At 33.0% G+C, this 65,642-nt stretch overlaps 2 protein-coding genes across 2 annotated transcripts; both read left to right on the top strand.

Moving 5' to 3' along the window:
* The first annotated feature begins 4,958 nt into the window (after positions 1 to 4,958).
* On the top strand, positions 4,959 to 7,512 carry LOC124926242 (ubiquitin carboxyl-terminal hydrolase 20-like). Its single transcript, XM_047466436.1, has 4 exons — positions 4,959 to 5,508; positions 5,621 to 6,340; positions 6,422 to 6,992; positions 7,074 to 7,512. The coding sequence occupies exons 1-4, from the start codon at positions 5,236 to 5,238 to the stop codon at positions 7,265 to 7,267; spliced, it is 1,758 nt and encodes a 585-aa protein (XP_047322392.1). The 5' UTR covers positions 4,959 to 5,235; the 3' UTR covers positions 7,268 to 7,512.
* Positions 7,513 to 31,323: 23,811 nt separating this feature from the next.
* Positions 31,324 to 35,770, top strand: LOC124926030 (myosin-2-like). Its single transcript, XM_047466188.1, has 8 exons — positions 31,324 to 31,742; positions 31,944 to 32,144; positions 32,236 to 32,361; positions 32,463 to 32,500; positions 32,590 to 32,701; positions 32,779 to 34,365; positions 34,446 to 34,604; positions 35,202 to 35,770. The coding sequence occupies exons 1-8, from the start codon at positions 31,662 to 31,664 to the stop codon at positions 35,436 to 35,438; spliced, it is 2,541 nt and encodes an 846-aa protein (XP_047322144.1). The 5' UTR covers positions 31,324 to 31,661; the 3' UTR covers positions 35,439 to 35,770.
* Positions 35,771 to 65,642: the final 29,872 nt, after the last annotated feature.

Raw genomic sequence — 65,642 nt, 5'->3', positions numbered from 1 at the left:
TTTGATATGGTAAAAGAACAATTGTTTGAGGAGTTCTTGACATTTTTCTCGCATGATCTTGATTTAATGATCTTATAATTTAAGTTTTGATCATATAATGTTGTTATATATTTAAAAATACAGAATTTGATTCCAAAAAAATATCTTCCACCTATAGTTGACCGAGAAATCTTTACTTGGCAGATTTTATGGTGGATGATGAGAACCTCTGACGTGGTTTCTGAACGAAGAGACCATCGATGATCATCCATGGTCAGCGACCGAGAACTCGACCATTTTTCTTTCCATGTTGTCGACCCATGTGTTGGTTCTTTAGCCACTGTTTTTTTGTTTTAATCAAAATCCATTTTCCTTTTTTAGGGATTGTTTTTTGTGTGTTTACTTTATGTAAGTTTGTGTGTGGTTTTATTTTTTGTTTTTATTTGCTTTCATGAAATTACCAAAAAATATAAAATGCATAAAAAAACCTCAAAAACATAAAAAATAGTTTATTTCTCAAAATTTGTATGAACACATCTGTCAAACCCTAAAATTCATTTCTAATCGAATATCTTCATTCTTGGCCGAGAACTAAGACCAAGAAAAAATGAGACCCAGGATCGAGAAAATTGGGACCTAGGACCGAGAATTTTAAATAGGATCGAGGGGTCTGACCAATATTCATAAGTTATGACCGAGAGATCCGATCGAGATGATCGACCGATATTCTTGAGTTAGGACCAAGAGATCCGACCGAGACTTCTGCCCATGCTTTACTTTGCCACCTCATGTTTGACCCACCTCATGCTTCACCCACATCATGCTTCACACACCTTATGTTTCACCCACCTCATGCTAGGACCAACTCATGCTAGGACTTTCTCATGCCTTACTATCTTAAGTAGTAAGTTACTCAGCTCATGATATGACCACCTCATGCTATGACTTGCCCATACTTTAACCAACTATCTTAATTATCAAATTTTCCACCTCATGATATAATTTTCCCATGCTATAACCATCAATCTTAATTAACAAGTTTACCCATCTCATGTTATGATCAACTATCTTAAATAGTAAGTTGCCTAACTCATGCTACCTCAACCGACCATGACTGAAACTATATATATTCTTCACAAACTAATTCATTTCATTATATCCATTTCCCACTTCATTAAGAAATATAAGTCTTGAGAACAATCATCCTTATAACAAAGATCAACCTAAGACAAGTAATGTTTTCTAAAAGAAACCCACACTAGGCTATATAATTCATGTATATTCTATAAATGATGCACACTGTCTTTAAAACATGATTTTATTGCATACCCATGTTTTTAATGAAGAAAAAAATATGAAACCATGTTTTCCAAAGTATGATCTTCTAAAGTATGATATGTTTTCAAAGTACGTTATATTTTCCAAAGTATGATATGATTTTATGAAACTCTAATGTTTATGAAATCATAGTGAATACTGATGTATGAGAATTGATAAATATGGGAGGAGGGCTAGCCAAGATGAGCTTTGGTAGTCTGATTTCAAAATATTAGTTGGGTTCTATGGGACTTGACTTCTAAGGATGAGCTCATGTAAAATATTACCCACGCAAAAAATGGTCTAAAGAGGTTGTGGACTTTAGGAATTGATTTCGAAAAGTGTCCTTTTAAATACTGGCTTAAAAGGATACAGATCTTCACCTTCAGAATCAGCTTTGAAGGTCTAGGATCAAAATATGTGCTCAAGATGTAAATGTACCATCGCTATGATAAACCACTTTAAAAACCCACATATGGATACAATGAAGTTTTAAATATCTTTTATATAATCATTTATGAATGAGTAACCCATTCCAACATTATTTTTAATCATTAAATGTTTGTTGAGTCTTTAGACTCACTATGCTTGTGTGGTATAGGTACACACCAATAATTTTTATGTGACAGGTGAATGGAGACTTGGAGTGGGGAAGGTGCATGGTAAAAGTGTGGAATGAGGGACCGAGACTGAATGACCAAAATTATTAGAACCGAGATTGAACGACTGAGTAATTGTAAGGACATAGAATGAACGACCGTATTTTTGTAATAAAAGACCGAATTTTGTAGCACCACTTGTTTATTAATGATAAATCGCTTCTGCATATGTGACTCATTTCCGTTTATGTATGTTCATGTTTCACCCATCCCTAACATAGTCTAGAAAATAGGATTATGGATGTTTCAACATCTTTCAAAACATTCATAAAAAGGTTGACATGGTTGAAATCATAAAGTCATTTTTCTATCTAAACATCAAACTCTCATAATTTTTTCCTAAAAAACACTTTGAACTTTTTACACTCTTTCAAAGGAATTTCATGATTTTTTTTCTAAGACGTGCATTTATGTGATATTTTTTGCCTAACTCTTTCTCTCTTTAGTAGGGTTTTATTTACTTGTACATATATTTTTTCTTGTATTTTACTTACTTATACATGTTTATACTTGTCTATATATTAAATGTGGATGTTCATAACGAACTCAAAACATTGTTTAATATTGTAAACAAAATATTATAAAAAAAACAAATCAAAGTCTATACAAATGTGGATGGCCATAACGAACTTAAAACATTTAAAAAGAAAACTATAAAAAGTATTGCGTAACGATATGTTGTAAAATGTTAAAATTGTTGCAGTAGAGAGTATTGAGGTGTTGGGAAACAAAGCGATTTTAATCATTTTCTACACGTAATTAAGCACCGAACTAATAAATAATATTTAATTGTGGCATTCATACGCCTAAATTATTTTCTAATTTTAAAAAATTAGGTGACGATTCTCTAGCCGTGAGTGATGTTGTATTAAATAAAAATAAACTTAAAATAAGATTGTACTTAGACAATAGATAATATATATATATATATATATATATATATATATATATATATATATATATATATATATATATTATCTATTCACTTCAATTGGCCCAAAATTTATCAAATTATTTAATTTATATTCTATTCCTCAGACTTTTAAAAACGGAATAAAACATTTATGATTATTTTTCTACCGGTAAAAATGAATACTCTGCAAAATTTGCCCAAACACGTCCAATGTCACAATACGGTTCCTCTACTACTGAATGAGGTGTTCCCTTATTGTGGATCAATCAGATTTCAGTAGCATTATTATATTAATAAATCAATGGTCGAGTTGAAAGGAAGAGAGAGAACTAGAACCCGAATTTTATTCCGAGTTCAGTAGAAGCGGAAAAGAGTGAAGTTTCCTCCGCTTCACTCTATTTTACATGACCTAGTGAATGGACGACCTACACCATTTTATATCAGTTTTTCCATGTAAAACTGATTGAAATATATGCACTATTCAGTGAAACGAGCTTCAATTGACTCCGTTTTAAAACTGATTGAAATATATGCACTGTTCAGTGAAGCGAACTTCGTTTGACTCCGTTTTAAAACTGATATTAATATATGCATTGTTCAGTGAAACATTCTTCATTTGACTCTGATTTATAAATTATGTTTATAATTTTATTTATAATTTATTTAAATGTATAAATAAGAATTCGTATAATTTTATTTTTGATCATTATCATATCGCTTCTTATCGGCCATTATTTGATCGGTTAACGAATAATCAGTCGACAATGAAGAACTATTGTTAGCCGTTTCTTCTACATCTTCATTTTGTGAATAATCGGTTGACGACGAAGAACTATTGTCGAACGCTTCTTCTTTATCTTCAACTTCTTGATCTTCAAAGTTTTCCTTCTCTGATACCATGAAATCGTTTGTTTCTTTGAGTTAAGTTTAAAACCCAATATAAGGAAAAGAGGATCTTGAAGATTGAGAATAAAAATCACCGACTTATTTCATTATAAAACTTCCCATTTATAAAAGGGATAAAGTTACAATAGTCCTTGAACTTTTATTAATACATAAAAAACACATTAAACTTTCTAAACACTATTTTATAATTCTTACACTCGATATCGCCTCTCTTCATTCCGTTTTACATGACGAGTGAAGCGGAGGATGCTTCACTCAATAGTGCCTCTCTTCATTCCGTTTTACATGGCGAGTGAAGCAGAGGATTCTTCACTCAATCGTGTCTCTCTTCATTCTGTTTTACATGACGAGTGAAGCGAATGATACTTCACTCAATACATCTCTCTTCATTCTGTTTTACATGGCAATTCGACTGAACCCATAATAAAATCCGGGTCCCAGTTCTCTCTCTTTCAACCTGATAATTGATTTATTAATATAATAATACTAGTGAAATCTGATTGGTCTGCAACACGGAAATACCATATTCAGAAATATTAGAAGATCTGATTCTCATATATAATTTATTTTCTAAAATAGTTGCTCAACATTTGGAGTGTTTGTTGTTTACTAATAAAGTACATAATTATATGTTTTAATTTTAAAAGAAAAATTATATAAAAAGTTTACCAACAACGCAAAAGTAACAACGAAAATAAAATAAATTTTAAATGATCGATTTTTCCATTTTTGCAAACCTTTAGATTAATCTTTAAAAAGTAATCGAATGGCTCTTATTATTCATATATAACGTTAAAGAAACTGTATATATATATAAAAAAAAAAGCTCGTATGGTGTTGGTTTTATTATTTTTTTATCAAAAAAAAAAAATTATTACATTTTTTTTCTAATCATAAATCATTTAAACTATTAAAAAATATTTTAATAATTCAATTACTTATAAAAACTCAAATAATTTATCATTTTATAAGATAATATTTTTTAAAAATCAATAAGAGTTTGAAATAATCCATTGTCTAGAATTAAAAAAAATGAAAAATAAAAAGAGAAAAAATAGGAAAATAAAATATAATAAAATAATCGTTATTTATTTTATTTTGTTATAAATTTTTGCAAAGTAAAGTAATATATAGTTGGTAATCCTAAAAATTGTAATCGGATGGTTATTAAAGATGATCGATCCATAATCCGGGTGAAAAGGGGTTAATGGCTGAAAAGTGAAATAGCGGCCTGTTTCCCTCCCTTTTCAAAAATCCGATACATTCGACTGAAATTTCGATTGCTCGCTCTCCCTCCTCTTTCTTTCACTCGAATCCACTTCTCAAACTTATAAAGTTACGCCCTTCACCAATTCTTCTCTACCTTCAATTTCCTGTTTAGCTCAAATTTCTCTTCTTTCTGAACCCTAACTTTCACAAAACCCTCCAACCAATCTCCTCCCTCTCTCTTATCGAGTCACAATGGTTCAACTCATGGAAATTGATCGATTTGGGACGCCGTCTTCTGATTCTTTAGTTATCAAGGAAACCCTAAACGGCTCTTCATCAAATTCACCCGCTCCCATCTATCTGTCTGAAGGCACCACCGACCAGTTCCAACCGGTGGTTTTTCTAGACGCGGAAGCTTCCCCAGAGGAAGAAGAACTTGAAAGAACATGGAATCTTGGCGGTATGAAGTCACTGGATCCCTTGAACATCGAGTATTCGTTCGATCAGATCAAACCTAACGTGGTGGTAAGTTTCATATACAAATCGTGTGCATTGGCTTGATTGAAATCTTGAATTTTTCTTTTTCATTGGCTTTTCTTTTTAGGTGTTTCAATTTTTAGCCTTGGTTGAATTGCAGGGTCCAGGTTTTGCAAATTTAGGAAATACTTGTTTTCTAAATGCGGTTTTGCAATGCTTTACGCATACCGTACCTCTCATTCAGGGTCTTCAATCAGTTGACCATGTCAAACCGTGTGAAAGTTATAACGAAGGCTTTTGTTTGATGTGTACTCTTCTGTATCATATTGATGACGCAGTTGCTGCTGTTGGAAGGGTTGTGTCACCGTGGAAACTTGTTAAGAACTTGAGCTATATCTCATCTGACTTCGATAGATTTCAACAGGAAGATGCCCATGAATTTCTTCAGTGCTTTTTAGCTAGGCTTGAAAGTTGTGTTCCATCAACAGATGGATTTTTAGATGAAAAAAGCATTGTTAAACAGGTTTTTGGCGGTAGTCTTGTTAGCAGAATTCAATGCTGCGAATGTGGTCACTGTTCTGACACATTTGAACCTATGATTGACCTTAGTATAGAGATTGGAAACGTGGATAGTCTCCTAAATGCTTTGGAATCTTTTACTGATGTTGAAATGATTGAAGTTGCAGATACAAGGTTTACTTGTGAAAGCTGCAAGGAAGTAGTTTCTATTGAGAAGCAGCTTGAATTGGAAAATTCTCCTTCAATTGCTGCATTCCATCTGAAGAGATTTAAAAATGACGGCTCTTATGTTGATAAGATTGACAAGCATGTGAAATTTCCTTTGGAGTTGGATCTAAGCCCTTACACTAGGAATTCTGATGTGAGTGAATTTTAAATTTTGTCATGGCTTTCAATTGTGGGGAAATGCATTTTTTATATTTTTGTTTGTTTACGAATGCAGATGGAATTAAAGTATTATTTGTATGCTATTGTGGTCCATGAAGGAACAGCTTTTGGTTGTGGGCATTATTATTCCTGTGTTCGTTTTTCGCCAGACGAATGGTACAAGATGGATGATTCAAGGGTTACTAGGGTTAAAGAGGAAGTTGTGCTTTCTGAAGAAGCCTACATCCTTTTCTATGCTAAGATGGGAACTCCCTGGTTTTCATCTTTCATCAAGTCTGAAAAGAAACCCAAAAATACTACAAACACTTCACCCAAATCGGTTCTTGAGAGTGCTGACCAAGTTTCTGGAATCCCAAGATTTGATAATATTGAAGTTCCTGAAGTTAAAGCTGATGATATTCGAAAGGTGGATGTTACATTTTCATTTGGTACAAGCAACTTTGGAGGGATTGGCAGAACAACTCCTAACAAAAATGAGACTGTCCCTTCTTCTCCTTCAGTTTTGAAGGAGAATTCATTTAAATTGAATTGTAGTGAATTTGAAACTATACTGAAGGAGAAGGACAAATTATCAACTCCAGTCAGACCTTGTAGCCCAGATATATATACAGAAGAACAACCAGCAGGTGAGTTAACTTTCTTTAAACTGAGTAATTGTTCTTGAAAATTCATCTGGGAATCAACTAACAGTCTGTGTGCAATTTCAGTAAGAAAAATTGCATCTTCTTCTAAACGACAGTCGGAGCAGAACCAAGAAGATGATTCGAGCCGGAGGAAACAAGCGCGTAGGCTGGTGAAGAGCATGCCAAGCCAGAGAGGAAAGAGACTATTGGAGTGTTTGAACAACTGCAGCAAGAAGAGCCCACAGGGCAGAGTATCAACTACCTTCCTTCTTCGATGACTGACTGCATTTTCTGGGTTAGGGTAATGTCGATACTTAATAGAATCAATGGGTTCTCTCTTTCTCTTTAAGGTTAGAATGTTAATATATTTTTGGGAAATGTAAAAAACTTAATTTTGGATTTGATTTCCTGCTTGGTGAGAGTACTCCCTCAAGACTTTACTTTTCACTCACTAGTTTATCATCTCAGGTTCTATTTTGCTTACTATAAACTTAAATGGTAAAATTCGAATTTAATTTAACATGTGTTTCGACTGAATAATTTGCAAAACAAAACACATATTTGTTTGATTTGCACATTCATTGTTTTTTTAGTATAATAATCATTGAACTAAACTGCATATTCACTCATAGAAGGTGTTCATTTGAAAACATTTTCTTACTTATCTATCATTTGGATTTTGAATGATAAATTTGTAGAATTACTTTTTCTGTCATGCTCCGGTCAGGGTTAATCATGAATGAAGTTATTAACCACTTTTATGTTGGCTTATTTAGATAACACCTCCAGATCAAGCTAAAATCAACTTTGCTGTAGAATGATCCTTGTTGCTCTGGAAACTGATCTTCACTTTTGTTCCTACTATAGTAACTTTCATCATCCATATATCTACTCTGTTTTGGATTGAGATTCTTGGTTTTCACTTCACAACTAGTTCATTTAAAGATTTTATTTTATTTTTTAGCTCCTCTTTTCCCAGATCCTTTCTCAGCCGATAGGAGTAATTGGAAAAAAGGAGCCCCATAAATCAAATTGTAAATTTTAATGAACTAGTTGCGAACCAATAATCTAGAACTCTACTTGTTTGTGCTTATTTGTTCAATTTATTTGTTACTTTACACTATACAAATTTTTATGCATTCTGCCTAGGATCATTTCCAATGTTTTAAGCTCTACTGTTCTTTGACTTTTATATGTTAAGTGATCGAAATTACAAATTTAAACAGACAAATCTAAAATATGAAAATACTTATAATTTGTAAAAGTTGAATAAAATATTTGCAATTTATTTTTCTTTAAATCATTTGCTATATTTCTATCACATTCATTAGAATTTAGTCATTATAAAAAAAGCCACATAAAAAGAATATAGTTAGCATCATACTTGTAAAAATTAACTTTTTATAGAATACATATAGTTTTTTTTTTCAATTATCTTCTTCAGAACTACTATACGTGGATTTTTATTAATATTTTTTTTAATGGATGAAAATATTGATAAAAAATAATTTTTTAATGCTGAAAATATAAATAAAGAAGTTCAAATTATGTCTTTATTCATCTCTATTAATAAAATTTCAAAATGTTTTGCATAAACTAATCCTCTTTATTTATGAGATGACACTCATTGATTAAAATTCTAAATTATTTTCGTTTGGAAAATAACTTTTCAATCTACTCATATATTATTGTTTATTGGATACATTTATTTATATTTATTTATAGAACATTTTCCAAATAAAATTTGGTATGCTAAATGAATAATCAAATTTATCATTATGTTAAGAGACGAGAGTGATAATAATTTTTCAGCTTACAAAGTGTGAAAACAACCACCCTAGTCGTCATTTTTATATCTGGTTTACAAGTGAGTTTTACTGGTATGCTTTATATACTGTGAAAACAACAACCCTAGTCGTCATTTTTATATCTGGTTTACAAGTAAGTTTTACTGGTATGCCTTATATACTATTTTGGGCAACTTCTCAACAACTAAGAGATTCATTCGAGAAACATGGGGACTAATTGAAGTAACGAGCCTTCCATATTACGAGGCTTGTTACTTCAATTGAGATAACAAAAAATTATTTCATCTTTTTAGTTCAAACTTTAGGCGGTTCCTAAAAAAATATAGCAAAAAAAATTATTCTTCAAATCGAGACTAAGAAGAATGTATAAACCAAAACTTCCATACATTTAATCGTGATTTATAATTATAGCTTTCATAATCACTCATCCTAAATAAATAAAAAAAAATATTAATTTTAATTAATATTTATTTGTTATTCTATGTCAAATATGCCAAATCAGAAAACAATTAATATAAAGTTGTTTCTTCTTTGTTTAATGATTTTGAACATAATATATGAAAGAACTTTTAAGGGTGCGTTTGATGAGGGGAAATTGGAATTGGAATTGTCAATGGAATTATCATTGGAATTTTAATTTCAATTTCATGAGAATTGGCATTGAATTACAATTCAATTAATATGTTTGAAAAATTATAGAATTGTAATTCAATTCCAATTCCTATGTTTGGGAAAATGATAGAATTGTAATTCAATTCAAATTCCTATGTTTGTAAAATAAAATATCGGTTTAAAATGTTAACTCCTTAAATATGTTTTCACATTTTTGGCACGTTTAATACGTTTTTGACATGTTTAACACGTTTTTGACATGTTTAACACGTTTTTGACATGTTTAACACGTTTTGACATGTTTAACACGTTTAACACGTTTTTGACATGTTTAACACGTTTAACACGTTTAACACGTTTTTGACATGTTTAACACGTTTAACATATTTTTTTACACGTTTAACACGTTTTTGACATGTTTAACACGTTTTCACACTTAAAATACATTTTCTCACGTTTAACATGTTTTTCACGTTTTTGGTATGTTTAACACGTTTTTAACATTTTTAATACATTTAACATATTTTTACACGTTTTGACAAGTTTAACACATTTTCACGTTTTTGGTAGGTTTTTGACATGTTTAACATGTTTTTCACACGTTTAACATTTTTTCACGTTTTTAGCATGTTAAACACGTTTTTGGCATGTTTAACACATTTTCACACATTTTACACATTCTTGACACGTACATGTTTTCATGTCTTGGCACGTTTAACACGTTTTTTACGTTTATATGTTCTTCACGTTTTTGACACATTTAACATGTTTTTGATATTTTTAATATGTTTAACATGTTTTCACATGTTTTGATAAGTTTAACACGTTTTTCACATTTTTGGCACGTTTAACACATTTTTGACATGTTTAACACGTTTTACACATTTTAGCACGTTTAACATATTTTTAACATGTTTAACATGATTTTGGTACGTTTAACACATTTTGACAAGTCTAACATATTTTTGACACGTTTAACACATTTTTTTTTACGTTTTTGGCATGTTTAACACATTTTTGACATATTTAACACATTTTAAATATGTCACAAGTGTGTTAAACGGGCCAAAACGTATTAAACATGTCAAAATGTGGTAAATGTGCCAAAATTTATCAAACGTGTTAAACGTGCCAAAAATGGGTTAAACATACCAAAACGTGTTAAACGTGCCAAAAAAATGAAAAACTTGTTAAACGTGCAAAAACGTGTTAAACGTGTCAAAACGTGTTAAATGTGTTAAAAACATGTTAAATGTGTTAAAATGTGTCAAACGTGTCAAAAACGTAAAAAAACATGTGAAACGTGTCAATAACGCGTTAAACGTGTTTAATGTGTTAAAAACGTTTTAAACATGTTAAAAATATGAAAACGTGTCAAAAATGTGTTAAAAGTGCCAAATATATGAAAAACTTATTAAACGTCTCAAAAATGTGGTAAACATGTCAAAAACGTAAAAAAAAAAGTGTTAAACGTGCCAAAAACATGATAAATATGTTTAATGTGTTAAAAACGTGTTAAATGTGTCAAAAACGTGAAAACATGTCAAAAACATGTTAAATGTGCCAGATATGTGTAAAACTTATTAAACGTGCTAAAACGTGCAAAATGTGAAAAATATGTTAAACGTGTAAAAAACGTGTTAAACGTGTTAAAAACGTGTTAAATGTGTCAAAAATGTGTTAAATTAAACGTGTTAAACGTGTCAAAAACGTGTTAAACGTGCCAAAAACGTGTTAAACCTGTCAAAAACATGAAAACATCTTAAACGTGTGAAAAACGTGTTAAACATGTTTAATGTGTGAAACATGTCAAAAACGTGAAAAACATGTTAAATTTGTAATTACAATTCGGACCTAAAAAAATTAGAATTGAAAATTATCAAAATATATTCAATTGCATTGAAATTCTAATTCTAATTCTAATTCTTGATATTAAAGTGTCTAACAAACATAAGAATTGGAATTGGACCCTCCAATTTCAATTCCAATGCTAATTCTAGGATGCATTAGTGTATTTTAAGTAAATTTGACCATCTTAAATTTTATATGCAAAATATTATTCTTATTAACAAAATTCTTATAGTTGACAACTTCTTATAGATTTTATTTATATTAATAATTTTATAATTTATATAATTATATATATAACAACATATTTAAAAATTAATTCATAATATATTTATATAAAAATGAATTAATTTATTTAAATATTTGTTTTTCTTAATAAGAGGGGATAGAGAATAGTTGAGTATAGAAAATAATTTTTTTGTTTTTATTGAGTGATTTATTTTTAATTTTTAATTTTTAATTATTAATTATATCAATTATATATTTTTATACAAAAAATTGTAAAAATAATCCAATTTATAATTTCTATAATTAAATATAAATATAAATATATATATATATATATATATATATATATATATATATATATATATATAACAACCTATTTAAAAATTAATTCATAATATATTTATATAAAAATAATTAATTTATTTATCTTTAAATTCATAAAATACGATGTGACTGTGAAGATGGTTGGGTATTGAGAATAATTTTTAAAATAAATTGAGTAATTTATTTTTAATCATTAGTTATATCAATTATACCATTTTTATTTTTAATAAAAATGTCCTTAGTGTTGACATAAGAGTTTTGTGTTGTTAAGTTTATTAAATCCGAGCTCGTGACAAGCTGCTTACATACTCTCATAAAAGACGAAATCAGGTCGAATGTAGTTTTGAACATGTTGATAGATTGTGATTTAAGTTTCTGCTGGGATGACAATTGACTCAAACTCTGTTGGGGATTGATGTGTCTTAAATTTCTGTTGGAGTGGAAATTGATTTAAGATGGGGGATTTTAGTTTCTGATGGAGTGACAATTGACTTAAATTTGTTGAGGGTGTGATAGATTTTTCATTTGAAATGCCCTTAGTACTGACACGGGGTTATATTATTTAGTATTTATTTTGGACTTTCGTGTTGGGGAATCATGTTTTATTTTTTGTTTTAACAAAAGAAATTGAATTTTAGTTTTATTGAAAACACACTCATGACAGGCTGCTTACATACTCCCGTAACAAGAAAAGATCAGGTCTAAACATAGTTTAATACTAATGAGTTTCAAAGTATTGAATTTGTGGATTTTCGAATTTTTATTGAGCTTTGGTTACATGTTCCAGATTAGTACGTGTTCAAAAACGTAATAATTCGGTTGACTTTAATAGTTGTCACTTTAGTATACTTCAAAATTAAACTAAATAAAGAAAATATAGTATTCACGAATTAATGGTCTGGTGCGGTGCTTGGTTACGCATGAGAAAAGGGTCACAATAACTATTTCTTATGTGTATATGCCATGGGATAATCTCTACTAAATGTAGTTGACCATTGTTTGTGAAGGAACATTATACGTTTACATTCTAAGTTTAAAATTTTTTTCCTTGTGTATGCCCTAACTTTGTCAACAATCGAGAAGAAGTAATCCTAGCTCTGGTTAAATTTCAATAAAGGTTAGCATCAAGTCATTAGAATTCTCTTGATTTCCATTTATTGTGTCTTAAGTCTATTTTAACAGGATTCCTAATGCTTAGTCCAAAGTTGATTATGGACTCTCGTTAGGTTTTCATAGACTTAAATAAGATGAAATGGAATTTCGAATGCTCTCCTTGGGTACACATGTGAACCACAATGTGAAATCTCGCATTTGTCAATTTGCTCGAAAGTTTGCTTGTTGACATAGACTGTTAATCCTTTCACGTTAATGATTAAGAATGTGGATTATGAAATGAAGAGTAGAATTAGACAACCGAAGTAAGTAACAACCAAAATTGAGAATTTTTCCAAAAGATTTGTAATATCTTGATAGTTTTTGTGCATGTTGAACATAAATTTAGAAATACTTCGCACTCAATTATGGAACTTTTCGGGGTTTCAAGACGCCTGATATGATCCCACAAAATGAGTGTTTTACTGAAGGTGTTCCGAAAATTATGGAAATTTCCACGAGGTCAACAATATTTTTATGAACCTACCACAAAATTTTTATAATTTATGGGCTATGGAGCTCGAGATATGATCATTCTAAAATTATCTATATCTCAAACAAACCCCAAAAACTTTATGAAAAAAATATTATTATCGTTGGAAATAATATTTTTGATCAACCCTAAAATTTTGGAATTTGTCTAAAGACATTTAGAGGCTCCAATTGAAGAAACAAGGTTGTTTGTTATAAAAGAAATCAAACAAGCCTTAAGAAATTTCTCAAAAGTTGGAAATTGAAATTTTATATCCAAAATTGGATGAATATAAAGTTATTGGATCAAATTAGACATTAACAATAGTCCAGGGGTTAAATGTATTAAAATTCTTTAAAAATAATTCGAATTTGGAAATTTGAAGTAAAACATGTACAAGAGAGAAAGTCTATGGGCCTATTTAAGTCGGAATTAAATAATTTATCAGGCAATTTTAAACATTAGAGAAGTCCGAGGTCCAACTTGAATGCACCTCAAAATTTCAGGAATTCAGAAATTTAAAGGAGGAAATAACATGCTTGGTCTTCCTCGGCGCCGATTTTCACCTCTTCCCCGACGCCGGTAGATTTGTTTGAAGGTCAGACTGCTAAAGACGCCTTGTAATAACTTTAAGTTTAGGAGAGAGAATTAATATGATAAACACGTATATAAAACACCTCTCTCTCTCTCCCTATATATATATATATGATTTTATATATATATAGAACTCAAATTTTGAGTTGAATTATTTAGTCAGGAATTATCTAACATTTATTTTTTTGGTTTGTAATAAACGAATATTTAGTCTTCTATTTTAGATGACGTGGCATTACTCTATTTTTTTTAATTGTCACATAAAGTATTAGGTGAATTCTTTATTATTTTATATGAAATAAAATCACTTGATTCTCTTCTCCACCTTTTTATATATAAGCATCTTCTCTATTTGACTCTTTATATAATTTTTTTTTTCTAAATCAAGGTAATACAACTTGTGTCAATTAAATAAAAATAAGGTAATGTCATTTCAATTAAAACATATGTACTAAATGTATGTAGGTAGAAAATATTAAAAAAAACACAATAATTAATAATTAGAGCATCAAATGACTAAAAACCAATTTATGTTCGTGCTCCAACTAACAATTGGACAATTGAGTTTAAATAAGGATCATACAGGTTGGGGTATGCATGTTGGTAATGTTAATTCTTCTTTAATTTTAAAAATAATTGGAATATATATATATATATATATTTATTTATCTTTTCTTATTTAAATTTAGATCGAATTCTGACCCATAAGTTATTTCAAAATAGGGACATAAATTATATCTTAAGATGTCTTATGCACTGAAAGAGACAAACCCAAAATAGTATAAAACTAAAACCAGTGACTGCGAAAATTTTGTAATACCGGACAAATTCAAAACACTAGCATGCATGGACTTTAATGTCAAATTTGATCCAGCCTCCATTTCAAATGCCTTTACACCAATAGGAGAAATAAATTGGCAGGCACATGTGATAGAGGGCCTTAAAATAAAATATGAACTCATCATTTGTTTAATTTTATTCTAAAATCATTGAAAGATACGTTTATTTGATAGAGGGCCTTAGAGCATCTCCAACGCATGACCTGTGCCCGCATCGGACAGTGTGGAAAAGGGCAGGTCATTGGTTTTTTTCATTTTTTGCATTGTAGATAAAAGGAAAAAGAGGGCAGTGCCCTCTATGCCGGTCATGCCCTCTTCTGACTTTTTCATGATTATATAATATAATATATTATATAATATAGGAATATTAGTTATATATTTAATTATAATATTTTTTTCTACTATTTTTAAATAATATTATAATAACATTAAATAAATATATATTTTAAAGTTTTACTATAAAATAGGAATATTAATTATATATTAAATTATAATAATATTATAATATATTTTAAATTATAAAAATATTTTATATTTTATTATAATATAGAAATATTAGTTATATATTCTCAAATTTTCCTATAATATAGGAATATTAGTTATATATTCTCAAATTTATTCTTATAATGTTTTTAATAATATAATATATTTTAAATTATAAAAATATTTTATATTTCAATTTATTTAATATTAGTTATATATATATTTAATTAATAAATATATATTTCAAATAAATTAGTATATTTTTCTATTAATTATATTAACACGTTTTAAAGTTTAAATTCTTAAATTTTCCAATAATATAGGAATATTAGTTATAATAGTATAAATTAGTTATTTATTTAAAACACCTTTAAATTATTTAGATAAGAGGGCGGACAGAAGCATTGGAGTGTTTTGCCCAAGTTCAATATGTGCCCGCTTTATGCTGAGGTGGAACATTAATTTGACAAAATAAGAGGACAGAGGTCATTTGCGCTGCGGATGCTCTTACAAAAAAAGAATATATATTACCGAAAACAATGTAACAACAAAATTAGTGGTTAGAGTAATTATAAATTAAAAAATTCAATTGCACAACATATGAATATAGTTGTCAACCCAATTAATGATGAGGCCACCACTAATAAGCTAAATTCAGCAACTTAAATCATATTTTATTAATTAGACGATTGATGAACACTTACCACTCACACCGACATTTAATAAAGCAATGCAACCAATAATTAAATAAATGTATTTTCTTTTATTACTAATCAAATCAAAATATGATGAAACTCAAATGGGTGGAGGAAAGGACCTTAGAATTCTATCTCACTTTTTTTTTCAAGCATAAACAATAGATTTGTTTTTTTCAAATGACATGTAATAGGTCAAATCTATCATCATTCAAAAGCCAAATTAAAAAAAGTTACAAGATAGACAGATGTAGATAATATTTATAGGTTTAGAATCTTTAATTTAGATTTTTATTTTTTAAGTTTATAATCTTATATTTTATGTCGATAAATTAGAATAATTAAAATGTTGGTGTAAAAACGTACCTGGATAAGTAATGAAGAACCGTCGTATTTTAAATATTCTCTCCATCTTAGATCTCCCAGTTCTAAATCTGAATTTTTATATGGATCGAAGTGTCTAATGTGGGTGGGGCTTAGTTCTTCCAACATTCTATCGATAACCTTTAAGTGTTTTTGAGAATGAACAAGGTATGATTAGTTTAACATAATAAGTATGTTATATATATGAGTTGTGGACCTAGCCCTAATATACTCATTTACTATTAGGCATATAATCGAAATAGTAAATGATATTTCTACTTCTACACAAATATATCTCCATATTAATTTTATATGTCTAAGTAATCTAATAAAATATTTATATATATACTTTAAATAAATTCTTTTAATTAGACTTTAATCTTTATTATGATAATAAATAATATACAATTATTAAATAATATATACACAAATTTTGGAATTAATTAACCGAGGTCTCTCACTTGGAATATATATATATATATATTTTCTTCAATTCTATACTATACACTACTATTAAAATAAGATCCTATAATGTCTAAAAAAACGGACGTTATTGATGTTGTTTTTGGCACAATTAGAATCCCACATCGGAAGATGATGAGAGTGAAAGAAGTTTCTTAGTATATAAAAGAAACTATATTCACAATTAGCATAAATCCCACATCGGAAGATGATGAGAGTGAAAGAAATTTCTTAGTATATAAAAGAAACTATATTCACAATTAGCATAAATCCCACATCGGAAGATGATGGGAGTTGGAGAAGTTTCTTAGTGTATAAAAGAAACTCTCCCCTCTTTGGTTTATAGCACCCAAATTTGTATCTCTTTTTCCTTATTAATTGATAACCTTAGTGCTCGGAGACGTAGGCAACATTTTGGCCGAACTCCGTTATCAAATTCGGTTAGTGTTCTTTCGTTTGGTTTTTTCTTCTTTTGTGTTTCTGTCAGGGTTTTTCCCAACAAGTGGTATCAGAGCCGAAGGTTCGTCCTTGGCATGGTGGAGTCTTCAAAAGGGGCGTCAACTCCTTCGTCATCTTGGACGAGGACACCGATGTTGAATTTGAAGTTTGCGGTGGAGATCTTTGATGGAACTGGGCATTTCGGCATGTGGCAAGGTGAGGTTCTAGATTGTCTTTTTCAGCAGGGTCTAGATGTTGCTATTGAGGTCGGAAAACCAGATGGTATAGAAGAAAAAGAGTGGAGTATCATGAATCGGTTGGCGTGCGGAACAATTCGATCTTGTCTGTCCAGAGAGCAAAAGTATGCTGTGAAGAATGAAACCTCTGCACAGAAACTGTGGCAAACATTGGAGGATAAATTTCTGAAGAAGAGTGGTCAGAATAAGCTCCTTATGAAGAAGCGACTGTTCCGGTTTGATTACCAATCAAGTACTATTATGAATGAGCATATAACTAAGTTTAATGAATTAGTAGCAGATCTGTTAAACTTTGACGTTAGGTTTGAGGATGAAGATCTTGCGTTGATGTTGCTATCGTCCCTTCCTGATGAATTTGAACACTTAGAAACAACGTTACTTCATTGGAAGGGAAATGTTTCTCTTGATGCTGTAAGTTCTGCTTTATATAGTTATGAATTGAGAAAACAGGATAAAAGAAAAAGTAAAGTAGGTACAGCAGATGAAGCATTGATGGTCAGGGGCCGTCAGCAGAGCAAATCAAAATGGAAAGGAAGAAGATCTGAAAGTAGAGTTGTCAAAGATGAATGTGCTTTCTGTCGTGAGAAAGGACATTGGAAGATTAACTGTCCAAAGTTGAAGAAGAAAGAGAAAAATTCTGAAGATGCGAATGTTGCAGAAAACAAAGGTGATGCAGATTCAGAATACTCTTTATCGATGTCACACACAACATCACATCCTGATGCGTGGATACTGGACTCAGCCTGCACTTATCATATGACACCAGTTCGAAAGTGGTTTTTTGACTTTAAGGAGCTAGATGGTGGAGTTGTTTACATGGGAGATGCTAATACATGTAAAATAAAGGGGATAGGTTCAATCAAGCTGAGGAATGATGACGAATCCACCCGAATTATTAGAGATGTTCGGTACATACCGAATATGAAAAAGAATCTCATTTCTTTGGGGCCTTGGAGTCGAAAGGCCTACATGTGAAATTGGAAAATGAAGTTCTTAGAGTAATATCTGGAGCGCTAGTGATGTTGAAAGCTATCAGGAAGAGTAATAATTTGTATTACTATCAAGGTAGTACAGTTAATAGGACATCATGTGTATCAACTTCCGGGAGCAGTAAGGAGTTAGAGGCAACAAAGCTATGGCATATGCGATTGGGGCATGCTGGTGAGAAATCTATGCAAACTCTTGTCAAGCAAGGATTGTTGAAAGGTACAAAAGTTTGTAAGTTAGATTTTTGTGAACATTGTATTCTGGGAAAACAAAGGCGAGTAAAATTTGGCACTGTTATGCATAATACCAAGAGTATTTTGGATTATGTGCACTCAGATGTCTGGGGACCTGCTAAGACTCCTTCTCTTGGAGGTAGACATTACTTTGTTACTTTTGTTGACGATTTTTCCAGAAGAGTATGGGTGTTTACAATGAAGAACAAAGGTGAAGTGTTTGAGATTTTTCTTAAATGGAAAACTCAAGTTGAAGACAAGACAGGAAGAAAGATCAAAGTTCTACGAACTGATAACGGTAGAGAATACAAGAATGATCCATTCCAGAAGTTATGCCAAGAGTGTGGCATAGTTCGACACTTCACAGATAGAAAAACACCACAGCAGAATGGAGTATCGGAACGTATGAACATGACATTGGTGGAGAAAGTTCGATGTATGTTGTCTAATGCTGGGTTAGACATGAAATTTTGGGCAGAAGCTGTGTCATACGCTCAACATTTGGTAAATTGCCTACCATCATCTGCACTTGGTGGCAAGACTCCATTAGAGGTATGGTCTGGAAAACCTGCAACTGATTATGATTCTTTGCATATTTTTGGTTCTGCTGCATATTATCATGTAGTTGAATCAATGTTGGATCCACGAGGAAAGAAGGCTCTTTTTATGGGATTTACTACAGGAGTTAAAGAGTATCGCCTCTAGTGTTTGGATGCAAAAAAAACCATTATCAGTAGAGATGTTACTTTTGATGATTATTCAATGTTGAATAAGGTAACACCAGACAAGATCGATTGTACTCCGCAACAGGTGGAGTTTGAGCAGATAAAGATAAGCCCAACTAGAAGTGACTCTCCGACGACAGACAAAGAGTTAAATGTGGAAAAGGTTCTGACCCAAGAACCTTCAGAACAAAGTGAATCAATTGCTGTGAATAGGCTAAGACGAGTTATTCAAAAACCAGGTCGGTTTGTTGACATGACGGCCTATGCACTTCTAGTCGTAGATGATGTTCCATCCACTTTTTCAGATGTTAGTCGAAGTACTGAAAATGGAAAAAGGAGAGGTGTTATGGAAGATGAGATGCAATCTATTCAGAAGAATGAGACATGCAAGTTGACGCATCTACGAAAAGGGAAGAAGGCTATTGATGGCAAATGGATCTTTGCTAAGAAAGAAGGATTTCCTAAAAAGTTTGATGTTCGCTACAAGGAAAAATTGGTAGCTAAAGACTACGCTCAGAAGGAAGGAGGTGATTATAATGAGGTACTTTCTACTATTGTTAAACACTCTTCCATTGGAATTTTGTTGGCCTTGGTAGCGCAAATGAATTTGGAGCTAGCTCAACCAGATGTGAAGACCGCAGACATACACGGTCATTTAAACGAGGAAATCTACATTTATCAACAAGATGGATTCAAAGTTGCTGATAAAGAAAATTGGGTTTGCAAGTTGAACATATCATTGTACAGGTTGAAGCAATCGTCTAGACAATGATACACGCGACTTGATAAGTTTATGATTGAGCACAAGTACACAAGAAACAGATTCAGTTCATGTGTGTATTTGCGAAAATTGCAAGATGAGTCTTACATCTATCTACTCTTGTACGTTGATGATATGTTGATAGCATCAAAAAGCCAATATGAAGTTGATAAATTGAAGGCTCAACTGGGTAGAGAGTTCTAGATGAAAGACATGGGGAAAACCAAATCTAATTGTTTAGATTTGGTAAACACATTCCGCGTTTGAGTCAGCACTGAAGAGCGCCAATTGGAAGCACTGAAGGTTTATTTTTTAATATTGAAGATTAGTAGTTGGATATTGTGCCAAGGTGGAGATTTGTTGTTTTTGGCACAATTAGAATCCCACATCGGAAGATGATGAGAGTGAAAGAAGTTTCTTAGTATATAAAAGAAACTATATTCACAATTAGCATAAATCCCACATCGGAAGATGATGGGAGTGAAAGAAGTTTCTTAGTATATAAAAAAAACTATATTCACAATTAGCATAAATCCCACATCGGAAGATGATGGGAGTTGGAGAAGTTTCTTAGTGTATAAAAGAAACTCTCCCCTCTTTGGTTTATAGCACCCAAATTTGTATCTCTTTATCCTTATTAATTGATTGACTTAGTGCTCAGAGACGTAGACAACATTTTGGCCGAACTCCGTTATCAAATTCTGTTAGTGTTCTTTCGTTTGGTTTTTTCTTCTTTTGTGTTTCTGTCAAGGTTTTTCCCAACAATTGACCTATAAACGGACTCAATTTAAAAAATGTTTGAAAATTTTTGGACGAAAATGAATGCTTTTGCAAAAAAGGCCAATAATGTCCTTTTTTAGGGACACTATTCACTAATTGTGTATGTTTTTTAACGAACACTATTGATTGGTAGTGTCTATTTTTTTCGGACAAGATTGACTGATAATTTCTGATTTTTATGGACACGATTGACTGATAGTTTTCATTTTTTTACGGACGTTGTTCGTAGTTTGGTAATTCTCGGGAAAAAACATTCGCGCTTCATCGTTCATATTCGTTTAAAAACGGTCTCTACTTTATAATCTTGGCGTTTAAAAATTGGTTGTATAAATTTTAATCAATTATTCATTTGGTCATAGACATGAATAGGTTTTTGCGTATTCAACAGTATAACAACAATATTTAAATTCTAGTACATGTAGCTGATAACGATGAATAGGGAGGAATATACCTAAAGAACATCAGTTTTAAAGGAATTAAGACTTAAAAATAAATTCCTTAAAAGCCAATATTAAAATATTTTTATGAAAATATTCTAAAAATATTTTGAAATAATTTTCTATTTTTTTTGGATTTTTTGAAAATAGTTTAGGATCCCAAAATGAAAAAAATAATTTTATTATATTAAAATTCAACCAAATAAACCTTAGGACCCGGTGTCCACGGTCTTAAGTGCGATTTTTATCGGTCGGGGCTCAAATTCTCAGTTCTAGGTCATAACCCATTCAATTGGGATTTGGGGATTCTCGATTGGGGAGTTACAGACCATCGATCGAGGTGCTAAAATTCTCGGTTGAGGTTAGGGAATTCTTGGTCGGGTGCGAGAATTCTTGGTCATAGGTTAACCAAAGGATAATTTTGTCGGTCCTGAATGCGAAGAAAACTCGGTCATAGGTTAGCCTCTAGCTAATTTTCCTTGGTCCTATTTGCTAAGGATTCTAGGTTGCGGGTTAACCCAATGCTAGTTTTCTTCGGTCCTAGGTGTTGAGGACTAAATTTTTTTGAAAAAACGGTTAAAACCATTTCATTAAAATCCCAAAAGCGGGAGGCTCAAAAATCAAAGTTAGACAAACCTTAGCTATGACTAAGGATGACAATAAAAAAAACCCTAAAAAATTGATTAGTAGCATTTATACATTCTAAAAAAAAACAGAGATTACAAATAAAAACACTATATTCAAACCTAACCATCCCAACTTGGGATTTTTGCATGCCATATATCTTCATTGAGAGGCCTTCTTCCCCTTCCTCTCCCTCTTCCTCTTCTTCTAACGATAAAAGGAGATTGTATTGAAGAGGATGATGAGTATTATTGTTTCTCTTTTTGAATTCTCTCTTTGTACGAGCCCATTCTGATTTGATAGAAAGAATTGTTTTTGAAAATTTCAGGGCTTTTACCTTTGTTATCTTCAACTTGAGTTTATATATTCTTGTCTTCCTTATCTTCAGCTTCAACTTTAGACTCCACATCGGTTTTGGAATCTCTTGATAGGTATTAAACATTATCTATTGATAAGTACCCGAGATCATTTTTATATGATCCGTCCAAACCCTATCTCTCGATAGGTACAAGACATTGTTTGTATAAAATTCATCAAAACCCTATCTCTCGATAAGTATTGAACCTTATTTGTTGTTGAGTACGTGTGATCATTTTTATATGATCTGACTAAACTCTATCTCTCGATACGTACAACATATCATTTGTATACGATTCATCAAAATTCTATCTCTTGATAAGTATCAAACATTATTTATTGATAATTACCCATGATCATTCGTATATGATCCAAGAAAACCTTATCTCTCGATAGGTAAAAGATATTGTTTTTACCCGATTATACCAAAACCCTATATGTCGATATGTACAAAAATTTTATATGTCGATAAGTATCGCGATCATTCATACATGATCCGATAAAATCCTATATGTTGATAGGTACAAAAACATTATTTTTTGATAAGTACCGCAATCATTTGTACATGATACGATAAAACCATATCTATCGATATGTACCAAAACTTTATATGTTGATAAGTACCATGATCATTCGTACATGATCCAACAAAACCCCTTTTGTTAATAAGTATAAAAACCTTATCTGTCGATAATTGCCACAATCATTCGTTCATGATCCAACAAAACCATATCTCTCGATAGGTATCAAAACCTTATATGTCGATAAGTACCACAATTATTCGTAACTGATTCGACAAAAACATATATCTCGATATGTACTAAAACCTTATATGTCTATAAATACCGTGATCATTCATACATGATCCGACCAAACCCTATCTCTCGATAGGTACCAAAACATTATATGTCAATAAATATTGCGATCATTCATACACGATCAAATCAAAACTCTATCTCTGTATAGGTATAAAAATTATATCTTTCGATAGGTACAAAATCTTATCTTTTGATAAGAAATCGTGATCATACACACATGATCCAACTAAAACCCTATTCATAAATAGGTGCACAACATAGATTCCACCAATTCACAACAAGATAAAGTTATTTATTGATAGTACCACAATCATTTATATATGTTCGTTCCAACACATTAATTGTTAGTAATTTCTGTGGCAAGTTTGTCAACTTCTACAAAAACCTATTTGATAAGGGCCTATTTGGGATTTTTTTAAAATCATAATATTTTCAACTGATATTTTTCAGGTACTTTCTTCATTAATTGTCGACATTAGTTTTATGTACAGTAAAACCTCGATAAATTAATACTTGATAAATTAATAACCTCGATTAATTAATAAATTTTTGTAGTCCCAACTCGAGACCATTAAGATAAATTAATAATTCGCTAAATTTATAAGATAATATATTTTTATTAATGCATATAAGTCACATATATTATATAAATTAATAATTCTATATTACATCAAAATTATAGATATTTATTCTAAGATGTATTTTTATAATAAGACTCTAATGTAATTTGCTTCCTTTTGAAATTGATGTCACCTTGTACTTCACTTGAATCATTCTTAATGCATTATGGAGCTGTGGCATACTATGTTCATATTGCAAGAGAAAATTACGCAATGTAATTGTTGCTTGAAGGACATTCTTTCGTGAGACCGGCTCCAACTCTATACTGTCATCTTCTACTTCATCTTCTTTCTCATTTTCCATAACATTGTTAATGATTTGTATACAGTACTAGTACTACAACTATGTATAGGTACATGAATGTGTTTGTTTAATTATTATTTATATTCATGAACTTAGTTTAAATTCATTAATGAATTAGGTTTAGTAATATTCTTGAATGTATTTAATTTATTTAAATTCACGCATCTATAATTTAATTACATTCAGAATTTATTTAATTTACTAAAATTCATGAATATCTCGATAAATTAATAAATTATTAATTTATCGATTAATTAATATTTCGATTAATTAATAATTTTTCCCGGTCCCAAGGGTATTAATTTATCGAGGTTTTACTGTACCAGCATTTAAATATTGTTTTTATAATTTTAAATATCAGAAACACATGTGAATATCTAGAATTTAAAGAATAATTGGTTAAATAAAAAGTAATAAAACCAATTTTCAAAAGTCATGATTTTATAAATTAAGGATATAGCGTGAAAGCTCTTTCCCGAGTATTATCAAATACCGAACCAAAAATAGACTCTAATAAAAAATACATTTATATATGTATAATTTTTTTGATTTTATAAAAAAAAAATCAATTGGCGAATTTTATCAAATAAATACTATTTTAAATAATTATTTTAAATTAATTTAAATACATATTTCCTTAATCAAATTTTAGTTGGATTATTTTAAAATCTAAAAGATTATTTAAAATTTGATAAGAAATTAATTATTATAAAGTCAGGAGATATTTCTATAAATCTTTTAAAATAATGTTTTATTAAAAAAGATTTCTAACACAGAACTAATGTTAAAATTTCTCGAACCTAGAGTTTTTTCCGCAACAAGAGTTTTTTGGGTTTACAACTCTATTGTTAATACTATTATATTTTATTTGTTAATGTAAATGATAAATTTTATAGTGTTTAAAACGGTATAATATAATATATTTTTATGTATATACAATTAAAAAAATTTAAGTATACATTAAACTTATTTATCTCTATAATAAAGTGAATTAAAAACAAATGCATGAAAAAAAATAGAAAAACACATAATTAAAAAATTTTTAAATTATAAATAAATGTACTTATTTATTATATATATATATATTAATATAATAATGAAAAAATTATTATTTTCAAACTAAATATTAATTTATTTTCTTTATATAATATATTTTAATATATATATATATATTATACTAATATAGTATAATATGTCTCTTCAATTAAATATTTTATTTGAATTTTGATTTAATAATTAAGTGTGAATATCATACTAACTCTCAAATGGTATACTCTCAAGATGGTATATTTAAGTATGTACGTAGAAATGTGTTATGACTTGAATTATAACTTAGCTTTCTGAGTTCTTTATTTCAAGAATTGAGTTCTTGATTGCTGGGATCGAGTTTGGTATTCTATAATCAAGCGCAGCGGAAATAGTGTGGGAAGAGAATTCAAGGTTAAAGGAAAGAAGAAACAAAGATGAGAAGAGAATACTGCTAGAATATACCTAACAGTCCAAGATAGAGGTTCAAGACGAGAATATAATTAAGAGTAAGAACTTTCACAAAGCTTTCATTCATACCCAAAAGGGGGGTGGGCATCAGCATATATAGCGGCTGAATTACCCAAGAGTAGTCGGTTATAATTCTGTTACAACAACTTTTAGGGACTTAATCAACAATCATTTTTGTGGGAAATAGAAAAACAGAATTAAAATATAATTATGATACGAAAACAGAATTAAAATATAGTTATGATAAGTTGGGGAATATTTTCAATAGCAGTAGGGGTTCCTTAGAATGATTTTAATTGCAAGACATGGAAGACATTGTGTATCCTAGTGTTGGTCCCGACTTCCAGCTTGTAAGCAACTTCCCCAATCCTTTCCAGTACTTGAAATGGCCCAAAATACTTTGGTGAGAGCTTGTGGAATAACTTTTGGACCGAGCATTGTCTATATGACTATAACTTCACCCATGCACATCTACCCACTTGCAACGTGACATATTTTCTCTTTTTTGTCCTGCTACTACTTCATACGATTCTGGGCTCTTTTTAAATGAAATTTTATGAGTTAGAGTGTGGCTTCCCTGGCTGTTAATGATACGTCCACTTCTTCCACTCTCGAGTTTGCTGCTACATACGGTGTGGACAGGAGGAGGGTATCCATATATTGCTTCGAAAGGTGTTGTGTGTATTTCTGTATGGAAATTAGTGTTATACCACCATTCAGCCAAGGACAATTAGTGTACCCAATCTTCCGGAGTTTGGCCGGGCATGCAGCGTAGATAAGTGACCAAACATTTGTTGACTATCTCGGTCTGGCCATCCGTCTGGGGGTGATGGGCTGAAGATAAAGCTTGCTTTATTCCTTGTATCCTTAAAAATTCCCGCAAGAAGGTGTTTAAGAACACTTTATCCCGATCGCTGATGATGGTTGTTGGCATTCCGTGGAGCTTGGAAACGTTGTCCACAAATAGTTCAACTATTGTCCGGGCAAAAAAAGAGTTTTGCAGACTCATAAAGTGGGCCATTTTCGATAGTCTGTCAACTACCACAAATATAACACTTTTACCTTTTGACTTAGGCAAGCTTTCAATGAAATCCATGGAGACTGATTCCCAAAATCGATTAGGAATTGCTAAGGGCTGAAGTAGACCCTTATACACCGAGTTATCAGATTTATTCTTTTGGCAAACTTCACAAGTTCGAACAAATTCTCTAATATCTTTAAGCATCCCTGGCCAGGAGTAAACTAACTGCATTTTCTTCTAGGTGACCAGCGTCCCCGAATGTTCCCCTTCTTCTCCCAAATGCATGGCTGCAATTAAGGTATTTCTGAGATCATTATTCTTTCCCACCACCAGTCAGTCCCTTTTTCTTAACATCCCTTGGTCATATGAGCATTCAAGGTGAGAATCAACATTAACACGAATTTCACAAATGACTTTGGCTAAGTTGAGATCTTCTTCATAGCTTTCCTGAATTTGTTTTTGTATGGCAGTGTGATAGACCGAAATTCCTGTATATTGGACCCCTACTACCCGCCTGGACAAAGCATCTGCCACCAGGTTTTCTTTTCCCCTTTTATATTAAACAATAAAATCGTATCCCACCAATTTGTAGTGCCATTTTTCTAGTAACGAGGTTTGAACTCTTTGTTCCAGCAAGTATTTGAGAGCTTTATGATCGATCTTCACTATGAATTGCTTGTATCTAAGGTAGGATCTCCACTTCTCCACCGCAAAGGTCAATGTCATTAGCTACTTTTCATACGTGGATGATGGTAACTTCTCTAGTTCAATTGCCTTGCCTATGAATGAAATGGGTCGTCCTTCTTTCATTAATACTACCCCTATACCAGCTCCACTTGCATCGGTCTCTACTACAAAGGGAATATTGAAGTTTGGAAGCGCCAGGACCGGAGGGGAAATCATACGCTGTTTCAACAACATAAATGCATCTTCAACTTCTTTATTCTATACAAACTGACCTTTTTTCAACAGGGTAGTGAGGGGTCGTGCTATAGAGCCGTAGCCTTTTATAAATCTTCTATAGTATCCGGTCTGACCAAGGAACCCTTTCAATTGCTTAGTAGATTCTAGAACTGGCCATGTGCTCATTGCTTCTAATTTTGTTGGATCAGTGGCTACACCATTATCGTCAAGAATATGGCCTAGATAGGAAATTTGCTTGCACCCAAAATTGCATATTCCCCTGTTAAGGAATAACTCGTTATGTTGCAATATTGAAAGTACCTTATGTAAGTGGTGGATATGTTCCTTCTAGCTCGAGCTTTATACTAGGATATCATCAAAAAATACTAGCACGAACTTCCTTAGGAATGGTTTCAGGGTTGCGTTCATTAAGTTTTGAAAGGTGGATGGAGCATTAGTTAAGCCGAAGGGCATCACCAAAAACTCATACAGGCCTTCGTGAGTCCGGAATGCTATTTTGTGGTAGTCATCTGGATGCATCTTTATCTGATGGAACTCTGAACGCAAATCTAGCTTGGAAAAGAACCTGGACCCATGCAATTTTTCCATTAATTCTTCAATAACCGGGATAGGAAACTTATCTTTGATGGTTGCTGAGTTTAGCCGCCTATAATCAATACACATTCTCCAGAATAAGTCTTTCTTTCGGACCAGTACCACAGGGGCGACAAAAGAGCTGTGATTTCTCCTTATGACTCCCCTGTCCAACATATCGTTGACCAAATGTTCAATTTTTGTCTTCTATAGGGCAGGATACCGGTAAGGACGCATGCATACAACTTCCGTGCCTTCCTTTAGTGGGATGCGGTGATCCTGTTCCCTATTTGGTGGTAAGTCTTCAAGTTGTTGGAATATTGGACTGAAGTCATCTAACATTTGTTGAAGATCTTCCGAAATATCTTTTAGTGCCATTGTAGTGAGTGAGAAAAATTGTGCTTCGTTTTCCCTTCTTACTTGGACCATGGCATCAACATTGTCTTTCTTTAATAACTTCTCTAGGTGGTCACCCTGCATTAGGTTGATCTGTGTATGGGTATGCCTTGTAAGACCGTGGTTATCCATTCCTTTTCAATACAAATGGTTAGTTTTTCAAAGTCCCATTTGGAAGGACCTAGAGTAATCAACCACTCGATGTCCAGCACAATATCGTATCCTGTCATGTTTAGCACTTTCATGTTTGTTTGATAAGATTTACCTTCCATAGACCATTTCAGATCTTGGCAAAAGCTAGAGCATAGAATGTTAGAGGCGTCTACCACTCGAACCGATAGCACTTGGGTGGGAAGGATGTTATGGATAATGTTCTTCATTATCCTACTATTAATAAAGTTATGAGTGCTGTCTGTATCAATTAAAATCACAACTGGAAGGTTCCTGATCTTGCCAAGAATCTGGAGTATTTGGAAAATTTTTGAACCGGCGAAATGGCAGTCTCTTCCCCTGCTTCAAGATGCAAAGGAGACTTATCAAAGATTATCTCTGGAGCAGGTTCTTAGAAACTTGGGACGCTTTCTTGGTCATTGGCCGAGACCACGAATAACTTTGATTTACACATGTGGTTGTGTTGCCATTTTTCATCGCAAGTGTAGCATAGGCCCTTCTTTCTCTTTTCATCCATTGAGACGGAGTCTAATTGCTTAATTTGGCCCTAGTTTGCACTTGAAGAGGATCCATAAGATAAGCTCAACTTTATGTATGGAGTTTTGTTCGTGCTTTGCCAACTTGGTTTAACATTGACTAGATTGGGCAGTAACAGTGGTTCAGCGTTGTATAAGTGTTCGCTGCTCATCAGGGATCTATATGTCGCTTCTTGGACCTTGACCATGGCCATGGCTTCATTTAAAGATTTAGGAAAACACAACCTGATGCAGTTTGCAATCTCCTCTCTCAGACCGGACAAGTAGCAATCTATAACGTATTCCTTTGGCATGCTGTAGAGTTTTTGAGAGATCGACATGTATTGCAGATTGTATTCGTGAACAGAACCAACCTATTTTAGATTCATTAACCGTCTCATTGGAGTATCATGTATAGATGGCCCGAATTGCATCATAAGGTCTCTCTTGAACACGTCCCAAGATAAGGCTTCCATATGGTTGCGGTTCTAGAGATAAGATCCATACCACATTCTTGTTTCGCCAAAAAAGTAAATGGGAGCAATTTCTAGTTTAGTGGCATCCCTAGTCTTGTGCACCCTGAAGAATTGCTCGGCGGATATTAGTCAGCCCTCCACATCGGACCCATTGAATCGAGGAAAGTCGACCTTGGTTAGCCGGGTTGGAGGAACATAGTGTGTGTCGCGATTCTGGCCAGGGTGTTGGGGTCTAAATGGGGAAGGACCGTGGAAAGAATTATCATCGTAGGGTCTGTTGCGGGGATCTTGCCCATTTCCAAACGCCCACTTTCAAAGGCTGACATTCGTTCTTCAGCCGCATCAAATCTTCGGTCCATTGCAGCTTGCATAGCAGCTATTTGTTGGGACAAACTTTCAATAAGGGTCTTAAGCGCATCCATTTCTACCTGCTGGCGAGTTTCTACCATTTGGAGAATCGACCAGCTCTGATATCAATATGTTATGGATTGAATTATAATTTAGCTTTCTAAGTTCTTTATTTCAAAAACCGAGCTCTTAATTATTGAGACTGAGTTTGAAATTCTATAATCAAGCGCAGCGGAAATAGTACGAGAAGAGAATTCAAGATTAAAGGAAAGTATAAACAAAGATAGGGAGAGAATACTACTAGAATATACCTAACAGTCCAAGATAGAGGTTCAAGACTGAGAATATAATTAAGAATAAGAACTTTCACAAAACTTTCATTCATACCCAAAAGGGGGTGGACATCAGTATATATCGTGGCTGAATTACCCAAGAGTAGTCGGTTATAATTCTGTTACAACAACTTTTAGGGACTTAAATCAACAATCAGTTTTGTGGGAAATAGAAAAACAGAATTAAAATATAGTTATGATACGAAAACAGAATTCCTGACCGAGTCTCTAGCCCAAGTGTTACATAGGGCCGTGAAGGGTGCTATTTCTTATTCGTGGACGGTAACAAAATGTTTTTGTTTATACTTTAAAATTTGATAAAAAAATCTTCAAACAGGAGGGAAGATTTTGTCGTGATTACTAAAATAATTTTTTTTTTCTAACCTTTTATTTATATGCGTGACAAATTAAAGAAAAATAAATAGTCTAACATATCATTTTATAAATAAATTTTTAAATAATTATTCATTTTATTTAGTATTTTTTTTCTACCAATTCCACCGAATCATTCATTTTTTCAAATTATTTCATTCTATCAATTTTGTATTATTATATTGAAGGAGAAGAGGGCATTAATGTCAAACTTGCAAATAGGGAGACAAAACCATTCCTCCTCCCTGTTAAGCAATAATTACCATCCAATAAATGGCTTCTAAAAGGCTCTCCACGTCACCCTTGACTTGATTACCGTAACAGCACAGAAGCTTTTCATTTATTTATCTTTAGTTTTTCCCAATGAACAAATATAAAATAACTAATTAATTATTTAGATATTATTAATACATATGACAATAAAATTCACCTTATAGTTATAGTAGTAGACTAGTAGTAGTAGTTAAACGGATCATCTCAAATTCAATTCATTCAGCAAATTTACATTGAGAGAGAGAGAAGAAGAAAGAGGAGAGAAAAAGAACCGGATCCTCGATAGATCAGCTTCTTTACTACTCCTTTGATCACCATTGCAGCCATTCCAGGGAAGCATTCGTTGTTGACTGACTGGCTGACTGAGCAATAACTCTCCAACAAGCTGTACCTTTACGGCTTCACTAGAGTCCGGTACTCACTGATCGTGAGCGTCTACTCGATTCTCAGTCCAATCTTCCCTTTTCTGAGACTTCATTGTAATAAATATGATCATGAGGTGCAAACACTTTTCGTTTGATATGTCAATGAGGGTTTAAACTGGGAAAGTGAAGATGTTCCTGTCGGCGAGATGGAGGAACGAGAAGAATAAGATCAAAGTGGTCTTTAAGTTGCAGTTCCATGCCACTCCTCAGGTAAATTGAAAATTCATGTTCTATGAATTCATGGATCTCAAATTCAAAGTTGGATTCACTTGAATAAGCTTCTAGACCGTATTGCTTTTATAGGACATCTTAGAATTGTGACAATAGTACTAAAGCATGTATTATTGCCGATGTTGATACCAAATAAATCTGTCTTTCCTGAGTATCCCAAATGTTGTTGATATGCAACAGGTGGGAATAATGGGATTGGATCCATTAACATTATCTGGCATTCCTGAGGATGTTGGGAAACCGACAATGACGTTAGAGAAAGGGTTGGTTCGAGATGGGAGCTGTTACTGGGAGAATCCTATTTATGAAACTGTGAAATTCACACAGGACCAAAAAACAGGGAAGATTAATGAGAAGATCTACAGATTCGTCATATCAAAGGTTCCAACTGTTTTTATATACCATTTTGTCTGTATTTACACCTTCATTTGATCTAAAATCGTCTAATCAGTTCTTGAGGTTTAATTTGTAGGGTTCATCAAAAGCCGGTGTCATTGGAGAATTTTCTATTGATTTTGCAAAATATGCCATGGCTTCTACCAAAGTTTCCTCTTTGTCTCTCCCACTTAGGAGTACAAAATCTGGAACTGTTTTGCATGTTGGTTTTCTCTCCTTTCTCTCTCTCTCTCTCTCTGATTGCTTCCCAATTCATAAATGGTTGTATAATTTGCTCGTTTGTAATGATTGATTCACTTACAGGTTAAAATTCAAAGAGTTCTAGAAAGTGATACATTAAGGTGAAATATATCAAACATTTTTTGTTGTTTTCTGCAGCCAAATGAACAAAATCTTGATATTTGATCGAATTATTTTTGTTTTCCTTCAGAGATGTCAATGACTCTGATGAACATGCTAGAGTTAGGTTCAATAGAAAAAGCTTGAAGACACAATTTAACATGGATGAAGCCGAAAACAACATCAAGGCTAAACTTATTGAAGTAAGTCACAATTTAACATTTCTTTGAGGAAAAATCTTAGTCTAACAATTTTTTTTTTCCGTGGAAATGATTTGTAGGACAAGACTATTGAACAGGTAGATATCTTAAGTTCTGGAGTTAACTCTTCTCTGGATACCCATAGAGAATACCAAGTTAAGATTGACAATGTTATCCAAGAAGAACGCCAAGTATCACAATGGGAATGGCTAAGAGGAAGTTCGGCTCCTGAAACAAGCACAGACGATTCTTCTAACAGCCCAAGAGAAATCGTATCAGTAGAAACATCTCAAGAAACCATAATTGAGAAGCTCAAAGTCGAGCTAGCTGACTTATCTAGACAGGCTTCCATTTATGAATTGGAGCTTCAGTCTCTCAGAAAACAAGTAATAAAGGAATGTAAAAAGGGACAGGATATCTCCAAAGAGATGGACTTGTTGAAAGAGGAAAGAGATGAGCTCAAGAAAGAACTGACTCAATATAAGTCCTTCAGAGAGCGGTTGGACCAATTGAAAGCTAGAGATAGGTTGAATTTTGTTGAAGGTGATCCGTGGAATATGCTAGGCCAACTCCGCGAAGAACTACAATATGAAAGGAATCTTAATACAAACCTTAAATTGCAACTACAAAAGACGCAAGATTCGAACTCCGAGCTGATCCTAGCCGTCCAAGAACTTGAAGATTCTTTACAGCATACGAATCATTCTAGTGAAAATTTGACCGTTGTAACTGTGAAAGATTTGAAAGAAAACGAATCCAGTTCTGTAATGAATATCGACGACGACGATGAAGAGCAACGGGCATTGGAAAAGCTTGTAATGAAGGATCAAGTGGATTGTAATGAAGATACGGAACTGCAAATCTTTAGGAAGGATAAAGATGAACTAGAGATGCAGATAGAGCAACTTGAGCTTGATTATGAGATATTAAAACAGGAAAACCATGACTTGTCATATAAGCTTGAGCAGAATGAGCTGCAAGAACAGCTAAAGGTCCAATACGAGTGTTCTTCTTATTCGGTTGTAACTGAACTCGAAACCGAGCTGAAGAAGCAATCCGAACAGTTATCCAATTATCTGGCCATTACAACCAAACATGAGATTCACATTCAAAATTTGGAGGAAGAAATAGAAAAGAGAGCGAAAATATTTGAGGCTGACTTAGAAATTATTTCTCTATCAAAAATTGAACAGGAGAAGAGAGCCATTAAAGCCGAAGAAGCCTTGAGAAAGATGAAGATGCAAAATGCCAGTACAGCTGAGAGACTTCAGGAGGAGTTTAAAAGACTTTCAAGACAAATGACTTTCACTTTTGACGAGAATGAGAAGCTGACTGTTAAAGCCCTGGCTGAAGCCAGTGAACTCCGTGTACAGAAAACTCATCTCGAAGAAATTCTGTGGAATGCTAGAGATGACTATGAAGAGAAAATGGACGAACTGAGAAGGGTGGCCGAAAGGCTCGAGAGAGAAAAAAAATCTCTCATTGAAGAAATTAGACATAAGGGAGACAATTTTGATGCTTTATTGGCAAAATGTTCTATATCTGTGGATGAGTTAGAAAAAGAGAAACTGCAGAAGCAGATAGTTCAACTCAAAAGTCAATCTGCTTCTCTTATTGGGATTCCTAAAGAGATAGACAATCTAAAGCAAAAAATGAAGTTATTCCAGGTTTACTTAGTTTCCATTTTATTAACTATCATTGTAATTATTATTTATGTATGAAATTCAGCCATATTTTTCATGGACAGGAACAAATAAAGCTTAAGGAGATAGCCATTGAAACCTCTGTAAATTTGTTTTTGGGGAAAGAGAAAGATCTCCTGTACAAAATTGAAGAGTTGGAAAGACAATTAGAAGAGGAGCTCAAACAAACTGGCATAACTATATGTGCTCATCAACTCCAGAAGGTTAGCATCTTAAACTTTCTTTATGAAGCATTATGAGTATTATCCCTGTTTCATTTTATATGATATGCAAGAGAGAAATAATGTGTGAGGAATTTGTATTTATCTGTTATCTCCCTTTTATCATTTTTGCATAGCAGGTGGTTAACATGAAAATAGTAACGAGCATTTTCCAAGGCCTTGTTTGATTTTGGGTTATTTGAAATAATCAAGTTGTTATTTCCAAATAATATTGTTTGTTGTAGGTTATTATTGTAAAGCAGGTTATTTGAGTAAAAAAATGTTTGGTGTATATAAATATAATAATAAAGTAATTTATTTATAAAAAAAAAATACTATCGAAGTCTATTATCAAATAACCCACTTCAAACAAGATTCATTTTTCGAAGTCTATTGGTGTTAGAGTTAGAAACTAAACTATGTACTAACTTTGGAGAAAGCTTGTTTCATTTTTCATGGGAACAAATAAACCTTGTGTAAGCTTGCTGATTTGATTTATTTTCATAAATTCAAGGTTTTATTTGATATGTTCACGCACACTTGAAGTGGCTGGATTTGGAAGCGATCTTTTGAAGCAAATGGTACTTTTTTGTGTTGCAGGTATATGTAGATACGATGTGTGCAACCGAAGAAGGAGAATCACAAAAAAGTAATCAATCGATAAGAAGGTCCAGAAAGCTGAAAGAGAATGAAAAGAATATGGCAATTGAAGAAGAGTTGAAGGAAATGCAAGGGAGATACTATGAAATAAGTGTGAGGCTTGCAGAGGTTGAAGGGGAGAGACAGAAGCTCATGATGACTGTACGCAGCCTCAAGAACTTAAACAAGAAGACATAGTAATAGCTCAATCTTTTGCCATTAATTATATATGATCTCAAAATCCATTCCACATCATCATAGTACATACACATAATATGAAATATATTTAGTTCTTTGTTCAAAAGAAAGTCTTCTTAGTAGTAATGATAATATTTACAGAATTTGGTGAAATAATGCAACCAGCTGGTAGCCTGGTATAGGTAGTCGGTCCAAGGAAGAAAGAAAATGAAAAAGGTCATGTGAAGTAAGTATTGAGAGTGTTGTGATGTTCATTATTCATTGACTCAAATAATTTGTATTGTTTGTTTCCATTTGTAAGATAGGAGAAGGGAAGTAATTTTCTGCTTTTACTTGTACTGTTATTTATATTGTTTGCTAATATTTTGTTAACTTAAGATTTGAAAATTTTATTTTTATTTTTCTTAAATCAAAGTTTATTCTCTATGTTACTATTCTCATACTCATATCTCCACTTTAATTAAAGCGTTAAATTGAACTAGGATCGTATTTTGTTACATATCAAAACTTAGAGATTATAAAACATAATGGCTCATCTAAAAAATAACATATTTATATCAAATAAAGTAAAAAATAAATAGATTGTGACTATTTTTCAATCAATGATTGAGAGTTGTATTCCATACTCAATGTAAAATACTGTGATTTTGTCATTTCTCATAGTTTAGATGGTGAATGTATTCCATGTGATTGAGAGTTGTTAATGGCCATGGGCTAATTAATTAGTAGGTCATGATTAAGTTTAGTAGTTGATTTAGCAAATTAGTGACCTAATCATTCATCAACATCATTAATTGAGTTGACAACCAATACTCACCTACTCAATTGAATTATTGTTCTGTAAGGCAAAGTTTTGTTAATTTTTTATTAACAGAGTTCTGGTTTTGAAAATGTAGGAGAACATCTGAATAAGACAAGAATTATAATTTTATACTGTGAGTATAAATGGTTCAATTAAGACAATTTTTTAAGAAAAATATCAATCATTCAAAACAAATCAATTGGTTTCCTAAGTGTTTTTTTTTATTAATTTCAGTTTGATAAAACGTATATTGAATTATAGCCTTGTTTAGATAACGTATATTGAATTATAGCCTTGTTTAAATTCTGGTTATTTAAATAATTCTGTTATGGTAATGATTTTGAGGTGGTTAATTTTGTTTGGTTAAAAGACTTAAAATATATTAATATATAATAGTAAATAATAAATAATAATTTAAAATAAAAGATATATTAGTATTTTAATTGATAAATTTAATTAATAAATTGAGTAATGTAACGAAAAATATAGAGAGTAATGTGATATATTTTGGTTATAGTTATTCAAATAATCATAATTGAAAAAGAACCCCAATTCCTGTTATATCCTCTTTTCAAACAAATCTATATATAATGATGCTTAATTTTCAAAGTATTCGGATTGCCGGTTCGAAAACTATGGTTAATTTTGATATATATGTGAGAGTAATGGATACTTGGGTCGGATTGTGGGTTCACCTGTCTATAAACTTAAAATGGTTAAAAATAAAATTAAAAATGTTATAGGTATGTTTCCAACTTAAAACCTAACAAAAATAAGTATAACATTTTAACCAACTAAGTTAATAAGACTTTATAACACTAAATTTAATGAACGTGGAACGTTTTAACCATATAAATTCAACTTTTTAGGTAACTAATATATATATATATATATATATATATATATATATATATATATAACGATGCTTAATTTTAAAGTGTCCGGATGGTCGGGTCAAGAACGGGTCAAGAACTTTAGTTAATTTGGATATATGAGAATAAATTAAAAATATTATCATATTTTAATCGTAATTCTTTTTCTCGATTTTTATATTACTATTCGTGCGGGCTACATGCTAGATTTCTTAATATACCCACATTTTCATTCATAATCCCAAAATACTCACATTTCTCCCTATAAATCATTAATTAATCTATTAATTACACATTTTCACACAAAACTTATTAATTACCTTATTTTACAAATATAATTATATATAGTTAAAATTAATAATACATATATTAAATAAAATAAATTATATAAATATTAAAATAACACATATATAAATATATATATATTTTTTAAATTTTACTTAATGTTATAAATATATATATATATATATATATATAATTAAAATTTAATATTATAAATTAAATAATTCAAATAAATATTATAAACTAAAATAAAATACATTACATACACCTTTACCATAATATATTAAAATAAAATAAAATATAATATATTATATAAATATGAAACTAAAACATATATTACATAAATATTAAAATAACACATATATTTTATTTTTAATAAATTTTATAAATATAATATATATAACTAAAACTAAAATAATAAATTAATTTATTTAAATAAATATTATAAACTAAAATAAAATATTTAACATAAACTTTAAATAAATTAAAATAAATCCTTAATATTTTATGCTTTATGTAATTTATTTTATTTTAAAGTTTTTTAATTGATACTTTTATAAATATTTTAAAATTTATGTAATTTATATAATAGTTTACGATTTTATGAAATATATGTATTATTTAATATTTATATAATATAATATATTTTATTTTTATATATAATATTAAAGTTTTCTGTAATTTTTTTATTTTTGTGTATAATATTTGTTTTAGTTTATAATATTTATTTGAATTATTTAATTTAAAATATTTAAATTAATTATATATATTATATTATAAAATTAAGTAAAAATAAAATATATGTTTTATTTTAATATTTATGTAATATATTTTATTTTAATATTTATATAATATAATATAATATATTTTATTTTTAATATATGGTATTAAAAGCTTGTGAAATGTATTTTTTTAGTGTCTAATATTTATTTGGATTATTTAATTTATAATGTTTAATTTTAATTATATATATAATTTTTATAAAATTAAGTAAAAAAAATATATTTATTATTAATTTTAATTATATATATTGATATTTATAAAATAAAATAAAATAAAATAAAGTAAGTAATGAGTTTAATAAGAAAATGTGATTAATTAATGATTTGAAGAAAGAAACATGGGTATTTTGACAATGAGAATAATAATGAAAATAGGTGGAACAAGAATTCGTTCATCCAACAATGCCTATAAAATATGTAGTCAATTATAATTATTATTGTATATTATATTTGTTGATCTATGAATAACATTTATCAATTATCACATCAAGTTACATCATTATGGATCATCACCCTCATGAAATCAATCAAATAGAATGATGAAACATTAAACAACAAATTTATTTCTAATCATGACCATAATTGTTTTTTTTATACAAAGTGGAGAATGAATTGAGTGAAGATACTCTAATTTTTTTTTTCATATCCTTTTTCTAATTCATATATATATAATTTAAAAATAAATTTAATTAATACTTATTTTGATTTTTTATATAAATAAAATATATTATATTATACAATTAAAACAAACATTACATAAAACTTATCTTTAAATAAATATTTTAAAATTAGAAAATAAAATAAAATTATTGACAATAAAATCATAACATATAATATTTTCAATTGTTTATACTTAATATGTGATAATAAAAATAATATTATTGTATAATATTATATGCTATAAAACTACACAAAATTTGTTATAATATTTATCTATTTATTTTTATTTAATAATTTAATAATAATAAAAATATATGTATTATAAAAACAAAATTTATAATTTATTATTATTTAAGAAGGATTTTACTGATGAATAATACACATCTCTAATTAATAAAAATATTTATTTTTAAATACTTAATTAATATATGATAAATTAAAAAAATTAAGGCAAAAAATATTTGTAACAATATATATCATTATATATATTTTAACTAAAGATAAATAATATAATATGAAAATCTATACTAAATTAAAAAAAAATTAACTACAAATTATTATTTAAATAGTATATTTATTAATATATATTTTATATAATGGTCAAAAATACATAAAATAAATAAATATGGCCAATATACTAAATTTGTAGGGGGTTGGGTAATAATACGGTGTTTTAGCATTTTTTTTAGGAAATGATAAAAAAAATAAAATTTCTAGGGGCCGTAAAAAATCTACCGTGGGATAGACTGTCAAAGCCGACAATCACTAATAGAAGTAATGGAGGCCGGTAGGGGCTGAACAAATGGGATCTCCTGCTACCGATTTCCGTGTTCCCCTGTTGCGGACAAATCAAATTGCAGCATTATTATTATATTGATAAATCAATCTGGGTAGGAGAGGGGGGAGGGAGAATCCGGAATCCGGGTTTCATTCCGGGTTCACCCCAGACGCCGTTAACGGAATGACCAGTTAACGTACGAAATTAATATATTATTCATATGATCCAGCGAAGATCACTTATAACAAAAAAATATTTTCTAGGGGTCGTAAAAAACTACCGTGGGATAGACTGTCAAAGCCGACAATCACTAATAGAAGTAATGGAGGCCGGTAGGGGCTGAACAAATGAGATCTTCTGCTACCGATTTCCGTGTTCCCCTGTTGCGGACCAATCAAATTGCAGCATTATTATTATATTGATAAATCAATCTGGGTAGGAGAGGGGGGAGGGAGAATCCGGAATCCGGGTTTCATTCCGGGTTCACCCCAGACGCCGTTAACGGAATGACCAGTTAACGTACGAAATTAATATATTATTCATATGATCCAGCGAAGATCACTTCTCTCCGGGCGCCATGTGAGAAGGAAGGGTGAGAAGCGAAAGGAGCGAAGATTTCCCCGCCCAGGATCCCTGACCTTCATGTAAACCCCCCAACCCACCCATGAGAAGACCGTTTGCCTGTCATGAAAATACACTTACCCTTGTATGTAAAGACCGAAATTACCATGAATTTTATATTTCCATTTATTGAATATTAATTCAATTTATTAAAAATGACATGTAGCGAAGAAATATTCGCTCAAATTACTTCATTCCTATTTTTAATATTTTTATTAAATTTTTATTTACTGGGAGACGATTTAAAGCGAAGAAATCTCCGCTTCAATTATTTTTAACCTGACCTTCATGTAAAACCCCCAACCCTCCCATGAGAAGACCGTTTGCCTCTCATGGAAATACATTTACCCTTGTATGTAAAGACCAAAATTACCATAAATTTAATATTTCTATTTATTAAATATTAAATAAATTTTTTTGACATGACATGCAGAGAAGAAATCTTCGCTTCAATTACTTATTTTTATATTTTAATTTCTTTATGAAATGTTACGAGCATACGATTTGGATTATTAAATACTAATTAAATTTATTAAACATAATATGTAGCGAATAAATATTCGCTTCGATTACTTCATTTTAGTTTTAAATCTTTTTTTTGTAATTTTTATTTAAGAGGAAATGACTTGGAGCGAAGAAATATTCGCTTAAATTACATAATTTAATATTTAAAAAAATTTCAATTTTAAATTTACGAGGAGACGGTTTAAAGAGAATAAATCTTCGCTTAATTTATTTTTAACCTTACGTTCATGTAAAACCCCTATCCTCCCATGAGAAGACCGTTTGCCTCTCATGAAAATACACTTACCCTTGTATGTAAAGACCAAAATTACCATGAATTTAATATTTTCATTTATTAAATATTAAATAAATTTCTTTGACATGACATGCAGAGAAGAAATCTTCGCTTCAATTACTTATTTTTATATTTTAATTTCTTTATGAAATGTTACGAGAATACGATTTGGATTATTAAATATTAATTAAATTTATTAAAAATAATATGCAGCGAATAAATATTCGCTTCGATTACTTCATTTTAGTTTTAATTTTTTTTTGTAATTTTTATTTAAGAGGAAATGACTTGGAGCGAAGAAATATTCGCTTAAATTACATAATTTAATATTTAAAAAAATTTCAATTTTAAATTTACGAGTAGACGGTTTAAAGCGAATAAATCTTCGCTTAATTTATTTTTAACCTTACGTTCTTGTAAAACCCCGTACCCTCCCATGAGAAGACTGTTTACCTCTCATGTAAATACACTTACTGAGGAAAATTACATGCAGTGAATAAATCTTCGCTTCAATTATTTATTTTTATATTTAAAATAATTTATGAATTTATTTTACGAGGATACGATATAGAGCGAATATTTCTTCGCTTCAATTACTTATTTTTATAATTACAATTTTCCGCTTCCACTCTTCATTTTCATAAGCAACTGTTCATATTCTTCTCTCTCTATCTCCCGATGATCATCAAATATTCAACATTGAAACCCTAGAGATTTTTTCAATTCTACAAGGATTTCTTCTGAAAATGTCAGAAAACCAAGGCAACAACATGGAAGTGGATACCTTCGACTCCCGAGAGGTCGTCTTGTCAGTTTATAACAGCATAAACGAAAACGAAACCTCCCCCAATCCTGTATCCAACGTCAATCCCGACAATAAACCAAAGAGGTAGGTTAATCTTATTGTGTTTATATATTTTCTACTAATTTTACACCCGTTGATTCCATTTATTTAGTTGAATACTGATTTATGTTATCCCACCGAAAATAATGACTTCGAGGTTTCACTTGCTTACATATGAAAGGAAGAGGAAGAGAAATACGAAGACGAACATGAAGACGAAGACGAATGCGAAGTCATCGACTGATGAATCAGTTTCCACAGTTGCTGTCGAAGCTACTGATATTGCTGCAGGTACTACACATGTTGATGAGATTTTACCACCACCTTTTCCCCCCAAAAAACCAATGTTATTGCTACATACACTACACTAGTCGATGAAAAGTTACCACCACCACCCCCAGAAACCACTAATATTGCTCCATCTACTACACCAGTCTATGAAGATTTACTACCATCTCCCCAAAAAACCAAAACCATCAAAAAAAGGAAAGTGACATTTCTAACAAGATCATCCCCTCATGGCCTTTATCAAATGATTCCTAAATTGAGCGTAGAACAGAGGGAAGCTGTGAAGTAAATCGGGTTTGATTCTCTTCTTACATTGGGTGTCTCCAATTGCCCGGGGCATTTTTCGAGACATGTAATCAAATCTTTTGACCCGGATAAGAGTTCTCTGGTATTGGCCAACGGTGAGGAGATCCTTATCGATGAAGATCTCGTCTAGCTCGTGATGAACCTCCCGAGAGGGCCAATGTACGTAGTTGAGTCTGCTGGGGGGGACAAGACTAAGGACCTTGATTTTTTTAATTTCTTGAGGGATTGGAAGACCCGATGGACCGGGGAAGACTCAAAAGCTCCTGAAACACTTTCTATGATACCCAAGATATTAAGTAACACAAGTGCAGATAACGATTTCAAAATCGACTTTGTTGTCTTTGTTGTCTCAAATTTTTATGTCCAGTTCAAAATTCACGAGCCAGGTAAACATGTATTCAAACCTATTATATATCTAATTGTATTTGTGATTACTCACACATTTATTTTATTCATTTCAGGTTCAAAATTCTCAAATCCTTAATGGATGTTGATAACATAAAGGAGCTGAACTAGTGCCACTTCACATTACAACGATTGGTTGAAAGTGTAAGAAGTTGGAAAGAAAAAGAAAGTAAAGATAAAAATCCATATTTTGATGGACCTCTAACCCTTTTATTGGTAAATAATTCCTCTATTGTATATGATTTATAATTATAGGTATCAAATATTTACTAACATGTTTCCCATTCCTGTACTCCAGATTTGCTACCTAGATGGTGTTTTTGTGGAAGGTGTACGTCAGCCTTATGAAAGGAAATTTCCATTCATCTCTTATTGGGATGACGTCACATTGTTAGAGTTTACCACCTTAGAAGCTCGTGCCGGGGGTTTTGGGCTGGGCAGGGCAGGGCAGGGCAAGGGCGCGCCTAGTAGATAAAGAACCTGAGAATCTAGTTCATTTGGTGGAAGTAAATGAAGACGACGATGAGGTATGTGGAAATAAGAAATTGACTCACATTTGTCTATAGTTTCTTATTTTCGAGACTAATAAAATATGTTTTTCATAATCTATAGATGTTGACATCCAAAATCCTGCAAACTTTTAAAGATACAGCCCAACAACTTAATTACCTATCAGGGGAATTGGAGAAACGCAACATCGATCCGAAGCCTTTTTTTGAGGCTAGTTTCCTGAACCTAAGAGAGTCTGAAGGGTTCATGAAACACTTGAAGGTGGTGAATGATGCTGAGGTTCGTGTAAGTGGGGAAGATCCTCCAAGTGAGGCACTTGGGGACACTTTAGAGATTGCGGGCTTGAAAATCAGTAGTCCCCTAGTTGAATACACCTGTGAGAATGCAAATGAGGAGAATCAAGATAATCTATCACCCCGTGCAACACCAAATGATTTTAAGGATTCAGTTGAGCACAATGAAGATAATCAGTCACTCCCTGTTCAACCGAAAGATGTTGAGGATTCAGTTGAGCACAATGAAGATAATCAGTCACTCCCTGTTCAACCGAAAGATGTTGAGGTTGCAGTTCTACACAATGAAGATCAGTCACTCCCTGTTCAACCGAAAGATGTTGAGGATGCAGTTCTGCATAACGAAGATCAATCACTCCCTGTTCAACAGAAAGATCTTGAGGATGCAGTTCTGCCCAACAAAGCTCAGTCACCCCTTATTGAACCAAATGATAAAGGGTGAACAGAAGGAAGAGGTTGAGGAAAACAAAGCTCAGTCACCCACTGTTGAACCAAATTATCAGGGTGAAGGGAAGGAAGAGGGTGAGGCTTCTAAAGCTGATGAATCTTCAGAAGATGAAGATGATGGGGGGGGGGGACGCGTCAACATTAGAGACTATCCTAAGAGGAATATTACAAAAATTCCAGTGCACCTTCGATCCCCTTACATGAAAGAGGTTGTGGATAAGTTGGACCACAAAATAACCAACAAGGAACAGAGATTGGCCGATTTTGTGTTTTCTGAAGACCTGGCTGAAAGGTAAGTTACTTAGCATGCTTTTAGAAATTTGAAATATAAAAGTAGTTATGTTCTTCTAAATGAATCTATTTTGCAGTGACGTTCTGTATGAAGGTCCTCCGGGTAATATTACCCGTCAACTATTTCTAACAATGAAACTGCATGAAGAAATTGCGAGCGAAGTGGTGGACGCTTGGGCCATACTTTTGCACTACAAATTCAGTAGGTTTCCAAGGCATGAACAACGAATAATTTGTTTTTCAACAATATCACATGTAAGTGCTTCTCTTGTTTTTGTGCTATGTATCCTTCAATGTACTTGACTTTGATACTCTAGACTTATTTTGCAGGTTAATCTGCAGTTTACTTGCTTCGAATTTTGCGAAGCCCTTGAAGAAGACATGAGAAACTTCAATGTCACAAAAGAAGACCTATTTTTCGCTGACCTGGTATGTACATATCCCTCAATTCCAAGTAACGAGTATGCAATCAAATAATAAATGTTTGTGTTCTTTTTACAGATATTCCTACCCGTCGTCCATGCCAGTCATTTCTTTCTTGTATGTGTGAATACTGCCGCTTCCCGAATCGATATACTAGACAACTCCGGTCGTCCGCATAAAATGAAAGTTATGGACAAGTATACCAATTTGAAGAAACACGTCGATAGTTTTGGGACTTTCTTAGAAAGGCAAGGCCTAGAAAAAATTGCTGCAAAAGTTAAAAAATACAGGATAACGGCCCCAAAGCTGAAATGGCAAGACAATACAAACAAGAAAAACTGTGGTGTATATTTAATGAGACATATGGAAACATTTAGACGAGCGGTGAAGGATTGGGATATTGACATCAACGAAGAAAATATAAGTGTTATACCATATGTTAGTCTATGACATTTAAAATTTTTATATGTTCTTATACTTTCTCTTGTTCTTTTGAAGACCGAAGAAGTTTTGAGTACATTGAGGATCAAATATTTATACAGAATTTTTATGTCTGAGCACAATGTAAATAGGTTTAAGTTAAAGAAGGTAATTAGATCAAAATTTTAGAGATTTGTATGTGTTATACGGAATTATACTTATACATAAATTCTTATGTGTAACTGGTCAATTGACATTAGTGTACTAATGTACTTTATGGAATTATAACTTAATTAATTTATTGATGTTTCTTATGTCTTCTTGTACCCATATTTTTAAATTCAGAAACGAAGATATCTTCGTAACTATATGTTTTCAAATTCATAAACGAAGATATCTTCTTAATTATATATTTTCAAATTCAAAAACGAAGATATCTTCTTATGTCTTCTTGTACCCATATTTTTAAATTCAGAAACGAAGTTATCTTCGTAACTATATGGTTTCAAATTCATAAACGAAGATATCTTCTTAACTACATATTTTCAAATTCATAAACGAAGATAACTTCTTATGTCTTCTTGTACCCATATTTTTAAATTCAGAAACGAAGATATCTTCGTAACTATATGTTTTCAAATTCATAAACGAAGATATCTTCTTAACTATATATTTTCAAATTCAAAAACGAAGATATCTTCTTATATCTTCTTGTACCCATATTTTTAAATTCAGAAACGAAGTTATCTTCGTAACTATATGGTTTCAAATTCATAAACGAAGATATCTTCTTAACTATATGTTTTCAAATTCATAAACGAAGATATCTTCACAACATGTAATGCCCCTACCGGAGTTATGTAAGGATGTGAATTCTAGAATGAAAAATCATTTATTACTTCAACTACTGCTACTGATAAACATCATCACTCTCACACTCTCACTCTCCACTCTCACTCTCACCTCTCTTTCTGTTTTGACTCTCTCCTTCCCAAATCTCTCTCTACCGGTGTCTACACTAGATTCATTCTCTTCATTCATTTAGTGTAATACTCATAAGATGGAGGTAGAGATGGACCTAGACATGCTGTTTTTATCGCAGCAACAGCTGGAGCGATACTTAAGTCTGATCAACGATGACCCTATCCCTTTTAGTGTCTATCATGTAGATGAGATTCTACCTCTTTTACGAATAAACGTTCACGACGGAATGAAGGCCCACATGCAAAGAAGATGGAATACGTAGACTCGTTCTTTTGTTATTGGGGAAATGCACATATGCCCGACGATTGAGGAGTTCGGTTCAATCCTTAGGTGTGGGAGTCTTGCACTCATGATTTTTCCTGTCAATCATGAACCTAATATTGCATTCGAAATTTGCCAAAGCTTTTATGGATGTACAATGTTTGACGCTGTTTTGTTTACCCTCCAACATGGATTTCTCAATATGACAAACATAGACGAGTACATTAGGCGTGTCCAGGGAGCTGAGAGGACCATCAACCACACACAAAGCAAACTAATCATGCTTGTGGTTCTTGCTCATTTTTTTTGTGTCCGGCTGCAGGACGACGGCCTTCGGATAGGCTCTTGGAGGTAGTTTCTGCACTGATGGGAAACGCCCAAACATGGCTAGCCTTGTACTTGCTGAGACACTCCTTGGTCTTAACGAATTTGTCCTAGAGGCAAATAACTATTCCCGCCGTGGATCACCTTTGGTTCTTTACCTCTGGTTGTTAGACAAATTGCATTGGTTGCCCCGTCCTTCAATTCCCTACCCTTCCTTTGGAAATCTGCAATTGCAAAGGGTCGCTGGAATCGTGCTTCAGAATTCTATTTCTGATATTCACCCAATTCGGTTCATTGTTCCGTGGTATCTCTTTAGTCAAATGATGTACGAGAAGAGGGGTTCTCCATTCATCATTATGTTGGGCCTGGAGGGATCTACCTCCTACTGCACAACTGTCATATATAGACAATTTGGCCTACGGAATCCCCTACCTTCGAATGGACTGAATCCTCCGGAGGACTTGATGCATATTCCTCATCATCTTTACCTACAGTACGCTTCAATAATAGAAAATTCTCTTACGGTTTCATTCCCCAATCGATGAATCAATGCTGTGAACGAAGCAATTCAGCTATACATTCCACCCGTCATCGAACAAGAGGTCGTGTCGATGACAATACCGATTGACGAGTCATCCTCTAATGAATCAGACTAGGGATTCATTTATATTTTTGAACTGCATTTTTGTTGCTTAATTTGTGTTGTAATTATGTAAACGGATTATGAAATTTTTTTGTGTAGTAATTATATTATGAAGTTATATAAATTGAATCATTGTCGTTATGTTTGATTGTTTGATTGCAATTTGGATGTCATTTTCAATTCAAACTATAATGTAAAACACCTAATGTGTTCATGTAAACCCCTTATAATGATATAACGAAGCTTTGTCCGCTTCATATAACCGTATCTAATGAGTAAATCGAACGAACATATCTTCGTTTGTTTGTTAGTGTATTACTTTTAACCAGGTGCTTGAGAACGAAGAATAATTCGCCTGATAATTTTATTTAAATAATATTGTATTTGTGACACGTTCATGTAAAACTCTAATGATTTTATGAACGAAGATTGATTCTCTTGTTAGTTTGTTTATTAAACCAACCAGTGTTAGGAAACGAAGTCCAATTCGCTTGTTACTAAGATTTGACAACGACAACATTGAGCGAATATGGATTCGCTTGTATAATAAATCCCATCCATGGTTAAATGATTGAAGAAACGCCAAAACATTTTACATTACATGTCCCTTCAGCTTACAATTATGGCAATGATTGCAATTATGGGAAACGTATACTTAGCCAGAATTACATATTATAATACTTTCTTATTTATTCATTCTTTATTTTATAAATGTTAATGAAATATGAATTAGAATATATATAACAATTATTTTTTATAATTCGATGAACTAAATTTCATTACAACGTTTCATAAACATTTCTACGTTTCATAAATATTTCTAAATTATAACAATATTCATCTGCATCTCCAGCTTCAATGCATCTCCATTGAAGCGACCACAACGGATCTCTCACGCATAACTATGGTCATACACCTGTTGAGATATCTCTTGAGATGTTTTCCATCCCAGGGAATCTCCTAAAGTTGGCTCTTCCCAACAACAGTGGAAACGTATTATCTTCATTTGATCAGTAGTTTCTACTTGAAGTATGAAGAATTTGTAGTAACTGAAGATGTTTTCCACCAGTTAATCTTCACTGAAGAAGTTTTCCACCACATAGAATCTCCAAAAGGATAGATCCCAACACAATATCTTAAACCAACACACACTCACAACAACAATGCTCATGCTCACGAATTTCATGTGGACCAAGATTGTTTATGTAATCCCTATACTTATAGCAAATAGAAGTGTTTTTAAAAAAAAATGGAATATCTATGCATTTAGAAAAAGTAAATTTCCCGTGATCAAATATCAAATCGGACCAGTCTGCAGTCCTTTTGACAGGACACATCATTCATAATTTATATTTTATTAATGAAAAAGTAATAACAATAGCATTAGGTGCACAAAGTGTTTTTGTATAAAACCCCAAATTTTATCAAAAACACGCTCAATCTTCTAATCATAAATCAAATAATTCAATATTTTAATTAACATTATATTAAATAATAAATTCTTTCTATATAAATAAAATTATATTAAATATAATATTATTTCTATATAAAGAAAATTATATTAAATATAAATAAGATTTAAAATATATTTAATTAAAAAAATTCAATTGAAGCGCCAAAACATTTTAATAACCCACAAATTACTAAAATTAACATGAATTTTATATTTCCGTTTATTAAATATTAAATAAATTAATTGGAAACGACATGCATCGAAGAAATCTTTGCTCAAATGACTTCATTCATATTTTTAATTTATTTATGAAACTTTTATTTACGGGGAGTCGTTCAGGAGCGAAGAAATCTTCGCTTCATTTATTTTTAACCTTACGTTCATGTAAACCCCCCAACCCACCCATGAGAAGACCGTTTTCCTGTCATAGAAATACACTTACCCTTGTATGTAAAGACCAAAATTACCATGTATTTAATATTTCCATTTATTAAATATTAATTCCATTTATTAAAAATCACATGTAGCGAAGAAATCTTCGCTCAAATTACTTGATACTTATTTTTAATTTTTTAATGAAAATTATAATTAAGAGGAGATGATTTAAAGCGAAGAATTCTTTGCCTCAATTATTTCTAACCTGACGTTCATGTAAAACCCCCTACCCTCCATGAGAAGACCGTTTACCTGTCATGTAAGTACACTGACTCATGTATGTAAAGACCAAAATTACCATGAATTTAATATTTCCATTTATTAAATATTAAATAAATTTATTAGAAATCACATTCAGCGAAGAAATCTTCGCTCAAATTACTTCATGTTTATTTTTAAAATTTTTATTTACGAGGATATGCATTTTCTTAAAGTAAATTTCCCGTGATCATCAAATATCAAATCGGACCAGTCTACAGTCCTTTTGACATGACACATCATTCATAATTTATATATTATTAATGAAAAAGTAATAACAATACCATTAGGTGCTGTTTGATCTTTGTGTGTTTTTGTATAAAACCCAAAATTTCTCCAAATACACGCTCAATCTTCTAATCATAAATCAAATAATTCAATATTTTAATTAACATTATATTAAATATTAAATTATTTCTATATAAATAAAATTATTATTAATACATAAGTTGAAAATTAAATTAAATATAATATTATTTATATATAAAGAAAAATATATTAAATATAATTAAGATTTAAATTATATTAAAATAAAAAAATAAAATGAAGCCCCAAAACCTTTTTGTCATGTCAAATCACCTGTCTTGTATGAAATAGTCTCAGTCTGTGTGAAACCTGTATACGGCAAGTCACATTTCAACTGCTACCATCCAATCAAATGTCAATCCTTCAGATTGTATTATATATGTTAGATTTCCTGAGCGAAGATTTCTTCGGTTCTTCCGGCTTTAAACGCGAAGAGTTGTTCGCCTATTCGAATATCTTTTTTTCATAATGCTGAATCATATAAAAGATTTCCTTAGCGAAGAATACTTCGCACAATCCGGCGTTAAACGCGAAGCTTTCTTCGCCTATTCGAATATCCTTTATTTTCATAAAGCTGAATTATATGTTAGATTTCATGAGCGAATAATGCTTCGCCTCATATGAAGTTCATGAAAAATCACTTATTCATGTTTGTAAAAACCCAAACGGGCTCATAAAAATACATTCACACTGAGCACGTATTTAGAAAATATAATATCTCAAGCCCGACTTCGGCCGTTATACCCCCAGGTTACTCTGCTATTTCACCTAGCGCTATTGTCTCTGTTCGTTCGACTCCGAATTCCTTTCTCTTCCGGTTAGTATCTTCTGCTGCTGCAAAAATGGTAAGATGTGTTGAGGGTTTCATGCGTTGGTCTTTTTCGTTTGCTTATTTGAATTCGTTTGTATCTAAATGTGACTCTATCATTTCAGAATCAGGATTCCGATAAGCAAATAGTTCCATATACTAAATCGACGACGGAAGTTAACACACTGAGGTAATTACGCTAATGTTAGAAAATGTACATATTTGCTTCAGTTCTGATTATGTAGTTCATCGAATTTTTGTAATAAACGTATTGCACACATGTTAATGTAGGGTTAAACAAAGGAAAAGAAAACCCGAGGCATCAGGCATGCCCACGACACCATTGGATATACTGGCCACAACTGCTAATGAAGCACTTAATGAGAACTAGGTTAAGAAGAAAAGAAGAAAGACTCGTGACCCTAATGTTAATTTTAAGAGCAGAACCTTTCCATCGGGCCTTCATTACCTGGTTAACAGGTTATCCGAAGAACAGAAGGATGCTGTGAGGGACATTAGATTTGGTTCACTTCTTTCACTGGGCATATCAAAATGCCCACTTGAATTCTCACGGTGCATTGTGAGTCTCTTCAATCCCAGAAGGAGGAGCATCGTCCTACACTGTGGAGAGGAGATGCAGATTGATGAAGAGGATGTTTAATGTGTATTAAACATCCCTAGAGGGGAATTAGAAGTGGCAGAGTGTTTAGGAATTCGCACGGACGACAAGGAGTACAAGGACAATCTCACGACATGGAGAAGGAAATGGGGATTCGAGAACAGTGGAGGTCCTTCTACCTACAAAATGCCGGACAAAATTCTACAGAATACAACCAGAGACAGTAACTTCAAGATGGACTTCGTGGTGTTTATGGTATCTAGTTTTTTGTGGACATCCCAAAATCCACAGTACATGTATACCTAAACTACCTAGCAATAATTCTGTAATTTCATTTCGAACTTCATGATTTGAGGCACTCCTTTTTTATATACAGATTTAAAGTACTGAAATCCCTACAGGATGTATCTAAAATTAACGACTACAATTGGTGCAAGTTTACTTTAGACGGACTAGTTGACAGTGTTTATAAGTGGAAAGAAAAAAAGACATCATATTTCCATGGACCACTAACGTTTCTTTTGGTGAGTGTAGAAATTTATTTGCTGTAGGTTCTAGCTTCATAATTTTTCATTTAGTTTAACGTAATATATATTTGTTTATGCTAATGTATTAGTTGTGCTAGTTGGACCGGGTGGTTGAGTTCAAGGTAAACATTCAGATCTCAAGGAATTTTCCTATTTTGGGATACTGGGACGAGAAGAAGATGTACGACAGGGTTGATTATGAGGCTGCCCGGGGGGTTTGGACATGGTAGTGTAGTTGCTCGCATAACCATTTCGAAGGAGCATCACCGATTCAACAAAATGTGGAGCCACCACTACCACAAGCTGGGGATGACATGACATCCAATCTTACTGAGCAACCACCGATTCCACAAAATCTTGCATCATGTTTGAGGAAGGTTGCGGCCTCTGCATAAAAATTGACACAAGGGGCTAAATATCTAAATGAGATGCACCAGATTAACGCAATTGAACTTGTACAATCTGCCTTTGAGCCATTTGCCACAGTACTAAACTCCCATTCAATCCTGAGGGAAGGCTTACAAAGAAGCTTGGACAAGACAAAACATCAGCAACCAAGAGAAAAAGACATTCCTACCACAACAGGATCCAACAAGAACACCATAACCCCTAACACCCAAGCCAAAGCCAACACCCTTCCTCCCAACACCCAAGCCAACACCAAAGCCAACACCACTCCAACAGCCCAATCCAACAAGAACACCATTACCCCCACCACCCAAACCAACACACAAGCCAACACCAAAACCATTCCTCCCAACACCCAAACCAACACCCAAGCCAACACTAAAACCATTCCTCCCAACACCCAAGCCAACACCACTCCAGCAACCCAATCCAACAAGAACACCATTAGGTTTGAAGCTTAGGATCAAGAATGAGAAGATGACAGAAAGGAACAACACAACAGTTTGTTTATGGATGTTCGGAACAAACTCTCCTACGTCACCCCTTCTTCCAACCACCAGAAGGATTCACTATAATATGCTTTGAATCAAATACAATTTGCACGAATAGCTCACTGTTGAACATAACATACTCTGTTTAACTTACAATATGATGAATATCACTCAGCTAAAACAATTCTTTGATTCTAAATCTCTTGATTAACACACAGTAAATCAGGAAAGCAACAAACAGTTTGAAAGTTCAAGAGCTTGATTTCTCAGTAATTCCAGAGATTCTTCTTAGAATGCGAGCGAGAGATCCAGAGATTGTCCGTTGTCCTTTACATTCTTTAAATAAGGAACATGTACAAACGGTCAAAACTTCATAATGACACATAGCGAGATTCCATTGGAACGCCTCCATAGTACACAATAGACTCTGAATACAAGGATCGTGGCCGTACACAACAGGTAGTGCGCCGAATATTCTTCAAAGATGTACCTGCAAAACAAGTAATGTGAAGGATATTCGCTTACTTGGCATTGGTTGATTGGTTGCAGCTGGCTGTCGTACTGATCTTCACTAGAAAGTGGAGCAGGAGTAGCGTAAAACTAGAGCACGTGGGTAGGCGAGTGCTAGCTTCAAGTAACTACTTAAGCATGGCATTAGACGTATTTCATTTAGACGACCTCGTCTAATGAAATCAGACGTCCCCGTCTTATAAAAGGATCCATTAGACCACCTAGTCTAATGGGATTAGACTTCACGTCTAATTACAATCACTTCAGACTAATCTGAAGGAGTTAGACTGCACGTCTAACTTTCACCAGTTAAACTGTACGTCTAACTTTCACTAGTTAGACTGCACGTCTAACTTTCACCAGTTAGACTACACGTCTAACTTTCACCTTCCATTAAACTCTATGTGCAATTACGGTTCCACTTCAGACTAGTCTGAAGGAGTTAGACTGCATGTCTAACTTTCTCTTTCCATTAGACTCCACGTCTAATTCAACTAGTTAGACTGCACGTCTAACTCCGTGTGTTAGACTGCACGTCTAACTCTCACCAGTTAGACTGCACGTCTAACTCTCACCAGTTAGACTGCACGTCTAACTCCCACCAGTTAGACTGCACGTCTAACTCCGCTAGTTAAACTGCATGTCTAACTCAACCAGTTAGATTGCACGTCTAACTCTGTGCATCTAAAGCCAAATCAGTCTAATGAACCTCATTAGGACCAAGTCTAATGTAATCTGATTTCGATACACCTGCATCAAAAACAATTAGACGCATAGATTATCCATTCATCATCAAAATTCCAATAGTCAAACTATTTCAATACTTAGTCAAAATAATTTGACCCAACAATTTCCCCCTTTATGATGATAAGATTGAAATCCTGCATAGATAACAAATTAACGTATCCATCATATAAACAAACCCTGTTTACACAGTAACATACCATATAAATTAAATCCATTGACACAAAATACCATTGTCAGATTAATCACATAATCAGGATTGTTCTCAAGAGAAACATACAAAACATTTTCCAAAAGTAACATAAATAAGTTCAAAATAAAACAAAATAATATCAAAGGATCTTTTCTTCCTCTTCTTCTTCTTAAGCATCATTTGGAAAGGAGAATCTTCAACCTAAGGAATCTCTAAGACTGCGGTTAGAGGGGGGTTGGAGACATCTCTTTTCATTTTCTTCGATTTTAGCCTCTTTACATTGAGAATATAATCAACAACCTTCTGGTTGTTCAGAGTTTTGGAAGTTAGATGATACCCGTTACCAGTATCATCAACAGGGAAGCAAAGGAAAGCGCCAAGAGGACCGTCGAAACCAAAAATTGTTTTCTGGGCACAAATCATTCTAACAAAATTTCCGAAGAGAAAGCTTGTCCAGTTGATGGGTACACCCATTATGATAGCCACCATTATCTCAAAAACCTTCGTACAAAACTTGTAGGATGATTCTTTAGAAAGGAGAGATTTGGAAATGATATCGTTGAGTAACGCGTACTCATCGTTCAGGAGGCTGCTTTTTCCGTGAATATCCATGAGAGGGAATCAGAAAAGACATTCATCATCTTGAACATGATTTCATAAGGGGAAGGTTTAAACTCATGGATTCCTTCGGTAGGGAGTTGGAAAAACATACCGAAGGAGCTTTCGGAGATACAGATCATCCTGCCCTGGACCACCCCATCAATTTTTTTGTCTTGATAGAAACCAACTGTTTCAAATAACTCACGAATGATTTGTTCGTGATAAACACAGTGAGGGGTAAGGAATTTCTGCAGCCCAGAGGCTTTCAATGATTCGAACATTTTGACCATTCCAGGATGTTGTAAAATGGATATAGATTGGAAATCCACTTGTAAGGATTTTGGAGAGAAATAAGTCATTTCGACTGGATGAGCAAGAACTGGTTGATTTGAATTCTAGAGAGAGAGACACGAATTTGGAAGTACTCAACCATTTGAGTAATCCCATTCATTAAATATCAAAGAATAACGTGTAGAAAATATCTAATGATCATACCGACCGTTAAAAATTCAGAAGTTTGTTTTCAAGGAACATTGCATTTAATATTAATCATGAAAACGCATAGTTAATACTAAACATACAGGATAAAGTCGTCAGAAATTTTAGTCATTCTTTACGTATTGAAAGACACGTGTCTTCAATCCTTTTAATTTATTTTTTGGTGGGAATAAGTACATGAATAGATACATAATCAAATGACAGTTGTCCAAAAAGCCAGAAGATGAAAGGTCTAATTACACAAGTAGTTAAAGTTTATTCTACTTTTCAAATTTTCAACTTCTACTTGGAAATCCGTCTATTAGACGTATACGTCTAATTATGCAAAAACAACACATGTTGCACGTGTGTCTTGTTAGACGTGAGCATCCACTTGCTCTTAAACGTAAAAACGTCTAACGTCTATTAGACGTATGCGTCTAACCACGCAGGTTGAAGAACCAAGACAAATATTCCAAAGGAAGATTAAACTGCTAGAGTAGACGTACGTCTAAGTAGTTATGTTTCTCAAACTTCTAATCCTTAAGACGTATTAAGACCTCTGTTTTCATGTCTATTCAATTACGTTTTGAACAATACGTTCCCCCTCCATTTATGCACGTAATCACATCACTCAAGATCAACAAGACATTAATATTTCTGAAATGAGAAAACTTAACTTCGGGCAGAGGCTTCGTGAAGATATCTGTCGTTTGTTGATCTGTAGGAACATATTCAAGACGAATCTACTTTTGATTGACGTGTTCTTGGATAAAATGATGCCTGATTTCGATATGCTTTGTCCGAGAATGCAAAACTAGATTATAGGTGATTGCGATAGCACTAGTGTTGTCGCAGAAAATTGGAGATTCTTCAGCCTCGATCCCATAATCCCTGAGCTGTTGTTGAATCCACAAAAGCTGAGAGCAACAACTACCAGCTGCGAGGTACTCTACTTCTGCTGTAGACGTGGCAACTGACGTCTGCTTCTTGATGAACCATGAGATGAGACGATCTCCTAGGAACTGGCAAGTTCCACTCGTGCTTTTTCTATCAATTTTGCTCCCTGCATAATCTGCATCTGAGAAACTAATCAAATTGAAACTAGAATCCTTCGGATACCACAGTCCCACATTTTGAGTTCCCTTTAAGTATTTAAGAATACGTTTAGCAGCTGTAAAGAGAGATAGTTTAGGATTAGCCTGAAATCTTCCACAAACTCCAACAACAAACTGAATGTCTGGCCTACTAGCAGTCACATATAGCAAAGATCCGATAATTCCTCTATATGCTGTTACATCAACACATTGGCCGCCTTCATCTTTATCCAATTTACTAGAGGATCTCATTGGAGTGGCTGCGGCAGAGCAGTTCTCCATTCCAAACTTCTTTAGCAGTTCTCCATTCCAAACTTCTTTAGCAGTTCTTTGGTATATTTGGCCTGATTGATGAGGGTCCCTTTTTCCAACTGACGGACTTGAAGCCCAAGGAAGAAAGTTAATTCTCTCATCATGCTCATTTCAAATCTGTCCTGCATCAGCTTAGAGAATTTCTCACACAATTTGGGATTAGTTGAACCAAAATTAATATCATCAACATATATTTGAACAAGTATAATGTGAGAATTTTTAGTGAATCTAAACAAGGTTTTATCCACAGTTCCAATAACAAAATCATGATCAAACAAAAATTCAGTTAAAGTGTCATACCAAGCTCTCGGAGCTTGTTTCAGACCATACAATGCTTTATTAAGCTTATAAACATGATTAGGTAACACATGATCTACAAATCTAGGGGGTTGCTCAACATACACTTCTTCACTCAATTTGCCATTTAAAAATACACTTTTCACATCCATTTGAAAGACCTTAAAGTTCTTAAATGATGCATATACTAGGAAGATTCTAATTGTCTCACGTCTTGCTATAGGTGCAAAAGACTCATCAAAGTCTATACCTTCCTCCTGTTTGTATCCTTGAGCAACTAAACAAGCTTTGTTTCTAATGACCAGACCATCATCACTAAGCTTGTTTCTAAAGACCCATCTTATTCCTATGACTGACTTATCAGTTGGTCTAGGAGTAAGATGCCATACTTTATTTCTCACAAATTGGTTGAACTCCTCATGCATGACATTGATCCAATCTGGATCAACTACGGCTTCACCAATTTCCTTGGGTTCAATCTGAGAAATAAATGTGGAGTTGACCATTTCATCCGTCAACTGACGTCTTGTCCTTCGAGGAGAGAAGGGTTTTCCGATGATCAATTTTGGTGGATGATTTCTGTTCCATCAGAAGTTGGATCCAAGGGGATTGGTCATCTGAACGGGTGACTTCGCGACGTCTAAACTCTCAACATCTTGTTGAACAAGAGTTTGTACGTCTGGTTGAACCTCAACCGGATCAGTCACTGGATCAGACAAGGCAATTCGTTTATCCGGAGCTTCTTCTTCTTCACTCACAGACTCAAGACTTGTCTCTTTTAGTCTGCCAATAAGATCAATGGGGTCAATGGGTTTGCTCTCAACAGGCTCATCAAAAACTACATGGAGGGATTCCTTAACGATTTGCGTTCTGTTGTTGTATACTCTGTAAGCCTTGCTTACTAAAGAGTACATGAATCCCTCATCTGCTTTAGCATCAAAAGCGGTCAGATAAACCTTTTGTTAGATAAATTAGACCGGTTAAAATAAGAACTTAACAAAACAAATTTACTGTGCAGGAACGGTCAAGAACCTTGACCGGTCAAGAATCAAACCGGTCAAGAAATCAATCCGGTTAGAAGAAGAAGCAAATGATGTATCCAAAACCGGAAATTATCCGGTTAACCTGAAGCTATGAACAAACCAGTAGACATCCCAAACTGAAATGCTGTATCCAACCGGAAAACCTATGAAGAGACTACTTAGAGAAAGAAGTCAGGATTATCAAACTAAGTACAATCTACAAATTGGTGTAAACAGAAACTTTGGGTATATGCAGAAGATGACATCAAAGGATCAGACTGTGACATTGCCATATCCATACAAGTCTGATGATACTCTGAATGCTGCAGAAGATTGCTTGAAGAAACAGTTACCATTTTGGTACAAGTCAAAGGTGCAGTCTTCCAGATACAGGCAACTGACCAACCGACAGTTGCCATATTAAGTAAAAGACAAATGAAGTCAGTCTGCTTCATGCATTGGAAGCTTAAACCGCAATTAATGCCTCTGCTCAACCAATCATATTCAAGGATTATCCTGAAGGTATCCGTTGAAGAAATGTGACCGTTGGCACATTTCACCTATAAAAGGAGCTGAAGAGGAGTAAATGCAGCTCACCAATTCTACCAGTCACAAGCTCTAAGAGTTAATAGTTACAAGTTGTGCTTATCTCTCTACAAGATTAAAAGTTTAGTGTGCATTTGAAGTAAGATTACAATTTCTGTGAAAATTGTACGAGTGTTTATCGAGCAGCAAATAAGTCTCGATCGTGTATTGTGTTTGTGTATTCCTTAGTGAATATCCTTCTCGCGGTTTCGAGAAGAAGGGGTGACGTAGGAGTTTTATCTCCGAACATCCATAAGAACCTGTCTTGTTCTTTACTTTCTGCCGGTTCTACGTTCTAACCGACCTGTACTGTCCTAACCGACTAACACTACTATAACCGAATTACATTATAACCGATTCACTAAACCTCAAACCGACCTCCTAATCTCCAAACCGATATTCTCCAAAACCTATCTCTATTCATCCTGTGTGTGTTGCTTCAGTTTGAAACAAACCACTTCCGCACTTGAACTCGGTTCAAGGGTTTGTGACAGCCTATGTAGTATTGGAACCCGGTGTTAATCTCTAACCGGATAAACACCAACCGTTGAGTGTTGTCAGAAAGTGTTAACCGGCCGGACCCCGGTTCCCCATCCGCGATCTAGATCCTAACACCTTTCCATTGTTATGAATAAAACATTTACACCCGAATATCTTAAAATAAGAAACTGTGGGAATTCTCCCATAATACAGTTCATAGGAAGTTTTATCAAAATGTTTGTTGTTTATTGACCGATTTTATGTATAGAAAGCAGTGCTTATGTCTTCTGCCCAAAACCTCTGAGGCACATTTGATTCAGCTAGCATGAATCTCGCTGCTTCCTTTAGAGTCCTCACTCTTCTCTCAGCAATGCCGTTTTGTTGTGGAGTACTGGCACTAGACAACTTTTGCCTAATTCCGGTCTCCTCGAGATAAGATGTTAGGTATTTGTTAGTGAACTTAGTTCATTGGTCACTTCTAATGCATGCAATATTCAAAGATTTCTGATTCTGAATTCTTTTAAATATTCTAATCAAGTTTTCAGCAGTTTTATCCTTTGATGGCAAGAATGCAACCCATGTACATCGAGAAAAATCATCAATAACAATTAAGGAAAATCTCATTCCTTCTAGACTCTTTACAAGAAATGGACCAAACAGATCCATATGTAACAGTTCTAGGCAACGACTAGATTGAGATTTCCCTTTACTTTTGAACGATGATCTGCCCTATTTGCCTAATTGGCAAGCAAGACATACCTTATCCTTAGAAAACTGCAGTTTATGTAATCCAATAACTAAGTTGTTTGAACAAATGTTGTTAATGGTTTTGAAATTCAAATGGTTTAACCTTTTATGTCATAACCATTTCTGGTCATTTTTGGCAATCATGCACGTAGGATCAGAAGATTCTTTTTGCCAATTCATTTTATATGAGTTTCCCACTCTACTACTAGTTAATAAAATATTTCTATCTTGGTCCTTAACTAAACACGCATGAGTTTGAAAATCAACTAACAAACCATTATCACATAACTGACTGATACTGATCAAGTTATAGCATAGATTGTCTACAAGTAACATGTCATTAATGGATATGTTACCATGAATAATCTTACCCTTACCAATGGTCTTACCGTTCTTGTTGTCACCAAATGTAATCTTAAGTCCAGAGAAATCTGCTATATCAGTAAGAAGTCGTCTGTTTCCTGTCATATGCCTAGAACAGCCGCTATCAAGATACCATACAGATTCCTCCAGCCCATCGTTTATTTGTACCTAAACAAATGAATATTTACAATCTTTTGGTACCCATTTTTAATTGGGTCCTCGGTCAATCAGTCCCTTAGGAATCCATATTTGAGTTATTCTTATGGATTTCTCATTTTGTGCTATGATTAATGCGTATGTTTTTGACATAGTAGATGCCTTCCTGCTAGCCATTGATCCCTTAGCTTTTGAAGACGACTTTCTCTTAAAACTCATTGACTTTGAGTCAGGTTTTAAATTGCCAGACATGTTAGTTGCTTCTAACTTATTCTTCAGCCAGCTAACAGTCGGCAAAACATAAATAATTTCATTCTTAAAAGCTACTTCTTCACGAATGAGATCAGATTCACTATCAATCACACTCCCTTTAACAAAACTTATTGGCTTAAGATTGTCATTTGCTGAGTTTGACTTTTTGCAGGACAAGTTAGGGTCATTGCTATCAAATCCTACATCGGATCTAGATCTAGCAGGTTTTAAAATACTGATCTTATGTTTTACAACATCACCAGACCTTGTCCAAGCACTAACTACATAGTTTAGCCTCCTGTTTTCATCAGAAAGAGTTTGAATATGTTCTTTGAGCATTTCATTTTCTGATAAAATCTCTACTTCTTTCTTTTCAAAAATATTTGTTTTAGAAGTTTTATGAGAGGAAGAAGTGTTGGCCTCATATTTCACATTCATCTCATAAAACGAATCTAATTACTTTTTGTACTCAAGGGCCATTTCATTGAGTGCATTAGTTAACTCTTCATTTGTAAATTCTGGTGTAGAGACATCATTTACCTTGGATTGGTCGTCTTCCATCAAGCATGTATCAACTTCAGTATCTCTTTCAACAGTAGAATTCTCTGAATCACTATCAGTCCATTTGGATTTGTTTTCAACACACATGAAAACTTTCTGATGCTTCTTTGCTTGAACGTTTCTTTAGCAAAGATCTGAGTAAGCTTATCCCATATATCTTTAGCAGAGGAACATGACTTGATTTCATAGAATACGTTCATGTTGATCGATTGATACAGAATATTCCTAGCCACATTATCCAGGTTGTTGGTCATCTTGTCTTCAGTAGTCCATTCATTTCTTGGCTTCGAAATCTTTATGGGGCCATCAGTAATGACGCTCCACATATTACAATCAAGAGAAGCCAAGTGAACTTGCATTCTCATCATCCTATATTCACAGTTGTCTCTTGACAAAATAAGGATCTCATTGATGATAGACATGATTCAGATTCTGAAAGCTTGAGAATAGAAATCTGGCTCTGATACCAATTGATAGGATCGACTTAATTAATAGAGACGGGGGTCTGGTGATTGATGAAGGCTTATGAAAAACGGTTTGAAAGAAATCCTTTTAGAGATTTAATTCACTTTCTATTTTACGTAAACCCTTGTAAACACTTGAAACAGAATCAAGTTTGTAAATGTTTACTTAGGTTTGAAGCTTAGGATCAAGAATGAGAAGATGACAGAAAGGAACAACACAAAAATTTGTTTATGGATGTTCGGAGCAAACTCTCCTACGTCACTCCTTCTTCCAACCACCAGAAGGATTCACTATAATATGCTTTGAATCAAATACAGTTTGCACAAATAGCTCACTGTTGAACAGAACAGACTCTGTTCAACTTACAATATGGTGAATATCACTCAGTTAAAATAGTGCTTTGATTCTAACTCTCTCTTGATTAACACACAGTAAATCAGGAAAGCAGCTAACGGTTTGAAAGTTTAAGAGCTTGATTTCTCAGTAATTCCAGAGATTCTTCTTAGAATGCGGGCGAGAGATATAGAGATTGTCCGTTGTCCTTTAGATTCTTTAAATAAGGAACAGGTACAAACGGTCAAATCTTCATAATGACACGTGGCGAGCTTCCATTGGAACGCCTCCATAGTACACAGTAGACTCTGAATACAAGGATTGTGGTCGTACACAACAGGTAGTGCGCCGAATATTCTTCAGAGATGTACATGCAAAACAAGTAATGTGAAGGATATTCTCTTACGTGACATTAGTTGATTGGTTGCAGCTGACTGTTGTACTAATCTTCACTAGAAAGTGGAGTAGGAGTAGCGTACAGCTAGAGCACGTGGGTAGGCGGGTGCTAGCTTCAAGCAACTACTTAAGAATGGCATTAGATATATTTCAATTAGACGACCTCGTCTAATAACAGGATCCTTTAGACCACCTGGTCTAATGGGATTAGACTTTACGTCTAATTACAATCATTTCAGAATAATCTGAAGGAGTTAGACTACACGTCTAACTTTCACTAGTTAGACTGTACGTCTAACTTTCACCAGTTAGACTGCACGTCTAACTTTCATCAGTTAGACTGCACGTCTAACTTTCACCTTCCATTAGACTCCACGTCTAATTACGGTTCCACTTCAGACTAGTCTGAAGGAGTTAGACTGCACGTCTAACTTTCTCTTTCCATTAGACTCCACATCTAATTCAACAAGTTAGACTGCACGTCTAACTCCGTCTGTTAGACTGCACGTCTGACTCCGCTAGTTAGGCTGCACGTCTAACTCCGCTAGTTAGAGTGCACGTCTAACTCTCACCAGTTAGACTACACGTCTAACTCGCACCAGTTAGACTGCTCGTCTAACTCCGCTAGTTAGACTGCACGTCTAACTCCGCTAGTTATACTGCACGTCTAACTCAACCAATTAGACTGCACGTCTAACTCTGTGTATCTAAATCCAAATCGGTCTAATTAACCTCATTAGGACCAAGTCTAATGTAATCTGATTTCGATACACCTGCATCAAAAACAATTAGACGCATATATTATCCATTCATAATCAAAATTCCAATAGTTAAACTATTTCAATAGTTAGTCAAAATAATTTGACCCAATAGTACCTCAACTAACACTCAAGCGAATCATGATGCAGATGAGTCAATAACTAAAAATGAACTAAAATATGTTGAGCCAACTAATAAGTCACGGTGGCTTAATCTTGAAAGAAAAAAAGCCAGTCGGTTAGCTGGACGTAAACCTAATATACGGCCAAGAATGCCTCTTCAAAATTCATCATCGAAACACAATGACACATCGAAAGGCAGATATAGAGATGTCAAGTCTAATGCAAGTAAAATTATTAAGACAAACACTAGGAGATCCATCAAAGTAACACAAGTATGGATCCTTAAAGGACTGATTAACCGTGGACCCAATTAAATATGGGTACCCAATTTGTTATTATCTATGAATGCAGATAAACAAGACTGCAACGTGAAAGATTATGCATAAGATCTAGGCAGTCGGCTGCTGACGAACATAACATATGAAAGGCAACAAGCATGAAGTTACTGATATTTTTACAAAGCCACTCCAAGAGACTAAGTTTTCATACTTTAGAAATATTTGAGGTCTTCTAGACCTTAACTAAATTTTCTAAAAAAACAGCATGCATTTAGGGAGAACCTCCTTCTCTTAAAAAGATTTTTATTGCATTTGTCTTTATAAAAATCCCATTCATGAATTTAGGGAGAAATTTTCTCTATAAAATTCCTTTTTATTACATATTCCTTGAATAAGTTTAGAGGAAAATGATTTAGTAAATTAATCAGATAGAAATAACCGGACGATTTTCTTATTTTGAACTGATCAGATCATTCGACCGAAACCACTATAGATCGGACCGAAAACCGCTTAAGCAACTTGGGATTTAAGTCGGTCGGTTATTTACATTTTGAACAAAATATCGCTCGGTCAGTATTCACTATAAGAGGAAGCGATTCTTTTTCTCAAATAAATAACCGACTTCTTAAATACAAGATATGCGGACAACACATATTTTTCGGTTATTTACATAAAAGTTTCGGTAGTATCATCTTCGGACCAATATGAGACAATTGACTTATTTTGTCATTATCTGTCCTTGTACTTTTCCCACTAAAATATTGAAAAGTTATATTTCGAAATATTTGGAGGAAATATATTTTTTAAATATTTTTAAATATCTCCAAATATCGAATAACATAAAGACAAGTGTCTTTCATTGTTAAAAATTATAACTGATATTCACTATTATGATACATTAATATAATTGTTACAGAATTATTATGATTAATGTAGTAAATAATTATGGGTTTCCTTGGGAATATATTTTTAAAATGACACCTTTTTCTTTTCAATCATAGCGTCTGGGAAACACGCCTCATTAATGTGACGGTTTGTCTTCCATTGCATTGAGTGCGATTTAAAAAATGTCCGTTCAGTCCTTAAAAACATTGTGCATGCCAAAAATTTCGCTTCACGTTTTTCTAAAGATTTTCCTAAACCTTAAAATTTCGACTGCTTTGCCTTCTCTCTAAAAAAACTTCTTCATCTTCTTTAGTTCTTTTAGATTGTTGCAAATGGCTAAATAAAACACTTTATCTAACAATGTGATGCAGGTGGATTTCGAATCCATTTACAACTTTGGGATACCGGAGATGGAGGTGGTTTTCCGATCTCTTGAGGCTTCCGACCTTAGAAAGTTCTTAGGGGGTCCATTTATAAGCTACGACGAGGTTGTGTGTGTCTTCTTTGCTCGACGATAAGGCGAAGGTTACGGAGATTCTATTTCGGCGAAGGTGAAGGGGATGGATATTATTCTTCCAGAAGATGCATTCGCTGATATTCTAGAGATTCCGACGAAGGGCCTGGACTTTTCTTAAGAATTCCCTTCTGATATAATACTCGAGATGCAAACCTTCTTTTCCAATCTTGATGTTCCCGTCATTTGCAGTGAGAAGAAAAAGCATCTAAAATGTGAATATAACATTTTATGCGACATCACTGCCAAATAACTCAATAACTCAATCCAAGTTCGAGATGATGGCTACTGTAATAAGGGGAGTAGACGTGAAATGGGGATCTCTTCTATTCAACATTCTCTGTTAGATGGTGTCTCCACACACTTAACGAAGTCTAGGCTTCTCAGTTCAGATTGGCTGGATCTTGAAACATATGAGACTACTCATCGGTCCAGGTACTCCTCTAAATCCCAACAAGGTCGTGTCATCCATCTTTGTCGCAAGATATATTACCAAAACATAGAAGGGCAAGGAGTCTAACTTTGAGCCTCCGGACAGTAGTCAAGCGGTGGTAAATCGCCCAGTGGTAAATAGACAGACGGTAAATCGGCGGGCGGATCTATATGTATCAACACTTCTAGCTGCACGACATCTGCAAAGAGACTCAAAATTTCTAGGGTTGAAGCGTCTGCGAGTTCATAAAACATTATTAAAGACAGACCTAGAGAATCTGGCG

Source organism: Impatiens glandulifera, chromosome 2 (genome assembly GCF_907164915.1).
Source record: "Impatiens glandulifera chromosome 2, dImpGla2.1, whole genome shotgun sequence".
Taxonomy (NCBI): Eukaryota; Viridiplantae; Streptophyta; class Magnoliopsida; order Ericales; family Balsaminaceae; genus Impatiens; species Impatiens glandulifera.
This window is presented reverse-complemented; position numbering and strand designations above follow the sequence as displayed.

Bases quoted from the DNA above. Each gene is read 5' to 3' on its own strand.
- LOC124926242 (XM_047466436.1), top strand. From the start codon at position 5,236: ATGGTTCAACTCATGGAAATTGATCGATTTGGGACGCCGTCTTCTGAT. The intron at 6,341-6,421 runs GTGAGTGAATTT...TTACGAATGCAG, and splicing joins CTTACACTAGGAATTCTGAT to ATGGAATTAAAGTATTATTT. The intron at 6,993-7,073 runs GTGAGTTAACTT...GTGCAATTTCAG, and splicing joins TACAGAAGAACAACCAGCAG to TAAGAAAAATTGCATCTTCT.
- LOC124926030 (XM_047466188.1), top strand. From the start codon at position 31,662: ATGTTCCTGTCGGCGAGATGGAGGAACGAGAAGAATAAGATCAAAGTG. The intron at 31,743-31,943 runs GTAAATTGAAAA...GATATGCAACAG, and splicing joins AGTTCCATGCCACTCCTCAG to GTGGGAATAATGGGATTGGA. The intron at 32,145-32,235 runs GTTCCAACTGTT...TTTAATTTGTAG, and splicing joins ACAGATTCGTCATATCAAAG to GGTTCATCAAAAGCCGGTGT.